General features: G+C 47.3%; 2 protein-coding genes and 2 pseudogenes across 2 annotated transcripts; 1 reads left to right on the top strand and 3 right to left on the bottom strand.

The window, feature by feature from the left end:
• Positions 1 to 4541: 4541 nt before the first annotated feature.
• Positions 4542 to 5637, bottom strand: LOC109945135 (two-component response regulator ORR6-like; annotated as a pseudogene).
• A 29684-nt stretch (positions 5638 to 35321) lies between these two features.
• LOC111591260 (uncharacterized) lies at positions 35322 to 35480 on the bottom strand (annotated as a pseudogene).
• Positions 35481 to 37358: 1878 nt separating this feature from the next.
• On the bottom strand, positions 37359 to 49171 carry LOC100192760 (myosin heavy chain). The gene is made up of 17 exons (NM_001309857.1): positions 48657 to 49171; positions 48131 to 48315; positions 46738 to 46807; positions 46562 to 46603; positions 46408 to 46470; positions 45752 to 45801; positions 45647 to 45674; positions 45208 to 45282; positions 45004 to 45114; positions 44871 to 44931; positions 41283 to 41399; positions 41067 to 41185; positions 39278 to 39347; positions 38710 to 38751; positions 38530 to 38570; positions 38315 to 38441; positions 37359 to 37897 (listed from the first exon to the last, which is right to left on the bottom strand). The coding sequence occupies exons 1-17, from the start codon at positions 49023 to 49025 to the stop codon at positions 37791 to 37793; spliced, it is 1677 nt and encodes a 558-aa protein (NP_001296786.1). The 5' UTR covers positions 49026 to 49171; the 3' UTR covers positions 37359 to 37790.
• Positions 49172 to 51643: 2472 nt separating this feature from the next.
• Positions 51644 to 53287, top strand: LOC100283038 (chloroplastic quinone-oxidoreductase). Its single transcript, NM_001155940.1, has 4 exons — positions 51644 to 51740; positions 51831 to 51972; positions 52155 to 52243; positions 52384 to 53287. Exons 1-4 carry the CDS (start codon positions 51669 to 51671, stop codon positions 53104 to 53106), a joined length of 1026 nt encoding a protein of 341 aa, NP_001149412.1. The 5' UTR covers positions 51644 to 51668; the 3' UTR covers positions 53107 to 53287.
• Positions 53288 to 71777: the final 18490 nt, after the last annotated feature.

The raw sequence follows: 71777 nt of genomic DNA, 5'->3' as shown, positions 1-71777 counted from the left end.
TTCTAAACAAGGCAACCTCATGTCTAGTGCATCATATTCGATGCACGATATGATGCTACTACAATGCTACCAACTCACTTGATCACAAACTTATCTTGGCTTTCATAAAGTTGCATGGTACTAAATTTTATTGGTGGCATCACCACTAGATTTATCCAGGTCAAGCTAACCATTCATGTCCCTTTATGGTATGGCCAAAGGAAAAATAAAGGTCCTATCACAATTCTCTGTGTCCATCAACTTCATTGTCACTTAGAACTAGCCAATCCTTCACCTTCGTGCTTATCATTTAAAAATTGATAGTTGAATATCATCAATAGGGGAATGAAAACCATATAATCCTAATTAATCACTATTACTATGACCTAACTTAATTTGTCTATGTAAAATACATGTTAGTCACGATATTCTAGTACTATGCTTTATCACCGAAATCCAACTAAAGACATATGTGCTTTTAACATGGAATAAATATTTTCATACATTTGTGTTAGACCTAGATAACAATCGTTTTGTTTCCTCTTCATCATCCCATTCATTTTGTCCCGTAAATCCTAAACCTCATCACCCATCGATCTCCCCGCTCCAATGGCACCTTCTTGTCCTCCCAATCGATAGGTGAAGTGGCCAAATGACAGGTGGAATCAAAATGTTGTTGTGTTCGTAACTTCGTATACCTTGTGGCACTATCTAGAAAGAAAATCGAAGTAATTAGTTATTGTCTTTTTATGGTTATTATATCCTCATCACTGCTTGTAAAAGCTTAAAAATGACAATATCACGTGCACCCGACATAAAAGAAAGAGGGGGAGGCACACTTCCTAGAACCTAAACTAAAAAACTATATGTGTATTTTACATATTAAACCTAACAAAATGGGTTCTGGTGTCCTACAAAGTTGCATAATTTATTACCCTGGTTTACATATTATTACCTTAGTTTGCATCGTGCATTGCGCAAAGGCCCCTTGCCACGCACACTAGGCAAACATCCTTATGCATTACTCTCTTGGTTTTCAGGGTGGTCGTGTACTTGGTTTTCCTTATGCATTACTCTCTTCATTCCTTTCCCTTCTATAAAATGCACACACATGCCAAGATTCAAGCTTCAAAAAATTTAACCAATAATTTAACATTTTTTCTAAATTATCATAATTCAAACTTGATATGATTAAATTTATAGTTAAATATACTATTTAATCATAAAAAATAAGTAATATAATATTAATATAGAATAAATTAATAAGTTGTCAAGGTATAATTCAGGGAACTTATTGTGTTAAATTGCACTTTATAAAAGAGAACATAGGAAATAATATACTTATATAGGGCTTGTTTGGTTCGTTGTCTAACTTGTCATAATTTGCCTAAATTTATTTTGGTCTAAGTTTAGTTCTTCAATTTGGTCGACTAACCCTAGATAAGTTATGACGTAGTTAGACGAGAACCAAACAGACCCTATGGATATGTGCTGACTTGCACATTTAAATCATCACAACATTTTTGCTTCATGCATACAAATTGATTTGTTTGGTTGTAGGGCTACTCTTGTGCATGCCACATCACAAATACTTTGGCGCAGTTTTAATTGTTTCCTTCTCCACCAACTTTGCCACAAAGTTTATCAAGATTTTGCATGCATTACCTCCCAGTTGTACATCATTTCCATGCGTTATTACTAGGTGTACTAACTTTTCTTCTTCAGTTCAAAACAGAAGATGTCTCTACTCTACGTGACGTGATGCCGTGCCATGTTGCACTTGCAACAAAAACTGTTGCGTTCGAAGCAGCAAGAAAAGGGCCTGCCTATCCAATTATGCTCAGAACACGTCTATAGCCGGATTCGACTGCTTTATCAGTTTCTGCTTGGTTGCCTTTTGTTTTAGCAGCCGTAAAACCTGCTAGGCCGATCGGTCGCTCGTCTTCTTTTTACCGAGCACCGGCTGGGATGCCGGCTGGTGGGGCTTTGGTGTGGTTAGGGGTGGACATTCAGTCTATTCAAATTTTTGAAATTTTAGATTCTAAAAAATATGGACTAAAGTTTCTGAAGTAACATCATAAACCGAAGTTGAATAGATCGACAATTTCGATTCAATTTATTGGATCGACGGAATAGACCAAATAAAGTCTTTTGTTAAAATTCATGCAATGAATAATTAAATAGAAGTACTATTATAACAAGTGACTATAAAAAATAGTATATAGATATATATATATTATCATAAATATGACATCATAAATATAAACATCTTAATTAAATAAAAGTACTATTATAACAACGAGTGCAAAAGGCTGGAATTTATTTCCATTATCAAAAATAAATAAATACGACATCATAATTTTTAGCTAATAAGTTCATAAACCATATAATAGTATTATCACACACCAAGAACTTTTCTATATTTCAAGTTATTCGGTTTGTTTGGGTTTTAAAGGCTAAGAACTGAACCCTAACTCATAACTCAACATATAGCACATTTAGGAATCAAACCCGAATATACCAACAATTCTATCTATTCACGATTCGGCATCGGGTTCAATTTTCTGTTTTAAAATGCCCACTCCTAGGTATGGTGACTAGTGAGTCATACATTGCCAATTGGTGACTTGCATTGCTTATCATTTGGTTAATCTTTGGTTTAATCTGGCTTGGGATTTAATTTGGCACCCTAGATTCATTCATTTGGTGATCAATAATGGGTTGCTAAGATTGCCACATAAATATATGGACACTATTCATTTGATGATCCAAATTATTAAATTCTTGCCACTAGAGAAATAATCTTTCACTGCTCTAGATCTCCTTATCGTTGTTAGGTTATTAGAAACCCCCATCACCCAAAACACACGCTTCATGGCCGCCATACGCTCGAGCTCAAGACCTAAGCCCTCGTGTGTTAATTCCCAAACCACTGCAGCTCTATTTGGAATATTTGTCATATCTATTTTATGTTTATCCAATTTTAAAATAGATAGTTTAAGACCCTAAACAAATTCAAATAAAAAGTTTTCAACTACAAATTTTTTTAACTATTTGGGATTTAGAACATTCATTTTGGTCATTTCTTCATTTGAGGTCATCTGAAGAATTTGGATTTCAAATATGATTTGAATATATATGAGAAAATTCAAATATAATTTTTCTTTGCTGGATGATTTCAAATTGAAAATTATTAACTATAAAGTTGCATAAAATTTTGAGATTTGCAATTTGTATTTTAGTTATTTCTCTATCCAAAATTGTTTGAAAAAATAGATTTTTTAAATATGAGTGATTTAATTGTACTTTTGTTGGATAGATGATTTCAAATGAAAATGTTGTCAACTATAAATTTGCATGACTTTTTAAGATCTATAACTTTTGTTTTAGTTATTTATCCATCTAAGGTCATTTTTCTACCACTACACCGGTGACCATAGAACATATGGGTTCTTTTATTATTAACTCTATCAAATTATGTGAATCAAATATTTTGGAACTGAATAACTTCAAATAAAAAAGGTATAAATTGCAAATTGCATAACTGTTCAAGATCTACAACTCATGTTGTGATCATTTTTCCATCTGAGGTCGTTTTCTACCACTACACACTCACTTGTGACTAGAGCATATGAAATCCTTGTGTTAACTCTATACAATATTGTGCGTCAAATATTTCTTTGACAAAATAATTTAAAAAAAATTGTCAACAACAAAGTTATAGATCACGTCGAGTACTACAACTTTGATATAAAATATGTCTTCATAATCTTGTGAGTCAAATGTTTCTTCGTCAAAATACTTAAAAGATTGACAAGTACAAAAATGTAGATTTTGTCGAGTACTACAACTTTTGATACGTCTTCATCAGACAACAAAAAAAATTAGTGGAGGTGTGGGATTCAAACCCAAGGTCTCTTAGTTAGTCTTCAAGTCATCAAGTGTGTGACCATCTCAGCTAAAACATATGTCCAACTAAATAAGGGTTACTTTCCTTGTGAATCAATGTTAGATGCACCTTTACTTAATGGTCATATTAGTATTAGATCTTAACTCTAACCAAAACTAGCAGACTAAATTGAAACTTTATTTTCTACTAGCGTTATTATCCTTTGATGTTCTCTGCTACACTAGAAGCATATTATTCGTATCATCGTAATCGACATATACTTTTATAGTTGGATTAATAACTAAAATGTTCGGTGCTTATATATATATATATATATATATATATATATATATATATATATATATATATATATATATATATATATATATATATATATATCGAGGTAATGCAAACCCCGGGCTTCGATTAGTAGGGGAAGCTCTAGCCAGAACGTGGATAGGCCACCACCCGCGTGATTGCGTCAGCATTTATGCTGGTATAACCGAATTATAGAATTTGCATATACCATGCAACGAATCTGGGAAGGCAGTTCACCTATGCATGCGTCAGTATTTATACCAGGATAAATAGATTGAATAATGTGCATAAATCTTGCAAAAAAATCTGCTGACGTGCAAATCACGTGGGATGGCTTTACAAGTTTGTTCAGTGTTTACGACTGCATAAGAACATGAAACGTAACAGTATAAACCATGCAATATCGCGACGTCAGACCATTTATGCTATTGTATACACATGACCAGTGTGTGCGTAGATCTGAGTTGGTTTCAAATTAGGAAAGTAGTGTTATAAGTTCACGATAAATGTGGGACGGTTACCACGTAAATCGTCGATCTGTTTCGTAACGACGAATGAGGCTCAAATTACGGCGCGAAAAACACGCGCTCCGATCGTGCTAGGGTTCTGGCTCGAGTGGATTTAATCATAAAACACGAACCGAAATAGTGTAAATGAATACGAAATTTACATAAATTATAGACCTGTTTCGTAACAGCGATTAGGGCCCGAAAATTACGGCGTGAAAATTGCACACGTTCGATCGTGCAAGGATTCTGGCTCGGTCAGATTTCAACGTAAAACGTGACCAAAATAGCGTAAATGGGTACAAATTTTAGCGTACATCATCAATCTATTTCGTAACAACGAATGGAGCCTAAATTACGGCGTGAAAATCGTGCGCTCCGATCGTGCTCGGGTTCTAGCTCAGGTGGATTTAAGCGTAAAACGTGATCCGAAACAACGTAAATGAATACGAATTTTAGCGTAAATCAACGATCTGTTTTGTAACGATGAATGTGGCACTTGCTTTTTAGTGAAAACGTAAAATGCAATAAGAGGTATCGTAAAATTTTGTTTGAAAATATATAAATCACGATGGGGATGCCCCTGAGCGCCGCCGACATGATGACGACGGGGATGCCCCTGAGCGATGTCGACTCCTTGACGCGCTTGAGCAGCTCGTACCCGGTCATCCCGGGCATTCAGTAGTCGGTGATGATCATGCTGACGTCGGGGAGTAGGCCCAGCATGACCAGCTCCAGTGCGCGTGTTGCTAAATCCACGGCGGTCACCCTGTACCTAGAGCCGCGCAGGATCCTAGCAATCACTGCGCGGTCCACGGAGCCGTCGTCCACCGCCAGCACGTGCTTCTCCAGCTCCGACGCGTCCACGGGCATCACCGCCTTCCTGATGTCGCTAGCCTTGGGCGCAGGGGACGGCGCCATAGACGCTGGTGCGGCGGCGGCCATTGTAGAGATGGTGGATCTGGATCTGGGCAGAGCGGTGGTTTGAGGTGCTTCAGATCGGGGAATGGGGCTCGGTAGTGACAGCGGTGGCGGTGGAGGTGAAGCCTAAGGAGATGGCTGGTGGGAAGATCCCATGCCGCCATGCCCGCGTCCTTGCGGGGAGGCGTCCGCGACCAAGCTAGTGGTCAGATATTCACAGCACGCCCGTCCGTCGCCGTCTTGCCTGCTTCCCCGCACTCGCTCAAGTCTCGTGCAACCGCCGCCGCTGAAACCCTAGTCCTCTTGTGCAAAGCAGTCGTCGCAGTCGGTTTTATATGATAGTACAGGAGAGGCGGTTTCAGACAGTATGACAAAATAAACGTAAACTTGTGTACAACAAAGCATAAAGTCTATTGACGTCATATTGAATGGATCGGACGATGCATCTGAAACATCTTGTGGACTGATCGGGTGAGGGTCAAGGCTTTATATATATATATATATATATATATATATATATATATATATATATATATATATATATATATATATATATATATGTTGACGCCTTTTTGGAGGCGCCAATTACTCAAGAGAACCAGCGGCGGTGCTCTCTGCACAGGGGCGGACGGTCCGCGGCCTGGTGCGAGGCGGCGGTGCTTTCTGGTCAGGCGCGGACGGTCCGCGGCACAGGGCCGGACGGTCCGCGACCTGGTGCAGGAGCCCGAGTTCCCTGCCTGACGGCCGGACGGTCCGCGCGTGCGCAGGGGCGGCGGAAGACCGCCGACGGCGCCTGGATCTCGCTCCCGGGAGGGACCCCGTCGGGGAGGAGAGATCCCAGGTGGTGTCTAGGCTCGGGCCGGCCGACCTAGACTCCTCTAATCGACGTAGGGTCGAAGAGAGACGAAGAATTGGGGATTGGAAGGCTAAACCTAAACTAGACTAGAACTACTCCTAGGATAAAATGCGAAATAGAAGTTGTATTGATTCGATTGTTGATATACAAATCGGCCGTAGACCTCTCTATTTATAGAGGAGGGGGGCTGGACCCTTTACACAACTGATTCCGAGCTAATCCCGCGAATATAGCTAACAACCGTAGCACAAAACTCGGAACCCTAATCTGCTCTGCGCACGCGCAGACCGTCCGGCCCACAGGCGCGGACCGTCCGGACCGCGGACCGTCCGGCCTCAGGGCCGGACAGTCCGCCGGCTCATTTCTGGTTCGAACATATGCCCCTGCCTTTTGGTGGAGCTGGGCGAACCAAAAGCAACTAACTCGATGTGATCACATCGGTTTTCTTAGGCATCTTGCCACATACTAGGATGGTACTGTTTGAGGAAACGTCCATTCAAAGCCTTAGGTAAATCCTTGTCTTGTAATGTTTGTAGTAAATAAGCGTTACCAGACATCACCTGTTTCACTTTATAAGGACCCTCCCAGCTTGGCGACCATTTCCCGAACTTTCGGTCTTTATTCCTTAGAGGCAGAATGGTCTTCCACACCAAGTCTCGTACTTGAAATGATTTTGCTTTGACCTTCTTGTTGTAGGCCCTGGCTACCATGATCTTGTCCTTTTCTATTGCTCCCAAAGCTATCATCCTCTTGTCGGTCACCTCATCAATATTATCCATCATTGAATTATAATAATCAGTAGCAGTTAGATCATTTTGTCTGGCAAACCTGACAGCATTCAAACTTATTTCCACAGGTAACACTGCTTCCTGCCCATAGACAAGCTCAAAAGGAGATACTTTAGTAGCACTATGTTTAGATATTCTATGAGCCCATAAAGCTTCAGACAAAATCTTATGCCAATATTTAGGATTATCAGATACCTTCTTCTTTATCAAATTAATCAACGTCCTATTACTAGACTCGGCCTGTCCATTGGCCTGAGCATAATATGGAGACGAATTAAGCAGCTTAATTTTGTATAATTCAGCAAATTCACGTACCTCCTTTGACATAAAAGAAGTACCTTGATCTGTAGTCAAGGTCTGGGGAATGCCGAATCTATGAATAATATGCTCAGTTATGAACTCAATTACCTCCTTGTGCGTCATGTTCTTTAGAGCAACGACTTCAGTCCATTTGGTGAAATAGTCAGTGGCAACTAACACAAACCGATGCCCCTTTGATGATGAAGGATGAATTTCTCCAATAAAGTCTAATCCTCATCCTCTGAACGGCCAAGGCTTGATGATAGGATGTAATTTGGCTGCAGGTACCAACTGTAGGTCGCCGAATTTTTGACACACTTGGCACCCCTTGTAGTACTTGAAACAATCAGCTATCATACTAGGCCAATAAAAACCAGACCTTCGCAACAACCACTTCATCTTTGGAGCTGATTGATGGGTACCACAAATTCCTTCATGCACTTCGGCCATGGCTAATATAGCATCATCTGGGCCCAAGCACTTAAGCAGGACATCATTAACCGTTCGACGGTAAAATTCATCACTCATCAAAACATACTTGAAAGCTGTTCGTCGAATGTTCTTATCTATCCTGATATCGGGATTTTGCAAATAATTAAGTATAGGTGTCCTCCAATCACTTGCATCGGCTTCATTGTCAGCCGAATCGATTAAGAGAACATTTCTGGTAACCTCGGACGGTCCGGCGTCATCACGCGGACGGTCCGCGACCTAGGAATTTGGCTCTGCACCGGTTATCAGATTTTCAGTTTTGTGAAATTTCCCTCTCTTTATCCGATAACCTGATGCATCTTGTGCCAAATCGTTAGCTCTATGATTCTCAACTCTAGAGATATGTCGAATACTGAATTCGTCAAAAGAATGGATTATGCTCCAACATTTCTCAAGATAACTATTTAGAGTACCATCAAGACATTGATATTCTTCTAACACTTGTTGGACAACCAGCTGAGAATCACCAAATACCTTCACATGTTTTACTCCCATACCATTTAAAAGTTCTAAACCGAATAGGAGGGCCTCATATTCAGCTTGATTATTAGTGCAATAAGTTTTCAATCGGCTAGAGAAGTCAAAGGAGACATTACTTGGTGAAACAAGCACAATGCCAATTCCTTGCCCTTCATTGCAAACCGATCCATCAAAATATAAAGTCCAAGGAGTAATAGTGAGGTATGACATGTCTAGTTCATGAATATCATTAACCCAATGTTCTACAATAAAATCCGCTACGACTTGGTCTTTCATAGATTTCAATGGTTCATAAGCCAAGTCATATTCTATGAGTGCATAAGCCCACTTACCAATTCTACCACTCATAATTGGGTTATGCAACATGTATTTGATTACATCGGCTTGACCAGAAACAGTGCAATGACTAGACAGTAAATAACATCTACATTTGGTGCATGCATAAAACAAGCACAAGCATAACTTTTCAATAAAAGTGTACCTTGTTTCAGCATCCACCAACCTTCGGCTTAGATATGTCACCACATGCTCCTTCTCCTCAGTTTCTTGTGTCAGAACAACCCCAATAACCTTGTCTTCAGTTGCAATGTATAATCTGAATGGTGCTCCTACTTGTGGTGCTTTTAACACGGGAGCCGAAGACAAGTATTTCTTAATGAGATCAAATGCTTCCTACTGCTCTGCCCCCCAAGTGAATTCAGCATCGTTCTTAAGCCGAAGGATAGGGGTGAAGGCATCAATCTTCCCGGCTAGGTTAGAAATAAACCTTCGTAAATAATTCACCTTGCCGAGAAACCTCTGTACTTCGACCTTACAAGTCGGAGGCCCCACATTCCGAATAGACTTGATTCGGTCAGGGTCTATTTCTATACCATGTTCATGGATGACAAATCCTAAAAACTTACCAGCCGACACTCCAAAAGCACATTTACGTGGGTTCATTTTTAAACCATACCGACGCATTTTATCAAAGGCTTTGCGCAAATCAGCTATATGAGAACTAAACTCAGCCGATTTGACTACAATATCATCAATGTAGACTTCCACAGTGTTTCCTAACAACTCATGGAAGATCAAATTCATAGCCCTCTGATAAGTAGCACCAGCATTTTTCAGACCAAATGTCATGACAACCCACTCAAATAAACCAATGAAACCTGGACATATAAAGGCCGTTTTAGACGCATCTTCTTCGGCCATGAAAATCTGATTATATCCGGCATTACCATCAAGGAAGCTAATAATTCTATTTCCTGATGCATTATTGATTAATGTGTCGGCTATGGGCATGGGATATTCGTCTTTAGGAGTTGCTCTATTTAAATTGCAAAAATCAATGCATACTCTAAGTTTACCTGTCTCCTTCTCCACCGGCACAATATTGGAGACCCACTCTGCGTATCTGCAAGGTCTGATAAAATCAGCTTCTAGCAGCCGGTGGATTTCGTCCTTGATGCGTGGGAGAAGATCCGGACGAAATGTTCTATCTCTTTGCTTGAAAGGTCTGAAACCAGATTTAATAGGCAGCCGATGCTCTACGATCTCTCGGCTTAATCCAGGCATCTCAGTATAATTCCAAGCAAAGCAATCTGAATATTCCTTCAATAGACCGATCATCTCATTCCTAGAATCGGTCTCCAGGGTCTTGTTTACAAAAGTCGGCCTTGGAGTTTTACCATCTCCTATGTCAATCTCCTCCAAAGGATCGGCCGATGTAAACCCCTGTCCTAGTTTATCAAGATCTCTGAATTCCTCTATCATGTCCCCCACAGAGGAATCAGATGATTTTTGTGTGATGGCGGACTTTTCGGTCTCGGGGACCGGATCATCCGTAACACTGTCTTTTCGCTGTGGTAGATGTTCGGTCTTAAAGTCCAAACTCTTTCGTGAAAGACCAGACCATCCGGCCTTGGCGGCCGAACTGTCCATGACCAAAGACTCATGAACTTTGTGTGTATTCATCATTTAAACTTTATTTAGGATTTAGCCGATTCTCCATCGGCTCTAGCATTACAGGAATGAAACCTTTCTTATCTATACTTATGAATTGATAATCAGAAAAATCTACTCCTGTGAGACATGTAGCAGTCTCATAAGTCCAGAGTACAGGGGCATCGGCCACAGCGATGCAGGCCGATACATCAGCATGTACTTGTTCTATGTCATCGCCTACCCATTGTATTAGCATTTGATGTAATGTAGAAGGTATACATTGATTGGCGTGAATCCAATCTCTGCCTAGAATTAAACTGTAATTTCCTTCTACATCAGCGACGAAGAATGCAACAGCAAGGGTCTTAGTCCCGATGGTTAATTCAACGGACGTGACTCCCCTGGCTTTGATCGAACTATCAGTTCCAACACCGCTGAGGGTCATGTTGGTCTTGACAAGTTCGTCATCTTGTTTACCTAATTTTCTGTATAATGAATAAGGCATTAGATTTACAGCCGCCCCTCCGTCTACCAACATCTTAGCAATCGGTATCCCATCAATGTGACCGCGCACGAAGAGCGGCTTTAAATGATTTACCGATTCCTTTGGTTTAGTAAAGGCGGCTTCTTTAGGACCAAAATCAAACTGGGCAACAACAGGTTCATCATCGCCGATGATAGTACAATCGGCCGAAAATGTAATAATATTTACATCCATACCTGGGCGTTCTGGAGAAGCCTCGTAGTCGACCAGGTCTTCTCCCAGCAAGTCGTCCTCTTCCATTGATGTTGTCGTGTCGTTGGAGGCCTCCTGGTGAACGGCGGACGGTCCACACGTGGGGGCCGGACGGTCCGCGCCTGGTGTAGGTTGTCCAGAGGCTTCCTGGTGAACGGCGGACGGTCCGTGCGCGGGGGCCAGACGGTCCGCGCCTGGTGCAGGTTGACTTTCTATTTCTGTGGCCGTTTGTTTTTTCTCAACGGCCTTCAGTCTCCATTTCTTTTGCGGTGGCGGGTATAGTGGATGTGTGTCATTAAATGTCTTTTTCGCCTCCTTCTCCTGGCTCTCCTTTGCTCTTAGGCGCTGTAATTTTCTCTTTTGGGATCGTGTCAATCCCGCTGGGCACCATCGAGGCATGGAGTATTTTGGATCAGCTGTTTTGATGGTAGCCGTATCCTTTTCGGTTGTGTTGGCCGATTCGCCGAAAATCATCGGCCCTTTATTGTCTCCCTGTGTTGACGCCTTTTTGGAGGCGCCAATTACTCAAGAGAACCAGCGGCGGTGCTCTCTGCACAGGGGCGGACGGTCCGCGCGCGGGGGCCGGACGGTCCGCGGCCTGGTGCGAGGCGGCGGTGCTTTCTGGTCAGGCGCGGACAGTCCGCGGCACAGGGCCGGACGGTCCGCGACCTGGTGCAGGAGCCCGTGTTCCCTGCCTGACGGCCGGACGGTCCGCGCGTGCGCAGGGGCGGCGGAAGACCGCCGACGGCGCCTGGATCTCGCTCCCGGGAGGGACCCCGTCGGGGAGGAGAGATCCCAGGTGGTGTCTAGGCTCGGGCCGGCCGACCTAGACTCCTCTAATCGACGTAGAGTCGAAGAGAGACGAAGAATTGGGGATTGGAAGGCTAAACCTAAACTAGACTAGAACTACTCCTAGGATAAAATGCGAAATAGAAGTTGTATTGATTCGATTGTTGATATACAAATCGGCCGTAGACCTCTCTATTTATAGAGGAGGGGGTTGGACCCTTTACACAACTGATTCCGAGCTAATCCCGCGAATATAGCTAACAACCGTAGCACAAAACTCGGAACCCTAATCTGCTCTGCGCACGCGCGGACCGTCTGGCCTCAGGGCCGGATAGTCCGCCGGCTCATTTCTGGTTCGAACATATGCCCCCCTGCCTTTTGGTGGAGCTAGGCGAACCAAAAGCAACTAACTCGATGTGATCACATCAGTTTTCTTAGGCATCTTGCCACATACTAGGATGGTACTATTTGAGGAAACGCCCATTCAAAGCCTTAGGTAAATCCTTGCCTTGTAATGTTTGTAGTAAATAAGCGTTACCAGACATCACCTGTTTCACTTTATAAGGACCCTCCCAGCTTGGCGACCATTTCCCGAACTTTCGGTCTTTATTCCTTAGAGGCAGAATGGTCTTCCACACCAAGTCTCCTACTTGAAATGATTTTGCTTTGACCTTCTTGTTGTAGGCCCTGGCTACCATGATCTTGTCCTTTTCTATTGCTCCCAAAGCTATCATCCTCTTGTCGGTCACCTCATCAATATTATCCATCATTGAATTATAATAATCAGTAGCAGTTAGATCATTTTGTCTGGCAAACCTGACAGCATTCAAACTTATTTCCACAGGTAACACTGCTTCCTGCCCATAGACAAGCTCAAAAGGAGATACTTTAGTAGCACTATGTTTAGATATTCTATGAGCCCATAAAGCTTCAGACAAAATCTTATGCCAATGTTTAGGATTATCAGATACCTTCTTTTTTATCAAATTAATCAACGTCCTATTACTAGACTCGGCCTGTCCATTGGCCTGAGCATAATATGGAGACGAATTAAGCAGCTTAATTTTGTATAATTCAGCAAATTCACGTACCTCCTTTGACATAAAAGAAGTACCTTGATCTGTAGTCAAGGTCTGGGGAATGCCGAATCTATGAATAATATGCTCAGTTATGAACTCAATTACCTCCTTGTGTGTCATGTTCTTTAGAGCAACGACTTCAGTCCATTTGGTGAAATAGTCAGTGGCAACTAACACAAACTGATGCCCCTTTGATGATGAAGGATGAATTTCTCCAATAAAGTCTAATCCCCATCCTCTGAACGGCCAAGGCTTGATGATAGGATGTAATTTGGCTGCAGGGACCAACTGTAGGTCGCCGAATTTTTGACACACTTGGCACCCCTTGTAGTACTTGAAACAATCAGCTATCATACTAGGCCAATAAAAACCAGACCTTCGCAACAACCACTTCATCTTTGGAGCTGATTGATGGGTACCACAAATTCCTTCATGCACTTCGGCCATGGCTAATATAGCATCATCTGGGCCCAAGCACTTAAGCAGGACATCATTAACCGTTCGACAGTAAAGTTCATCACTCATCAAAACATACTTGAAAGTTGTTTGTCGAATGTTCTTATCTGTCCTGATATCGGGATTTTGCAAATAATTAAGTATAGGTGTCCTCCAATCACTTGCATCGGCTTCATTGTCAGCCGAATCGATTAAGAGAACATTTCTGGTAACCTCGGACTGTCCGGCATCATCACGCGGACGGTCCGCGACCTAGGAATTTGGCTCTGCACCGGTTATCAGATTTTCAGTTTTGTGAAATTTCCCTCTCTTTATCCGATAACCTGATGCATCTTGTGCCAAATCGTTAGCTCTATGATTCTCAACTCTAGAGATATGCCGAATACTGAATTCGTCAAAAGAATGGATTATGCTCCAACATTTCTCAAGATAACTATTTAGAGTACCATCAAGACATTGATATTCTTCTAACACTTGTTGGACAACCAGCTGAGAATCACCAAATACCTTCACATGTTTTACTTCCATACCATTTAAAAGTTCTAAACCGAATAGGAGGGCCTCATATTCAGCTTGATTATTAGTGCAATAAGTTTTCAATCGGCTAGAGAAGTCAAAGGAGACATTACTTGGTGAAACAAGCACAATGCCAATTCCTTGCCCTTCATTGCAAACCGATCCATCAAAATATAAAGTCCAAGGAGTAATAGTGAGGTATGACATGTCTAGTTCATGAATATCATTAACCCGATGTTCTACAATAAAATCCGCTACGACTTGGCCTTTCATAGATTTCAATGGTTCATAAGCCAAGTCATATTCTATGAGTGCATAAGCCCACTTACCAATTCTACCACTCATAATTGGGTTATGCAACATGTATTTGATTACATCGGCTTGACCAGAAACAGTGCAATGACTAGACAGTAAATAACATCTACATTTGGTGCATGCATAAAACAAGCACAAGCATAACTTTTCAATAAAAGTGTACCTTGTTTCAGCATCCACCAACCTTCGGCTTAGATATGTCACCACATGCTCCTTCTCCTCAGTTTCTTGTGTCAGAACAGCCCCAATAACCTTGTCTTCAGCTGCAATGTATAATCTGAATGGTGCTCCTACTTGTGGTGCTTTTAACACGGGAGCCGAAGACAAGTATTTCTTAATGAGATCAAATGCTTCCTGCTGCTCTGCCCCCCAAGTGAATTCAGCATCGTTCTTAAGCCGAAGGATAGGGGTGAAGGCATCAATCTTCCCGGCTAGGTTAGAAATAAACCTTCGTAAATAATTCACCTTGCCGAGAAACCTCTGTACTTCGACCTTACAAGTCGGAGGCCCCACATTCCAAATAGACTTGATTCGGTCAGGGTCTATTTCTATACCATGTTCATGGATGACAAATCCTAAAAACTTACCAGCCGACACTCCAAAAGCACATTTACGTGGGTTCATTTTTAAACCATACCGACGCATTTTATCAAAGGCTTTGCGCAAATCAGCTATATGAGAACTAAACTGAGCCGATTTGACTACAATATCATCAATGTAGACTTCCATAGTGTTTCCTAACAACTCATGGAAGATCAAATTCATAGCCCTCTGATAAGTAGCACCAGCATTTTTCAGACCAAATGTCATGACAACCCACTCAAATAAACCAATGAAGCCTGGACATATAAAGGCCGTTTTAGACGCATCTTCTTCGGCCATGAAAATCTGATTATATCCGGCATTACCATCAAGGAAGCTAATAATTCTATTTCCTATGCATTATTGATTAATGTGTCGGCTATGGGCATGGGATATTCGTCTTTAGGAGTTGCTCTATTTAAATTGCGAAAATCAATGCATACTCTAAGTTTACCTGTCTCCTTCTTCTCCACCGGCACAATATTGGAGACCCACTCTGCGTATCTGCAAGGTCTGATAAAATCAGCTTCTAGCAGCCGGTGGATTTCGTCCTTGATGTGTGGGAGAAGATCCGGACGAAATGTTCTATCTCTTTGCTTGAAAGGTCTGAAACCAGATTTAATAGGCAGCCGATGCTCTACAATCTCTCGGCTTAATCCAGGCATCTCAGTATAATTCCAAGCAAAGCAATCTGAATATTCCTTCAATAGACCGATCATCTCATTCCTAGAATCGGTCTCCAGGGTCTTGTTTACAAAAGTCGGCCTTGGAGTTTTACCGTCTCCTATGTCAATCTCCTCCAAAGGATCGGCCGATGTAAACCCCTGTCCTAGTTTATCAAGATCTCTGAATTCCTCTATCATGTCCCCCACAGAGGAATCAGATGATTTTTGTGTGATGGCAGACTTTCCGGTCTCGGGGACCGGATCATCCGTAACACTGTCTTTTCGCTGTGGTAGATGTTCGGTCTTAAAGTCCGAACTCTTTCGTGAAAGACCAGACCATCCGGCCTTGGCGGCCGAACTGTCCATGACCAAAGACTCATGAACTTTGTGTGTATTCATCATTTAAACTTTATTTAGGATTTAGCCGATTCTCCATCGGCTCTAGCATTACAGGAATGAAACCTTTCTTATCTATACTTATGAATTGATAATCAGAAAAATCTACTCCTGTGAGACATGTAGCAGTCTCATAAGTCCAGAGTACAGGGGCATCGGCCACAGCGATGCAGGCCGATACATCAGCATGTACTTGTTCTATGTCACTCGCCTACCCATTGTATTAGCATTTGATGTAATGTAGAAGGTATACATTGATTGGCGTGAATCCAATCTCTGCCTAGAATTAAACTGTAATTTCCTTCTACATCAGCGACGAAGAATGCAGCAGCAAGGGTCTTAGTCCCGATGGTTAATTCAACGGACGTGACTCCCCTGGCTTTGATCGAACTATCAGTTCCAACACCGCTGAGGGTCATGTTGGTCTTGACAAGTTCGTCATCTTGTTTACCTAATTTTCTGTATAATGAATAAGGCATTAGATTTACAGCCGCCCCTCCGTCTACCAACATCTTAGCAATCGGTATCCCATCAATGTGACCGCGCACGAAGAGCGGCTTTAAATGATTTACCGATTCCTTTGGTTTAGTAAAGGCGGCTTCTTTAGGACCAAAATCAAACTGGGCAACAACAGGTTCATCATCGCCGATGATAGTACAATCGGCCGAAAATGTAATAATATTTACATCCATACCTGGGCGTTCTGGAGAAGCCTCGTAGTCGACCAGGTCTTCTCCCAACAAGTCGTCCTCTTCCATTGATGTTGTCGTGTCGTTGGAGGCCTCCTGGTGAACGACGGACGGTCCGCACGCGGGGGTCGGACGGTCCGCGCCTGGTGCAGGTTGTCCAGAGGCTTCCTGGTGAACGGCGGACGGTCCGTGCGCGGGGGCCGGACGGTCCGCGCCTGGTACAGGTTGACTTTCTATTTCTGTGGCCGTTTGTTTTTTCTCAACGGCCTTCAGTCTCCATTTCTTTTGCGGTGGCGGGTATAGTGGATGTGTGTCATTAAATGTCTTTTCCGCCTCCTTCTCCTGGCTCTCCTTTGCTCTTAGGCGCTGTAATTTTCTCTTTTGGGATCGTGTCAATCCCGCTGGGCACCATCGAGGCATGGAGTATTTTGGATCAGCTGTTTTGATGGTAGCCATATCCTTTTCGGTTGTGTTGGCCGATTCGCCGAAAATCATCGGCCCTTTATTGTCTCCCTGTATGACAACATCTGCGATGCCTATTTTGATGCTGTCCTTTTTTGTTGTTCTTTGAGTTGCTATAGTCATATGCCCCCCTGCCGGATTGGTCGGCCTAGGAGGCCGAGTAGTCCGGCAATCTTGTTGGGCTTGTGCCTGGTGACCGGATTGAGTAGTGCTCAATCGGTCTTGTACTGGTGGCGTCAACCTGTCAAAAACAGATGTTTGGGGTGCCCCCCAGGCGTGGTACTGTGGCATCCCAAATGGATATGGTGGCATGCCCCACATTTGATTTGGGACATATGTCGGAGGTAAATATGTGTATGGATATGGCATAGGTGGATATGGAGGTGGAGGTGTCCATGCAGGTATGTTAGGTCTCACTTGTACAGTATGACCTTTCATTTCTTCCGATTGGTGGGGTGGTCCAATCGGGCTGACCTGACGCTGCTCATGAATGGGTGAGCGGGGTCGCTTTGCTGGCCGGTCACTGGGGCCGGCCTTCTTTTTTACGTATTTAGACAATAATTGATCAAAAGTTGGGCCGGCTTTAACCAACCGACCAGCTGCCTTGAATGTATTTGTTTTCCACGTACCTATCTTTGGTCGTCGTGGTTTGAAAGTACGTGGACGTTGTGAGTCCTGAGTACAGCCGGACCGTCCGACGGAGCTCTCCGGACCGTCCGGTGGGGTCCCGGACCGTCCGCGCCTACGTGACGGACCGTCCGGGATACGCAGCACGGGTTCCTGTATCCGTCTCCCTGTCTGCGCTTGCCCCCCAGTACTGGAGGCTGTGATGGTTACTTTTAGGGTCTCCCCCCCATCGGGAGTCTTCTCAGCTATCACTTTCCTGCAAGAAACTTTATGATCCTCATCGCCCCTTTTAGAATCGCCGATGACTATCTCTTTGCCTTTATCGGCCGTGTTTGGCCGAACCAGGACTTTCTTGCCCTCGAAGTCGATCACGTTCATCGGAAAGGGCTCTGTATCCACCTGCATTTCCTGAAATTTCAATCGTCCCTCATTAATGGTCGATTGAATCTGTCGACGGAATACATTACAATCATTAGTGGCATGAGAAAATGAGTTATGCCACTTGCAGTATGCACGACGTTTTAGCTCGTCGGCGGATGGAACAGTGTGATTTATTTTAATATTGCCATTTTTAAGTAACTCATCAAATATTTTATCACATTTACCAACATTAAATGTAAACTTTACCTCCTCTTGCCGTTTCTTTTGAACCGGCTGTAAGGAAGCACAAGCCGAAGATTTGGCCTGCTTTGGCCAAACCATTTCGGCAGCGTACACTTCTGCTGATTCGTCATCTGAGCTACTTTGGTCGCATTCTACTATGTGTACGTTGTGACGCATTGTTTTAGCAGTTTCTTTGCTCCGGCTTTCGCAAGCCAAAGCTCTCTGGTGTAACTGTGCTAGTGTAAAAAATTGGATGCCTTCTAATCTTTCTTTTAAATAATATCGCAGACCATTAAAGGCTAATCCTACTAGTTGTTTCTCTGCTAAATGAATTTGAAAGCATCGGTTTCTTGTATCTCGGAATCTCCGGATGTAATCATTAACCGATTCATCTTTTGTCTGTCGCAACGACACTAAATCTACCAAATCCAACTCATAGTCACCGGAGAAAAAATGATCATGAAATTTTTGTTCTAGATCCCCCCATGATGAAATGGAATTAGGAGGTAAAGTGGCATACCATGCAAACGCGGTTCCTGTTAGCGATAATGAAAATAAACGTACGCGAAATGCCTCTGTGTCGGCCAATTCTCCCAATTGTGCTAAGAACTGGCCTATATGTTCGCGTGTGTTTTTCCCTTGATCACCCGAAAATTTTGCGAATTCGGGTATCCTGGTTCCCTGTGGGTATGGGTAATTGATCAAAAGTTGGGCCGGCTTTAACCAACCGACCAGCTGTCTTGAATGTATTTGTTTTCCACGTACCTATCTCTGGTCGTCGTGGTTTGAAAGTACGTGGACGTTGTGAGTCCTGAGTACAGCCGGACCGTCCGACGGAGCTCTCCGGACCGTCCGGTGGGGTCCCGGACCGTCCGTGCCTACGTGCCGGACCGTCCGGGATACGCAGCACGGGTTCCTGTATCCGTCTCCCTGTCTGCGCTTGCCCCCCAGTACTGGAGGCTGTGATGGTTACTTTTAGGGTCTCCCCCCCCCATCGGGAGTCTTCTCAGCTATCACTTTCCTGCAAGAAACTTTATGATCCTCATCGCCCCTTTTAGAATCGCCGATGACTATCTCTTTGCCTTTATCGGCCGTGTTTGGCCGAACCAGGACTTTCTTGCCCTCGAAGTCGATCACGTTCATCGGAAAGGGCTCTATATTCACCTGCATTTCCTGAAATTTCAATCGTCCCTCATTAATGGCCGATTGAATCTGTCGACGGAATACATTACAATCATTAGTAGCATAAGAAAATGAGTTATGCCACTTGCAGTATGCACGACGTTTTAGCTCGTCGGCGGATGGAACAGTGTGATTTATTTTAATATTGCCATTTTTAAGTAACTCATCAAATATTTTATCACATTTACCAACATTAAATGTAAACTTTACCTCCTCTTGCCGTTTCTTTTGAACCGGCTGTAAGGAAGCACAAGCCGAAGATTTGGCCTGCTTTGGCCAAACCATTTCGGCAGCATACACTTCTGCTGATTCGTCATCTGAGCTACTTTGGTCGCATTCTACTATGTGTACGTTGTGACGCATTGTTTTAGCAGTTTCTTTGCTCCGGCTTTCGCAAGCCAAAGCTCTCTGGTGTAACTGTGCTAGTGTAAAAAATTGGATGCCTTCTAATCTTTCTTTTAAATAATATCGCAGACCATTAAAGGCTAATCCTACTAGTTGTTTCTCTGCTAAATGAATTTGAAAGCATCGGTTTCTTGTATCTCGGAATCTCCGGATGTAATCATTAACCGATTCATCTTTTGTCTGTCGCAACGACACTAAATCTACCAAATCCAACTCATAGTCACCGGAGAAAAAATGATCATGAAATTTTTGTTCTAGATCCCCCCATGATGAAATGGAATTAGGAGGTAAAGTGGCATACCATGCAAACGCGGTTCCTGTTAGCGATAATGAAAATAAACGTACGCGAAATGCCTCTGTGTCGGCCAATTCTCCCAATTGTGCTAAGAACTGGCCTATATGTTCGCGTGTGTTTTTCCCTTGATCACCCGAAAATTTTGCGAATTCGGGTATCCTGGTTCCCTGTGGGTATGGGTGGTGATCAAATCGGCTGTCATAAGGTTTCCGATATGATTGCCCCCTAGGGACCATGCTTACTCCGAGCTTATCTCGGAACGCTCCGGCTATTTCTTCCCTTACTATATCAATGGCAGCCGGTGCGAGACCACCGGCTCTCTGGTCAAACATAGGTGGGGTTGGCTGGATATTAGCATGTTGTCTTTCCCCCCATTGGTTTGAGTTACGTGGTGCATTTTCATTTGCCCTATATGGGTCATAGGTTTGATTGTTTCTTTCCGGCCTCCTGGGTGGGGCCGGAAAGCTTTCCTGGGCTCTGGTTCTTGAATTAATGGGTTGATGCATTGTATAGTGCGATGGGAAGTGCTGCTGGGACGGGTGAGGATTCCGGTAACAATCCTCCTCAAAAAGGTCATGTGCGGACTGTCCGGACATTGGCCCGGACCGTCCGTGATTATGTGCGGACCGTCCGTTGTTGTACGCGGACGGTCCGACTGGGTAGTTTAGATTCTGTGTCGTGTGTGGTGGTTCGGACGCATATCTAGGTAACTCATTAAAAATCGGCCCGACTGTTGTTGGTCCGGACGGTCCGCGCTCATGTGCGGACGGTCCGGGCATGTGCAGATCGGCTGATTTGCTGCCGATTTGCGGTTGCTCAGGGTATGTGTCCATCGGCATCCCATAACGGGGTTGTGACTGGTCGTGACAACCTGTAGCCGATGTGTTACGCGTGTTACCTCCTAACTCAACCTCGTGCGAAGGAAAATTTGTGATACTAGATTTATCAAATGCACGCACTAGTTTCTTAAGATCGCTTTGCATACCCCCTATGATGTTCTGCATTTGTTCACGCTGATCTTCTACATAATTTCTAAGAGATTGCAGATCGTTGGTATTACTTACATTGGGGAAATCTGGCGTGGGTTGGAGCGAAGCCGGATCCGTCGCCCGATGTCGGACGACCTTGTTGTTCCTGTCCACTTTGAAGTTGGCCAAGAACTTTGCTTTCGCCTCCTGGATCATCCGCTCCTTGTGCTCCTCGAACTGGAGCTGCTCGTCAGCCGGCAAGGTTTCCCAAGTCGGCTCTATGATGTTGCTTGGAGAAATATCAGAGCTATCCCTTGAACCGGCCATTGAGGGCCGATTTGATGAGCTTAGATATGTCTTTCCCCAGCGGAGTCGCCAAAAAGTATGTTGACGCCTTTTTGGAGGCGCCAATTACTCAAGAGAACCAGCGGCTGTGCTCTCTGCACAGGGGCGGACGGTCCGCGCGCGGGGGCCGGACGGTCCGCGGCCTGGTGCGAGGCGGCGGTGCTTTCTGGTCAGGCGCGGACGGTCCGCGGCACAGGGCCGGACGGTCCGCGACCTGGTGCAGGAGCCCGAGTTCCCTGCCTGACGGCCGGACGGTCCGCGCCCTAGGGCCGGACGGTCCGCGCGTGCGCAGGGGCGGCGGAAGACCGCCGACGGCGCCTGGATCTCGCTCCCGGGAGGGACCCCGTCGGGGAGGAGAGATCCCAGGTGGTGTCTAGGCTCGGGCCGGCTGACCTAGACTCTTCTAATCGACGTAGAGTCGAAGAGAGACGAAGAATTGGGGATTGGAAGGCTAAACCTAAACTAGACTAGAACTACTCCTAGGATAAAATGCGAAATAGAAGTTGTATTGATTCGATTGTTAATATACAAATCGGCCGTAGACCTCTCTATTTATAGAGGAGGGGGGCTGGACCCTTTACACAACTGATTCCAAGCTAATCCCGCGAATATAGCTAACAACCGTAGCACAAAACTCGGAACCCTAATCTGCTCTGCGCACGCGCGGACCGTCCGGCCCACAGGCGCGGACCGTCCGGCCTCAGGGCCGGACAGTCCGCCGGCTCATTTCTGGTTCGAACAATATATGTATATATATATTGTTATGATTACCTTATTCCGAGTGTTAGGTGTAAAGGCCTGAAAAACAACAATATGTGCCATTATATACACATTCGGCACAAAGAGAACATGGTAGACACACTTAGCATAGGATAGCATGACTACACAACCTATATAGGTGTCCGATTTGCAAGTTCAGTCATACAATATTTCCTTGGCGATCGACCTGATGTGTAATGTGTTAGGTTGTAGGTCCAATCGTACAATACATATATAATGAAAATAGATCGAGGAGAAGGCTGTGTGTGGCCACCATATATGCCAAGCCAACTGTAGCTAGCTAGCTAGTTCATCACGGGCACGGTAGTGAACTGAAGCAGTGAAATCCATCCCCACCCTCCATTCTCCAAAAAGTAGTAGCAGTAGCAGAAGAAGAAGAGGAAATCAACGCTCGGTAGAAAGAATGGAGAAAGAAACGGCGACGGCGAGGGAGAGAGAGACGATCATTCTGTTCACGGTTTGGGGATGAGGGGAAGGGTACATGATTGAAATGAATTCCTGCTGTGCTGAGCCCCTCGACCGCAAGCCAAGCGTGCGCGAGAGCAACGCGACGCGACGCGGCATCTCTCATCCAATTACAAGCTCTCTCATGCATCCTGTGACGCTGCCGGTGGTCGCAGCCCAACGCAAGCCAAGGGAATGTAAACACCGGTCGCACAGCATACTAGCGCTGCTGGGAGAGAGAGAGAGAGCGCGCGCTTGCCCTGCCTACCAGGGCTCACGGGTGTCTCTTTTTCTGCAAAGCGAGCGAGACAAGGATTCAGTCGTGGTTTCCGCCAGATGGCTTCAGGATTTCCTCACTGCGAAACAAGATACAATTCTAGATTTATTGTACGGCAATTTAGCCATTTTTAAAGAAATAACTAAATACTTGTGTGGAGCGTTCATGGCGTGAGACCTATGTCGAGCTCTTGCATCACTTCTTCATCTTCGGATCATCGAGTCAAAAAAATCTTGGTATACTTCCAGCTTCAGGCTGGTTTCAGTGCACCGTCCCCTCCCCCCTCCCCTCCCCCTCTCGTCCCTGCTACTCCGGTGCACAGACTACAATAGGTTATAGTCTTAGTCTATAGTCACATTAACTTTTCTATTTCAGAATTTAGTAATTCACATATATTTATTTCAACGCTCAGAAATCGCTTAACATAATTTTTTATTGAATTAAAAATACAAAGTGCATAATAATTAAAAGAAAAGTATGACTATGTTGGTGGTATCGAGAGGATCGAGAATCTTGCTGGCAGGTTAGTCAATGACTATGTTGATGGCACACTTCACAACTTGACAACCGGCCCCACTCTAGATATTCAAGAGCGCCATGTGAGAGTACATCATCGATGGGGTGGACATGCGAGTCGTGTCGGGGCCCAATTCAAGCCTTCTCCTCCAATGCTATGGCGGAGATGGTGAGATTTATGTCGGCTCCTGCAACAACAAAATCATGATGACACTAGCCAGGGTCTTTGCGCTCTTCAAATATAATGTCGCTCTCGACTTCTCAGTCCAACACATGTTGTTTTGCAACATGATTGAGTTGGGGTCTTGACTAGTTGGCCCCTATATGTTGAGGGTCATGGAGCATGCGGGGGCGGGGTCGAGGCCCTCGTTGAGGATAGGAGGGCCATAGTGACGAAGCTATGTTTAGGAAATGGAAGGAGGTCGTCGTGTAGGACGTCGTCCCTAATGGCTCTAGGAGAAAGAGGGTGTCCCATAGCAGTGATGCTCCTCCCCTGAGGAAGTGCCAGCTCATGAATACTTGGCACCGAGCAGACAACAAGCCCTGGTAAGCTTATTGCTAACTCATCTTTATGTCTTCTTTGTCTCCTCTTAATGGTTAGGTCAGAGTGGCATGCGCCACCCAAAGTGCATGGACTCGGGGCAGCCTATGGCGTCATCCCTGGGAGTGTTAGAGCCATCTCCACTAGGAGCCAGTAGGAGGTGTCGGTCTATGATGAGGCACCTAGACTATGGAAGTTTCCAATGATGGTGTGCTTAACGTGAAGGTGGTTCCATCGGTGGTGGAGATGGTGGGTCCTACAGAGACCGATGACTACGGGACAACCCCTGCAGTGGTAGAGTTTGCATCCTCCACAACGATGGAGGCGCCGATGCAATGAGTACAATGCTTGAGTGCCCCCACAACTATGGAGGCGTCCCCCACACGTGCAATGAGTACAACGCTTGAGTGCATAATTGCAGACCTATATAAATACCTATCTAGTGCCATGTTTGGCGGTACGTCGAACACGTCCAATGGGTAATCGATCTCTTCGACACAATTTACAACCTCTCCAAGTAACCTATCCAGTGGTAAACCAGACACATCCGATGAGTACAATGAATTTGAGACTCATCTACAAGCTCTCTTGATGCCTTATTCAGTGCATTGTGTCCTGTGCACAACGGACACATCGATGCTTCTCTTATTCTCAACAGAGTACCCCCTTATCTTATGCCTCATAATCTGTGTGCACTAGACACATTCAGTGCTACTTGAAAGGGAATTAGGCTTACACCTAGTTTCTAAATAATTTTGGTGGTTGAATTGCACAACACAAATAATTGGACTAACTAGTTTGCTCTAGATTATATGTTCTACAGGTGCCAAAGGTTCATCTATAACTATACTAAATCAACTGTCCGGAATACCGTAGATTATTCCGGACAGGAGAAGCTTTTTGGAAAAACAGGCCAAGCGCGGACCGTCCGGGCCCTTGCGGCGGACCGTCCGCGACACAAGGATGACCCTCGGACAGAACCAATGCAAAAACACAAGTTTCCACTACAGACTGTCCGGAGGAAAAGCAAAGACCGTCCGAGCCCTCGCGCGGACCGTCCGGCCTCAGGCGCGGACCGTCCGGTCGGTAAGAAACCGAAAAACCCGAAGGTGACGGGTTCGGAGAAATGAATTTTAGCGGCCTCGCGGACCGTCCGGGCCAGGCGGGCGGACCGTCCGCGACTGGCTCTGTCTGACATCTGACGTCGCATTAAATGCAATATAGCCGTTGATATAGCCGTTACTGCTGACCGTTGCATCTTCAGCCGTTGATCTACAGGGGCGGACCGTCCGCACCAGGAGGGCGGACCGTCCGCGCTCAGCAGAAAGGCCCAACGGCTAGGAAGTGGTTGGTGGCTATAAATACAACCCCAACCACCTCCATTCACTACATCCAAGCATTCCAACCTTCAACATTCAATACAAGAGCTAGCAATCCATTCCAAGACACATTCAAAGCCTCCATCTCTCCAAGTTTCACAATTGAGAAAAGAGATCATTAGTGATTAGTGACTTGAGAGAGAAAGTGATCCGTGTGTTATTTGTCGCTCTTGTCGCTTGGCTTTTTTCAATCGTGCTTTCTTGATTCTTTCATTGCAATCAAACTCACTTGTAATTGAGGCAAGAGACACCAAACTTGTGGTGGTCCTTGTGGGAACTTTGTGTTCCAAGTGATTGAGAAGAGAAAGCTCACTCGATCCGTGGATCGTTTGAGAGAGGGAAGGGTTGAAAGAGACCCGGCCTTTGTGGCCTCCTCAACGGGGAGTAGGTTTGAGAGAACCGAACCTCGGTAAAACAAATCTCCGTGTCTCACTTGCTTATTTGCTTGGGATTTGTTTTTCACCCTCTCTCGCGGACTCGTTTCTATATTACTAACGCTAACCCGGCTTGAAGTTGTGTTTATATTTGTGAATTTCAGTTTCGCCCTATTCACCCCCCCCTCTAGGCGACTTTCAATTGGTATCAAAGCCACGGTGCTTCATTAGAGCCTAACCGCTCGAAGTGATGTCGGGAGATCACGCCAAGAAGGAGATGGAGACCGGCGAAAAGCCCACTACAAGCTACGGGAGCACCTCATCGGAAGAGTCCCGCACCAAAAGGAGGGAGAAGAAGAAGAGCTCCTCCAACAAAGGGAAGGAGAAGAAATCTTCTTCTCACCACAAAGAGAAGAAGGAAAAATCTTCTTCCCACAAGCCGCATCGGAAAGGCGACAAGCACAAGAGGATGAGGAAGGTGGTCTACTACGAGACCGACACTTCATCAACATCGACCTCCGACTCCGATGCGCCCTCCGTCACTTCTAAGCGCCAAGAGCGCAAGAAGTATAGTAAGATCCCTCTACGCTATCCTCGTGTTCCTAAACATACACCTCTACTTTCCGTCCCATTAGGTAAACCACCAACTTTTAATGGTGAAGATTATGCTATGTGGAGTAATTTAATGCGATTTCATCTAACCTCTCTCCACAAGAGTATATGGGATGTTGTTGAGTATGGTGTACAGGTACCATCTATAGGGGATGAGGACTATGACACAGACGAAGTGGCCCAAATCGAGCACTTCAACTCCCAAGCCGCAACCATCCTCCTTGCCTCCCTAAGCAAGGAGGAATACAACAAAGTACAAGGGTTGAAGAACGCCAAAGAGATTTGGGATCTTCTCAAGACGGCGCACGAAGGTGATGAACTCACCAAGATCACCAAGCGGGAAACGATCGAGGGGGAGCTCGGTCGCTTCCGTCTTCGCCAAGGGGAGGAGCCACAAGACATGTACAACCGGCTCAAGACCTTGGTGAACCAAGTGCGCAACCTCGGGAGTACAAAGTGGGATGACCACGAAGTGGTTAAGGTTATTCTAAGAGCTCTTATTTTCCTTAACCCCACACAAGTTCAATTAATTCGTGGTAATCCAAGATATCCACTAATGACCCCCGAGGAAGTTATCGGGAATTTTGTGAGTTTTGAATGCATGATTAAGGGCTCCAAAAAGATCAACGAGCTTGACGAGCCTTCCACCTCCGAGGCGCAACCGGTGGCCTTCAAGGCAACGGAGGAGAAGAAGGAGGAGTCTACACCAAGTAGACAACCAATTGACGCCTCCAAGCTCGACAACGAGGAGATGGCCCTAATCATCAAAAGCTTTCGGCAAATTCTCAAGCAACGGAAGGGGAAGGACTACAAACCCCGTTCCAAGAAGGTTTGCTACAAGTGTGGTAAGCCCGGTCACTTTATTGCAAAATGTCCTATGTCTAGTGACAGTGACAGGGGCGACGACAAGAAGGGAAGAAGAAAGGAGAAGAAGAAGTATTACAAGAAGAAGGGCGGCGATGCCCATGTTTGTCGGGAGTGGGACTCCGACGAAAGCTCAAGCGACTCCTCCTCCGACGAGGACGCCGCCAACATCGCCGTCACCAAGGGCCTTCTCTTCCCCAACGTCGGCCACAAGTGTCTCATGGCCAAGGACGGCAAAAAGAAGGTAAAATCAAGGTCCTCCACTAAATATGAAACATCTAGTGATGAGGATGATGATAAAAATGAGGAGGATAACTTACGTATTCTTTTTGCTAACCTTAACATGGAACAAAAGGAAAAATTAAATGAACTAATTAGTGCCATCCATGAAAAGGATGATCTCTTGGACTCCCAAGAGGACTTCCTAATTAAAGAGAACAAGAAACATGTTAAGGTTAAAAATGCTTATGCTCTAGAAGTAGAAAAATGTAACAAATTATCTAGTGAAGTAAGCATGTGCCATGACACTATTGCCAACCTTAGAAATGAAAATGCTAAATTAATTGCTAAGGTAGATTCTCATGTTTGCATTGATCCTAGAAATGATAATGTTGATTTGCTTGCTAGGATTGATGAGTTAAACGTTTCCATTGCTAGCCTTAGAAATGAGAATGAGAAACTAATTGCTAAGGCTAAGGATTTTGATGTTTGCAATGCTACTATTTCCGACCTTAGAACTAAAAATGATATGTTGCATGCTAAGGTTGTTGAACTAAAATCTTGCAAACCCTCTACATCTAATGTTGAGCATATTTCCATTTGTACTAGATGTAGAGATATTAATGTTGATGCTATCCATGATCACCTAGCCTTAATTAAAAAACAAAATGATCACATAGCTCAACTAAATGCTAAGATTAGAGAGCATGACTTAGAAAATGAAAAATTTAAATTGGCTAGAAGCATGCTCTACAATGGGAGACGCCCTGGCATCAAGGATGGCATTGGCTTCCAAAGGGGAGACAATGTCAAACTTAATGCCCCACCTAAAAATTTGTCTAACTTTGTTAAGGGCAAGGCTCCCATGCCTCAGGATAACGAAGGTTACATTTTGTACCCTGCCGGTTATCCCGAGAGCAAAATTAGGAGAATTCACTCTAGGAAGTCTCACTCTGGCCCTAACCATGCTTTTATGTATAAGGGTGAGACATCTAGCTCTAGGCAACCAACCCGTGCCAAGTTGCCTAGAAAGAAAACTCCTGATGCATCAAATGATCATGCCATTTCATTTAAAACTTGTGATGCATCTTATGTGCTTACTAGCAAATCCGGCAAGGTAGTTGCCAAATTTGTTGGGGGCAAACACAAGGGTTCCAAGACTTGTGTTTGGGTACCCAAAGTTCTTGTTTCTAATGCCAAAGGACCCAAAACCGTTTGGGTACCTAAAGTCAAGAACTAAAATTGTTTTGTAGGTTTATGCATCCGGGGGCTCAAGTTGGATAATCGATAGCGGGTGCACAAACCACATGACCGGGGAGAAAAGAATGTTCTCCTCATATGAGAAAAACAAAGATCCCCAACGAGCTATCACATTCGGGGATGGAAATCAAGGGTTGGTCAAAGGTTTGGGTAAAATTGCTATTTCACCTGACCATTCCATTTCCAATGTTTTTCTTGTTGATTCATTAGATTACAACTTGCTTTCTGTTTCCCAATTATGTCAAATGGGCTACAACTGTCTTTTTACTGATATAGGTGTCACTGTCTTTAGAAGAAGTGATGATTCAATAGCATTTAAGGGAGTGTTGGAGGGTCAGCTATACCTGGTAGATTTTGATAGAGCTGAACTCGACACTTGCTTAATTGCTAAGACTAACATGGGTTGGCTCTGGCACCGCCGACTAGCCCATGTTGGGATGAAGAATCTTCACAAGCTTCTAAAGGGAGAGCACATTTTAGGATTAACAAATGTTCATTTTGAGAAAGACAGGATTTGCAGCGCATGCCAGGCGGGGAAGCAAGTTGGAGTCCATCATCCACACAAGAACATCATGACGACCGACAGGCCGCTTGAGCTACTCCACATGGATCTATTCGGCCCGATTGCTTACATAAGCATCGGCGGGAGTAAGTATTGTCTTGTAATAGTGGATGATTATTCTCGCTTCACTTGGGTACTCTTTTTGCAGGAAAAATCTCAAACCCAAGAGACCTTAAAGGGATTCTTGAGACGGGCTCAAAATGAGTTCGGCTTGAGGATCAAGAAAATTAGAAGCGACAACGGGACGGAGTTCAAGAACTCTCAAATTGAAGGCTTCCTTGAGGAGGAGGGCATCAAGCATGAGTTCTCCTCTCCCTACACGCCACAACAAAATGGTGTAGTGGAGAGGAAGAATCGAACTCTATTGGACATGGCAAGAACCATGCTTGATGAGTACAAGACACCGGACCGGTTTTGGGCCGAAGCGGTCAACACCGCCTGCTACGCCATCAACCGGTTATATCTTCACCGAATCCTCAAGAAGACATCATATGAACTCCTAACCGGTAAAAAGCCCAACATTTCATATTTTAGAGTTTTTGGTAGCAAATGCTTCATTCTTATTAAAAGAGGTAGAAAATCTAAATTTGCTCCTAAAACTGTAGAAGGCTTTTTACTTGGTTATGACTCAAACACAAGGGCATATAGGGTCTTTAACAAGTCCACTGGACTAGTTGAAGTCTCTTGTGACGTTGTGTTTGATGAAACTAACGGCTCTCAAGTAGAGCAAGTTGATCTTGATGAGATAGGTGAAGAACAGGCTCCATGCATCGCGCTAAGGAACATGTCCATCGGGGATGTGTGTCCTAAGGAATCCGAAGAGCCTCCAAGTACACAAGATCAACCATCCTCCTCCACGCAAGCATCTCCACCAACTCAAAATGAGGATGAGGCTCAAAATGATGAAGAGCAAAATCAAGAAGACGAGCCACCTCAAGATGATAGCAATGATCAAGGGGGAGATACAAATGATCAAGAAAAGGAGGATAAGGAAGAACCAAGACCGCCACACCCAAGAGTCCACCAAGCAATCCAACGAGATCACCCCGTCGACACCATCCTCGGCGACATTCATAAGGGGGTAACTACTCGATCTCGGGTTGCACATTTTTGTGAACATTACTCGTTTGTTTCCTCTATTGAGCCACACAGGGTAGAGGAAGCTCTCCAAGATTCGGATTGGGTGGTGGCGATGCAAGAGGAGCTCAACAATTTCACGAGGAACGAGGTATGGCATTTAGTTCCACGTCCTAACCAAAATGTTGTAGGAACCAAATGGGTCTTCCGCAACAAGCAAGATGAGCATGGTGTGGTGACAAGGAACAAAGCTCGACTCGTGGCCAAAGGGTATTCACAAGTCGAAGGTTTGGATTTTGGTGAAACCTATGCACCCGTAGCTAGGCTTGAGTCAATTCGCATATTATTAGCCTATGCTACTTACCATGGCTTCAAGCTTTATCAAATGGACGTGAAGAGTGCCTTCCTCAATGGACCAATCAAGGAAGAGGTCTATGTTGAGCAACCTCCCGGCTTTGAAGACAGTGAGTATCCTAACCATGTTTATAGGCTCTCTAAGGCGCTTTATGGGCTCAAGCAAGCCCCAAGAGCATGGTATGAATGCCTTAGAGATTTCCTTATTGCAAATGGCTTCAAAGTCGGCAAGGCCGATCCTACACTCTTTACTAAAACTCTTAAAAATGACTTGTTTGTATGCCAAATTTATGTTGATGATATTATATTTGGGTCTACTAACGAGTCTACATGTGAAGAGTTTAGTAGGATCATGACACAGAAATTCGAGATGTCGATGATGGGGGAGTTGAAGTATTTTCTAGGATTCCAAGTCAAGCAACTCCAAGAGGGCACCTTCATTAGCCAAACGAAGTACACTCAAGACATTCTTGCTAAGTTTGGGATGAAGGATGCCAAACCCATCAAGACACCCATGGGAACTAATGGGCATCTCGACCTCGACACGGGAGGTAAGTCCGTGGATCAAAAGGTATACCGGTCGATGATTGGTTCATTGCTTTATTTATGTGCATCTCGACCGGACATCATGCTTTCCGTTTGCATGTGTGCAAGATTCCAATCCGACCCTAAGGAATCCCACCTTACGGCCGTAAAACGAATCTTGAGATATTTGGCTTATACCCCTAAGTTTGGGCTTTGGTACCCTCGGGGATCCACATTTGATTTACTTGGTTATTCGGATGCCGATTGGGCGGGGTGCAAAATCAATAGGAAGAGCACATCGGGGACTTGCCAGTTCTTGGGAAGATCCTTGGTGTCTTGGGGCTCAAAGAAGCAAAATTCGGTCGCTCTTTCCACCGCCGAAGCCGAGTACATTGCCGCAGGACATTGTTGCGCGCAATTGCTTTGGATGAGGCAAACCCTGCGGGACTACGGTTACAAATTAACCAAAGTCCCTTTGCTATGTGATAATGAGAGTGCAATTAAAATGGCCGACAATCCCGTCGAGCATAGCCGCACTAAGCACATAGCCATTCGGTATCATTTTCTTAGGGATCACCAACAAAAGGGGGATATCGAGATTTCTTACATTAATACTAAAGATCAATTAGCCGATATCTTTACCAAGCCACTTGATGAACAATCTTTTACCAGACTTAGGCATGAGCTCAATATTCTTGATTCTAGAAATTTCTTTTGCTAAGCTTGCACACATAGCTCTTTTGAATACCTTTGATCATATCTCTTTTATATGCTATGACTAATGTGTTTTCAAGTTTATTTCAAACCAAGTCATAGGTATATTGAAAGGGAATTGGAGTCTTCGGCGAAGACAAAGGCTTCCACTCCGTAACTCATACTTCGCCAACACTCCGAGCAACTCTCTCTTCTTTGGGGGAGAAATGAGCATCAAAGAAAAGAACTTCATCCCTGGGGAAGAGAGTAAAAGCTCAAAAAAAACTTCGCTTCTTGGTATAATCTTAACTCATTTATTTTATGACCAAAGGGGAAGATAGCACTTAGAGGGCTCTAATGATTCCGTTTTTTGGCGATTCATGCCAAAAAGGGGGAGAAATGAGCCCAAAGCAAAAGGACCGCACCACCACCACCAAATTCAAAAACTTAGTGCTTTCCAAAAGTCTTTATCATTTGGTATCCTATTGTGTTCAAAAGGGGGAGAAAGTAGTATTTCAGAAATGGTATATCAAAACCCTCTTGAACACTAAGAGGTGGATTTCTTTTAGGGGGAGTTTCGTTTAGTCAAAGGAAAAGCATTTGAAATAGGGGGAGACAATTTCAAATCTTGAAAATGCTTTGCAAACTCTTATTCATGTACCTTTGACTATTTGCAAAAGATCTTTGAAATAGATTTACAAAAAGAATTTGCAAAAACAAAACATGTGGTGCAAACGTGGTCCAAAATGTTATATAAGAAAGAAACATTCCTTGCATATCTTGTAAGTAGTTATATTGGCTCAATTCCAAGTAACCTTTTCACTTACATTATGCAAACTAGTTCAATTATGCACTTCTACATTTGCTTTGGTTTGTGTTGGCATCAATCACCAAAAAGGGGGAGATTGAAAGGGAATTAGGCTTACACCTAGTTTCTAAATAATTTTGGTGGTTGAATTGCACAACACAAATAATTGGACTAACTAGTTTGCTCTAGATTATATGTTCTACAGGTGCCAAAGGTTCATCTATAACTATACTAAATCAACTGTCCGGAATACCGTAGATTATTCCGGACAGGAGAAGCTTTTTGGAAAAACAGGCCAAGCGCGGACCGTCCGGGCCCTTGCGGCGGACCGTCCGCGACACAAGGATGACCCTCGGACAGAACCAATGCAAAAACACAAGTTTCCACTACAGACTGTCCGGAGGAAAAGCAAAGACCGTCCGAGCCCTCGCGCGGACCGTCCGGCCTCAGGCGCGGACCGTCCGGTCGGTAAGAAACCGAAAAAACCCGAAGGTGACGGGTTCGGAGAAATGAATTTTAGCGGCCTCGCGGACCGTCCGGGCCAGGCGGGCGGACCGTCCGCGACTGGCTCTGTCTGACATCTGACGTCGCATTAAATGCAATATAGCCGTTGATATAGCCGTTACTGCTGACCGTTGCATCTTCAGCCGTTGATCTACAGGGGCGGACCGTCCGCACCAGGAGGGCGGACCGTCCGCGCTCAGCAGAAAGGCCCAACGGCTAGGAAGTGGTTGGTGGCTATAAATACAACCCCAACCACCTCCATTCACTACATCCAAGCATTCCAACCTTCAACATTCAATACAAGAGCTAGCAATCCATTCCAAGACACATTCAAAGCCTCCATCTCTCCAAGTTTCACAATTGAGAAAAGAGATCATTAGTGATTAGTGACTTGAGAGAGAAAGTGATCCGTGTGTTATTTGTCGCTCTTGTCGCTTGGCTTTTTTCAATCGTGCTTTCTTGATTCTTTCATTGCAATCAAACTCACTTGTAATTGAGGCAAGAGACACCAAACTTGTGGTGGTCCTTGTGGGAACTTTGTGTTCCAAGTGATTGAGAAGAGAAAGCTCACTCGATCCGTGGATCGTTTGAGAGAGGGAAGGGTTGAAAGAGACCCGGCCTTTGTGGCCTCCTCAACGGGGAGTAGGTTTGAGAGAACCGAACCTCGGTAAAACAAATCTCCGTGTCTCACTTGCTTATTTGCTTGGGATTTGTTTTTCACCCTCTCTCGCGGACTCGTTTCTATATTACTAACGCTAACCCGGCTTGAAGTTGTGTTTATATTTGTGAATTTCAGTTTCGCCCTATTCACCCCCCCCCTCTAGGCGACTTTCACTACTACAACATTGTCAACTCACATGTTCAATCGCTTTTCGAGTTGGGTAACTTCTCATAGACTCCCATGGGTTAACCTAACACTAGTTGTCACAAACGTGTATCACCACTCCTAACTAGACTTGCCTAGGTCAAGCTACCCATTCATGCCTCCCTTTATAGTATAGCCAATAAAAAAAGTCTTATCACTACTCTAAGTATATGATAACTTTGTTGACATTTATAACTAGCTGATCATTAATCTTCTCGCTTAGACTTTAAAAATTGACAATGACTTCTATCAATAGGGGGCATGAATACCACATAAGCCCAAGCGTTCTACAATAACATAACCTAACTAACACAGCTTCTACAAAAACACACGTTAGTTACAATGATGTTATGTTATTATTAATCATCAAAATTCAACTAGAGGCCTAAATGTTTTCATCAGTGCAGATTTGTGAGGGGATTTGGAGCCTCTCATCTATTTGTTAGCTCCCCCCCACACACATACACACATGCGAGCGCGTGCATCTTCATCTTTATAGTGAAGTGCTTGCTTGTTGTCGCATGTGGGTCGTGGTCTTTTCACAAGAGGTTTCTATGTATATTCTTGTGTCTACTTGTGATTCGGCATTCCTCTTGCCACACTTGTTGATTTGTTTATGTCTGACTTTCTATTGGTGCCATTTTATCCATATTCATAGAGTTTTCCTAAGTTAAGATGTGAGACATACATGGGTTCTTTGATGTAATGCTGATGGAAACTGATGCGTTAGTGAGCTTATATTTAGGGCTAGTTTGGCAACTCTATTTTTCCAAGGGATTTTCATTTCCCCAAGGAAAAATGAACTAATTTCCCTTGGGAAAATAAAAATCCCTTGAGAAAATGTGGTTGTCAAACTAGCCCTTATAGCTATATTCCTTAATACGAAGAATCGAGGCATATGTGTTGTGTGACTTGTGGCCAAAGACCCTTGATTTGAGTGGCCACTTGCAGACGCATGAGAGGAATAGAGGATGCATGCATACAACTAGTGGTAGACATGTCCATTTGTGTGCGCGCACACACACACATTTATGATAACTAGTCTAATACTCGTGCATTGCGACGGTACCCCAACTATATTTGATGATATTGATTGGGTGACTAAGCGACACTTGAGAGTCTTAATGGACCCTCCACATAAAATACTCATAATAAATGAATTTAATGTCAAAGCGAATATATTGTTCATATACCAGATATTGAACCGGTAAAACAAATATTACACTTGATCTTAGCAAAAAGACCAAAAAATGAGTTGAAAAGGAGCCCCTATGCTCGAATTAAATTATAGCTAATGTTTTGGCTTAGGACTTAGGAGCGAGAAGATGGTGTAGATCTGATGCCCTAACCAAAATCATCATTGAGATTCAATATGTAACACATGCAAATTCATTTATGGTGATGGCTTAACAATTTTCTCCAAGTTTAGCAAGACATAGAAAAGCACAAGTACGCCAACAAGATCATTCCTGAAATACCAAATACAACAAGTTTATCCCCTAATGCTTGACATGATTACTGAAATGCATACTTGTTCTTATCTTTAGAGTATCATATCAAACAATAAAAATATTTTCCGTTTTTACAAGCCTTGTACTCATTTCCAAATGCATAGTTGGTTCCACTTAAAATTTAATGTACAACGGCATAAGAAGCAGGCAAAGGTTGTTGCGAAATGGATAGGGCTTGTTGCTAGGGCGACAGCTGCGAGAACGATGTTGTGCGAACATATAGGATAGAGATGAGATATGATCTAGGACTGCGGGTTGATTTTGAAGAAATACAAGGAGTTCTTTGTAAAAAAAATTACGCGGAACGACCATTAAAACTGATGCTTTAATATAGTAGAGATAGAGATTATCGTCGTCATTGATGTATGAGCTAAACCTGCATTACAACCACATAAGCTTCATACAGTATACTCTCCAAACGTTCATTAGACCACACACTGCAACAGCACAGTGCAGAGAGACGAACGGATCTGGAGCCACCAGAGCAAACCGCGGGCACAGCTGCAGCGCTAGTAGCCAACGCCAACGCCAACCGTATGCGACGACGACGGCGAGGGCTGGGCCCCTCTGGCGTGCTGGCGAGGGAATGAGCAGGCAACATGGGCACGACGACCGGCCGATGGTTTTGGGTTGGGTGAATGCCCGGCGACGGAAGCTATGAAATGAAAGGGAACCTTGCGGGAATAAATAAGCGGAAAGGCGAGCGGCACCCCCCCAGGCTTCCCGTGACGGCCCTAAACCCATTTTGACCCCTCCCCATCCCTCCTCCAGCAAAGTAGAAAGGGCGATTGATTAATTCTTGCTAGCTAGCACCCCCATCTAATCGACCGACGTACAAGGACGCCTCACCAATCGCCGCCGGCCAGCCAGCCAGCCAGGTCGCCGGCTTCCCTCCTCGCCATGCAACCGGCCATGGCTGGATCTCATTGAAACCGAACCGAGTAGATCTTGGTGGTGCTCAGTGTCTGGCTGGAACAAGCGCCGGCTCCGTTGGAGAGAGTTGCACGGGCACAGCACAGTATACACACATCATGTCTTGGTCGTGAAAACCAAGGGTGAGAGTGAATGTGGGGCGTCCCATGCCATACTGGATGCAGATAGGCAGGCAGGCGGCGCCGGCGGTATGTTTCTGCATGTGGCGTCCGTGCAAGGACAAGTCTGGGCTGGGTTCTGTTCCGCTGCGTGTTTGGTAACGACGGCATGTGACGAACTCGAAAGGGACGGGCGGCGCCAACAGCGTACCTGCGGCTCGCGTTACTTTACTTCAGGTCAAGGTGTGAGATGATGAGGAATCGCCTGTGGCCTGTGGGTGGCGATGAGGAATCGGCTCCAAATCCGCTTGTAACGTGTGACCTACCTGATCGTGATCAATCAGCAGGCCAGGCGCAAACATGTCAGGGAACAAACGAGGCTGCAGGTGTATGTACGTGCGAACAAATGTCTCGTACAGACAGCAGAACTAACCTTGTAGTGTGGCCGTCCTTCCAACTGCAAGGGAAGGGAGTAGCACAGGAGCGGAGGGCCATGCAAATGTCACATCTTCTGCTTGACTTGACATGATGAAGACCAGCCATAAAACAGAGATGATGCTGGATCGAAGGGTGATGGTTTTTAAGATCTTATAGAAAACTCCAGAACCATTTGCACAGAACTCATACTACCCAGAGATACACAAAAACCATTTCGTTCATCCGTTGCAGGAACACACACGTTCCCTGGTGCGGAGAGGTTGGGCTCGACAGCAGAGAACAAACAAGGTGGGATAATCACAAAATTCACAATTGCTGGAAGTGGGGTCGTCGTTGCCATCGTTTCTCTTGCCAAAGCAGAGCTATTACACATTTCACAAAGCTATTTTAATAACAACAGATGAATGGCTTGCACATGCACTACACAAACTCATCGGAAGTCCATCGGTCACACCCCAAGATCGGAGCACAATCCTGTGACTGTGATACCTGATGATGCAAAGGGCCGAGACCTGCTGGGAAATGGAGTTCCCGTTTCTCCAAAACTGGGATGATACACGAAGCATAGACAGCCGTGGAAAATTCTTACTGATTCTCCATCGCCAAAGAAGCTTGATCTATATCTGCTCGCGAGCCCTCCCACAGTTGCTGCTCTATGCCCAATTTCCTCAGCTCTGTTAGACCTCTCTCCACTGCAGTCATAAAATTGACAGAACCGCAGTCAAGGCAATGTAAAATATGCCGCCTTGGATCAGAACAGCTGATCTGATGCAAAAAGGCAAGAAAAAACTAACAAATAGACAGCATGTATAGAAGGCCATATTTTGCATAGCAATGTTTAGCTAGTTCATGCATAAACACATCTAAAACAATATTTTTGTTTCCTACAAAAGTGGCTTGCACTTCCAACAGCAACAAGACTGCCCGGTCATTCTTTGGGGTGAAATGCTCAAAAGGAACTGCAGACTTAAGTCCACTCATAATCATGCGCCACAAAAGTTCAAAAGAAAGGAGATTTAAGTCCATCCTATGAGCATTTCAGTAAATTAAACAGCAATACCTGCCAAAAGTTAATTAGATTAGTAACTAGTAACATGCAAGCATCATACCATCGATAGCGTCATGAGAATTTGGAGCTTGTGCGTTGCGACCAATCCAAAGCTGAAGCCGGTCATCAGCAATATCTTCCTCAACACCATGAGTTTTGGCTCTTCTCCAGAAGTATATAAGCCATGCCTGAATTTATCGCAAATCCCATAAATCATGTTTAGTAATAATGGTGGAAGAATTGCAGAGTTCACAATTCACATGGCTGAAGGCCTACCTGCTTAAAGCTAACATCTTCAGCCTCTTCTGGGCTAAGATCTGCAAAATGAAGAAAGTCTCGGTTTTGAATTCAAGCCATACAAACCTGACTGAAATGATTCTGGGGATGCATGTAGTGAAATACAGTAAAAGTGGAATTTCACATAAATCCTATTATACAAGGTGGAGGAAGTAGTACCAAATGCCTCCAAGTATTTAGGTTCACCAGGTGATTTGAAATCTGGATTAAAAAAGTAGAAAACAAAAGAATTCAGAACTTGATTAGTTCTGGACTCTGCAAGCAAGCAAATAAATGCATTTAAAAGTAAACCCCCCCCCCCCCCCCCGAAAATAAAATCAAATGCATGCATTTGTAAATGGCACCACCGTACAGTCTGTATTTGTTTCATACTTTCATGAGATAGTATCAGTGTTGGTGAGATAGTATTTGGAAGAACACAATGCAACTATTCAAATGGATTTGGATGTCACAAACATATGAATGGTTATTGATTAACATTATGTAACCCAACTGCAAATAGAATAGATGTGCAAACTCAAAGCTTGCCATGAGACATGATACATCAAATTTCATTAATCCCACACAATTGGTGTTTTTTAAAATGAAAAGAACTATATTGCAAATGAAGGGAACTGATCTGAAGCCCAACCATAAAATTTAGTACCATTAATACTTTACTTATGGCAAAAGAATCAATTATAATTTCATTGGAATGAAGAGAGAAAATATAACAAAAACACCAAACCTGATGTGAACTGACGAACTATGCTAGGTCTGCGATGTTGGCCAACTGCAACTACAACAGCATCTTCCACCTACATGATAATAACAGGAATTTGGGTTTTAGCATGCCAGAATAGGCAGCCAATAATTACACATGGCGAGAAATTGTGCAACAGTATAATGGCAAAATAGCCCTTGTAGCATTTGTGATTGTTAGAGATTGTATCTAGGTCTAACTTGTTCATAGCCATGTGTGGCAAATTCGGCTTTATGGGGCACATCAACGGCACCAAGTTCACCCAGCCTACAGGCTACAGATCCATCTTGGTTACAGGCAGCCTAATGTATCCGCAGCTGGCTCTACGGATCTGCCTCCGACAAGGTTCTTGATCTCGCCACAGCCACCAATCAGACTATGCGCCAACTTAAGGTCACCATCGACAGACTCTTCACTGCCAAAAAAGCTCCACGGGCGACTTCCTGAGTCATGAGTATTGCAAGCAGATGGAGAACCTCGCTGACGCCCTCTGTGATGTCGGCTTCATCATCGACGATCCCCAGCTCATCCTGAACCTCCTTCACGGCCTCAACGCCTGCTACACCAACACCGCCAACGATATCGCCAACACAAAACCCTTGCCTTCCTTCGTCGAAGCACACAATATGCTAGTCCTCAAAGAACTATGCCTCGCGAACGATGTCAAGAATGCCAGGCTACCGCTCTCCTCGCCAGTGGCACCGACGGCGATGGAGGCTGTTCTGGCGGCTGCAAGGGTCCTGCTGCCCTAAAAGCAGCTGGCGCGGGCACTGCTCCTGCAGGCGTTGGCCGCAACTGGCACAAGAGCCACGGGAACCAGAAGCAAGTGGCCTGTAAATCTGTTTCAATCCTTGGGGGTGCTGCCTGCTGGTCCTGCTTGGCGCCCACCTTCTGCAGGTCTACTCAAGCCTCATCTAATCGCATCTCGTGACAGAATTCTTGTCTTGTCTTCCGGTGTTATGTGCGCGCGTACAGGGGATCAGCAGATAGTCACGGTCACAGAGAGGTTTCCACAGGAGGTGAGCTTGGAGGCAGTGTTCCGGTGCGTGTGCCTAGGGCCGATCGACTAGGACGAGATGGAGGTCACGTACCAGATCACCATCATCATCGGCAGCCACGTGTTCAAGGGCATCCTTCACGATGTCGGCCCTCACATCTTGCATGTCATTGGAGGCGGCGGCGGCGCGCCCAACAAGGCGGGTGAGGGAAGGGTTGGTGGAGGAAGGAGGGAGAAGGTGGACAGGGTCCAACACACCACGACTGACATGTGGTCCCAGTTCAGCCACAACAACCCGTTAGGACCTAGCTGAGACCTAAACAACGTTTAAGGACCGGGTTGACACAGAGAGACAAGTTTAAGGACCAGATTATATTTTACTCTTTAAAAATGCCTTGTACTATAAGCCATAATGGCGCTATATATATGAAGGTCACCCCCCCCACCTAAGGCTGTGTGGTGTTTCCCATCTATCTCTCTAAAGTGATTCACTAATTGTCCAACTTTTAAATAGCCTTTGGATAAAAAATGGGTTACTTTGAACAGTAGGAAGTCCAACAAAGTCCTTCCAACTTTCAGCATAAGCAAATAGCAGCATGTTAAGTTTTACATTCAGAATTTTGGATATTACGATAACATGTCAGCAGTTTCAAGATATTAGGAGATTTTATGTCCTCCCTCATGTCTTTTCTTATGCAGGAGCTTGCCTCTACATTTGAGTGACAGCTACCGCAACTTTGCCTTAGAGAAATCTAGAAACAGAAGTGAAGATAGCACCTTCAATGAAGAAAGCTCTCTAAGGCCCATTTCAACTGAAAGCATGCTCTCTATATTGCCTTCTCCCATTACATCACTCATTTCTCGTGCAAGTTTATTTCTCCCTTGAACATTGTCACCTACATGAATAAATTTGAAGCAATTATTTAATTGGGGTGCATGGAATAACTAAAATCTACAGCTTAAATATAATAAGGATTAAGGATGCAAACTTGCCTTGTTTTCGAGGTTCCTCCTTAGCTTTTTGACCGGCGGAAAGAACAACCTCAAGAGGAAGAGGAGCCAATGATGACCAATGTTCATGCTTTGATACCGCAATTTCGGGATACACACCTTGAAGTTGATTAATTAATCATCAGAAAATCAAGAATAAGGTGGGTAACAAAATATCAGCAGTTAAGTGCCACTGATGCAGGCAGGTCATACTGTGCATTTTTCAGACAACGCCCAATTTCTTTTTGGTTGCCAATAGACAAGGGCCAAACCATAATCGTAGAGTACTAAGGCCAACCAGGTTGGCTAAGGCTTTGTGTGAAGACTAACCCTGAGCATTGAGAGACAAGCTATGCGCCTATGCCACCATAATAAGACTAACACTGACATACAATGTTGTATCTTGTTCTATACTAAGAGCATTTATCGTTTGTTGATATCCAGTATCCACCATAATAACATCATGAATGGATGAGTGGATAGAAGACCCATCACAATGTATCTTGTTGAAATTTTCCAATAAAGTACAACAACAACAACAAAGTCTTTTTGTCCCAAGCACGTTGGGGTAGGCTAGAGATGAAACCCCGTATGAAAACCTCAGAGCTCAACCCCCAAAGAAAAAAAAAGGGGAAACAAAGGCAAAGGAGAACCGAAAAACGACGAAACGGGGAAACACATAAAAGAGATAAAACCCACAAGAACCAGCAAGATCTAAATGGGCACAAGAAAAGGTCAAACGATTAAAGAGGAAAAGCGAAACTATAAATCAAGGTTCTGGCACGTGAATCGCACACTTCCACCCCTTCCTATCCACGGCGAGCTCTTTATCAATATTCCACTCCTTCAGGTCCCTCTTCACAGCCTCTGTCCACGTCAAGGTTGGTCGACCTCTACCTCTCTTCACATTCTCGGGACGCCTAATTATTCCGATATGCACTGGTGCCTCCTCAGATCTTCGTTGGATATGTCCAAACCATCTCAAACGATGTTGCATAAGCTTCTCCTCAATTGGCGCCACTCCTACCCTCTCTCGTATATCATCATTCCGGACTCGGTCTCTCCTTGTGTGGCCACATATCCAGCGCAACATACGCATCTCTGCTACGCATAGTTGTTGGACATGTCGTCTTTTAGTGGGCCAACATTCTGCTCCATACAACATAGTCGGCCGGATTGCTGTCCTGTAGAATTTGCCTTTTAGTTTGTGTGGCACCCGGGGGTCGCATAAGACACCCGCCGCTTGCCGCCACTTCAACCATCCAGCTTTAATTCTATGACTGACATCCTCATCGATGTCTCCATCCTTCTGAAGCATTGATCCTAAGTAACGAAAAGTGTCTTTTTTGGGTACCACTTGCCCATCAAGACTAACATCGCCATCTTCATACCCCATGGCACTGAAATCACACTTCATATATTCCGTTTTAGACCTACTAAGCCTAAAACCTTTTGCTTCCAGCGTCTGCCTCCACAATTCCAACTTTTGCGAAACACCACTCCTATTCTCCTCAATAAGTACCACATCATCGGCAAAAAGCATACACCACGGTATATCTCCTTGTATGTCCCTTGTGACCTCATCTATCACCAAAGCGAAAAGATAAGGGCTCAAAGCCGACCCTTGATGTAGTCCTATGTTAATTGGAAAGTCATCGGTGTCCCCATCACTTGTTCGGACACTTGTCACAACATTAGTGTACATATCTTTAATAAGATTAATGTACTTTGTTGCTACTTTGTGTTTTTCCAAGGCCCACCACATTACACTCCTAGGTACTTTGTCATAAGCCTTCTCCAAGTCTATAAAGACCATATGCAGGTCTTTCTTTTGTTCTCTGAATCTCTCCATAAGTTGCCTTAGTAAGAAAATGGCCTCCATAGTTGATCTCCCGGGCATGAAACCAAACTGATTTTGGGTCACGCTCGTCATCTTTCGCAGGCGGTGTTCAATGACTCTCTCCCATAGCTTCATTGTATGGCTCATGAGCTTAATTTCACGGTAATTAGTACAACTTTGAACATCTCCTTTGTTCTTGAAGATTGGTACTAATGTACTCCGCCGCCACTCGTCGGCCATTCTGTTTGTCCGAAAGATGGTGTTGAAAAGCTTAGTCAGTCATACTATCGCTATGTCTCCAAGGCATCTCCATACCTCGATAGGGATACCATCAGGGCCCATCGCCTTTCCTACCTTCATCCTTTTTAGCGCCTCCTTAACTTCATATTCTTGTATCCTTCGTACAAAACCCCTGTTGTTGTCATCGAATGGTTCGTCCAATTCTATTGTAGAACTCTCATTCCCTCCATTGAACAATTTGTTGAAGTACTCCTTCCATCTGTTCTTGATCTCTTCATTCTTCACTAATAGTTGGTTTGCTTCATCCTTGATGCATTTGACTTGGTTGACATCCCTTGTCTTCCTTTCACGAATCTTGGCCATCCTATAGATATCCTTTTCTCCCTGCTTTGTGTCCAACCGTTGATAAAGGTTGTCAAAGGCTTGACCCCGGGCTCTACTAACTGCTCGCTTTGCAGACTTCTTCGCTATCCTATACTTCTCTATGTTTTCCGCACACTTGTCATGATGTAAGCGTTTGTAGCAATCTTTCTTCTCCTTGATAGCCTTTTGGACATCTTCGTTCCACCACCAAGTGTCTTTAACTTCCCTTCTGTTTCCTTGACTCAACCCAAACTCTTCTGAAGCTATCTTTCGGATGCACACCGCCATCTTCCTCCACATGATATTTATGTCTCCCTCTTCTGCCCAAGGGCCCTCCTCGATAACTCTCTCCTTGAAAGTTTGGGCCACATCCCCTTTAAGCTTCCACCACTTTGTTCTAGTGACCTTGTTATGCTTATTCCGTTGTAAACGAATCTCAAAACGGAAGTCAGCTACGACAAGCTTATGTTGGGTTACCACACACTCTCTAGGTATAACCTTACAATCTAAGCAGGCATGCATGTCCTCTTTTCTCAAGAGGACGAAATCAATCTGGCTAGTGTGTTGGCCACTACTGAAGGTCACCAGGTGGGATGTCCTCTTCCTAAAGAAACTGTTTGCTATAAACATGTCATAGGCTAGGGCAAAGTTCAGGATTTCCTCTCCTTCTTGATTCCTAGTCCCAAAGCCAAAGCCTCCATGCACACCCTCGAAACTGGTGCTAGATGTACCCACATGGCCATTGAGATCTCCTCCTATGAAGAGCTTCTCGCCAACTGGCACACTACTAACCATGTCCTCCAGGCCTTCCCAGAACTCCCTCTTTGAGTTCTCATTAAGGCCTACTTGAGGAGCATACGCGCTGATAACATTGAGAACCAAGTCCCCAATGACCAGCTTGACTAGGATGATTCTATCTCCTACCCTCTTAACATCTACTACCCCATCTTTAAGGCTCTTGTCGATCAAGATACTAAATAAGCTATTTAGCTGCCTTTCAAGAGAGGAAAATGATAGTGTGCGTGCAAATGGAATGTTTGCCGTCAATTATACACAACAAGCCCATCCTTTCTAAATGTCTAGTGAATAGTTAGTACAATCAGAAAAAAGTTCAAGACTTCTCCATTAAGATTTATCAGGAAACTTACCATATTGAACTGCTAAGCCCCAATAGCGTGCAAGCCAGCATCTTTTTAGGACAACCTCCTCCTATAAAGTTCTAACTAGATTAAAATCCATATCACTAAAACAAGAGGAGTATGAAGCAGTAATCAGACTAACCATTTCTTCTTGAGTTAAGACCGTTCTCTGAGTCATAGATCGGAGAGCCTTCGTTTCAGACTCTGCCTCCTTTAGCTGGTCCATTGCTGATGCAACCTCTTCTTTGGCAGACTATTCAAAACATGATAAGTGAACAATAGGAGTCAAATAAAGCAGCATATACAACAAAGATTTCGACATTAAATTTGTCAAAATAATAATTACCTCAAGTTCTTGCCTTAGTGTTGTTACTTCCCCATCTCTGCCATCCTTTGATTCTCTTGCAGCTTTTAGCGCAGCCTGAGGATGAATGAAGTGTCGATGAAGAGTTACAAAGTTAGCATCAAAGTGCAGTTAGGGGATAAGTAAGTTTATCTGCATCTATTTAGTTTATAACAGCTTTAATACATATCCTGATATTCATGTGCTTTCAAATGAAACTTTGAAGTAAGTATTTAGCATGAACAATTGAAAATATTTTTTTAGTGACAACACGGAGTGTAAGACTGTAATTGAAGTTCTGGACAGGAATTATCCTCATTTTAACATTAAACAACAATTTAGATCTAACAGTTGATACAATATGCATAATATTGGCTAAACAAGCAGTATGATAACATATGAATGACAGCAACCTATAGCAGAACACAAGAAGAAAACTAACCTCCCTCTGTTTAAGTGCTGCTTCCTTCCTGCCAACATACGTGCACATGTTTGTCATGATCAGTAGTGGATTTATAAAACATGTGCATTCAAACACAGAACAAACCTGCTCAAGAGGCGAGCCTCTAATGATACTCCTTCTCCAAGAGCAGCTACCTGTATAACAAGAAATTATGACCTAAGAAAGCATGCAAATAGTACACTGCACAAGGAAAAATTATTCCATGAATATAAAACCCTACACAGCATGAAAAGGCCAAATTATTCCATGGATATAAAACCCTACAAAGCATGAAAAGGCCCAATTCTTCCAGTATTTTAAGGTTCAGATTCAATTATATAGACTTAGACCCAAAACAAAACTCGACCTGAGGGGGTATGACAGCCCCCGTCCATTATGTTAAGAAGAAGACATCCTCACGCAGCTCGAGAAAACCCCCGAACCCCTGCCCCACCCATACACAACGGCACCGTAGCCCATATGAGAACGACCGCGACCGGGGCCGGACCTTAGACCTGTGATTTGGCGTGGGAGTTGGGACAGACGAGGGAATTTTTTTAACCACAGCCTGAAATTCGCTCTCACGAGGAGTCGAACCCAGGACCTGAGAAGTGCTACTCAAACCACCTAAACAACTCAGCTAAAGGCCCTTTCGCGATAGACTCAGACCACATCTTACAAAAGAGCAAAGGTATCCCAAATTCCCAATGAAGCGAGTAGAATCCAAAAAATTAACATGTTTTTAGTTGATCTTATCTCGCCTGTTTCTCAAGCTCCTTGGCTCTAGCTTCAGCTTCCTCACATCTTTCTTCAGCAAGTCGCAACTGTCAATTAAGATCAAGAAATAATTTAGTGAAGCACCACATAGAAACAATGACTACATTTCACTGTATATTAATGGTATTGATGTTTCACCTTTTCTAGAACACTTTCATTCTCCTCTTGTAGCATATCAAGCTGTATAACAGTATCACATTAGTCTTTGACATAGATATACATTCTCAAGTATTCGGTGTTACAGTAACAACTAACAGTTAAACAAGAAAAATGAGTTAAAAATATAAGCAACATCTTCAGAGAAAAAGGAACACCTCATCGTGAAGTGTAGATGCCTCTCTTTTCAGTCCTGATTCTCTTGAGCTATGAAGCGCTGCATCAAATCTAAAGAAAAAAAGGGGGTTGAATCACAGTTTCCCTAATTTCTTTAAAAATCTATAAGAAGAAATTTTATAATGCAACAACATTTAATCCCAGTTTCCATTGTAACAAAAGCAATGCAGCACTCACTGTAAAAAAACTCGACCTGCGGGGTAAGACATTCTCCGAATATTATATTAAGAAGAAGACCGAGGTCAGGACCTTAGACCTGTGTTTTGTCGTGGGAATGTGGGATAGATGAGGGGATTTTTTTAACCCCGGCCTGAAATTCGCTCCCGCGGGGAGTCGAACTCGAAACCCAAAGAGTGCTACTCAGATCGCCTAACCAACTCAAGTAGAGGCCCTTTCACATGCAGCAGTCAGCACTCACTATAACATATAGAAAAGGTGTTTGTCTGGCATCCATCCAAAAATAGTGTATTTCTAAGTTTGACCAACTTTATAGAGAAGACTATCAGGATTTTAGACACCAAATAAGTATCATTAGTCTATCATGAAATATATTTTCACGGTACCTAATCTATAGAATGATTTGCATGATTGCTAAAGTGGTCACAGTTTAACTGGAATTTATCTCAACTAAATTGGGAATTATGGTACTAGATTAGATCTTCGGGTGAAAATTTCCCTACTCGCCCCCCCCCCCCCCTCCAAAAAAATAACGAGTTTATTGGTAAGAGTATCAAAATTTATTGGTGGCATAAATTTCGATACTCTTACAAATAACCTCGGTCAAAATATATATAGTTTAACTTGGGGGGGAGCTAGAAATGCACTTTTGGGGGGCAGAGTAGGGAAATTTTCACCCGAAGATCTAATCTAGTACCAGAATTCCCAATTTAGTTGAGATAGATTCCAGTTACACTGTAACCACTGTAGCAATCATGCAAATCATTCTATAGATAAAACATCAGGAGCTTACTGCTGCAACTGTACACTGTGGACAGAAATTTTGTTATTTCAAATTTATGCTACTGGGTGATTGGTGTCATCTTTCAAAAAATCACAACATTTCTTTGTTAATTAGTTTTTTCAGGTTAATTTATGGGCAATGTTGTTTGCCATATGTTATTGGCGACAATGTTTACATTGATGCAACGATACATAAATGCTAATTCAGACTAAACCCCATAGCAAGAGCGGACAGATGCAGTAAGTTAGTGGCATCTGGCATACTAGCATCACTGCTTCCAAAGAGTGGTACAAGTAAATTCAGTTAGTTTTGTTCCATTTGGTGCGACCACTGATCATGCAATCATTTAGACTAGTCTATTTTTAGGGTGCAACCTATATTCCACGTCTTTGAGGGAAATGTAACAAGTGTACCTTTTCGGTCGAGTGCGATCCGCTGGAGGCTCCACAGCCACCGGTGGAATAGGGGACGGTGTTCGCAGCGTCGTGTTGGTTTTGATTGGCGGCACCACTGTGGTGGTGGGTCGTGATGCAACAGCTGGCCTGCCTGCCGATGATGAGCGGGCCGTAGGAGGTGGCTCTACAATATTCCGACCTAACTAATGAAAACATGAGGAGATCGAATTAGCAGGAGGCCACAGAACAGCAGTTAGCAAATTGAGTAGACCTGAGAACCTGAGACACTAACACACTGCACTGATCAATTTTCCCTAAATTCTGGCTCTAAATTATTTGACGAGCATTACTAGAAGGTGATCTAGCACTAGCGAGAGGGAACTATCTTCATTTGAAATTTCATCCAATCATGGACGTTTCCGTAATAATTTGGCCTCGGTTTGACCAATTTGGACTAGTTTGCGCACAGCAGCCCGGAACGGGCGTTTCCTAAACGGGGAGGCAGCATCATTGGCGACGAGCAAGAGATCCGGAAGGAAAATACCGCAGGAGAGGGAGATCTCGCGGAGCGTCCAAGCAGGGACACGCCGTTGCTGCCGTGCGCCACTCTTCCACTTCCGAACCTCCCAGGAGCCGGGGGCGGGTAGTCATCGTCGTCGTCATCGTCGCCGGCGGCCGCGGCGGCGTTCTGCGAGGCCATGACCTGCGCGAGCCTCGCGGCCGCGGCGCGCGCGGCGACGTTCTGCGTGCGGCGGATGTTGGAGGTGCCGGGCGCGCCCGCGGCGGAGGCAGCGGAGGAGGTGGAGGAGGAGCGGTGGTGCGAGGGGGAGACGCCGCCGGGGGAGGAGGAGCCCGTGCTGCTGCCGCTCCGCTGCCGCCCGTAGACGGGGCTTCCCGCCCGGAGACGGTCCATGCTGCGGCTCGCCGGTGGGATCTGGGCCGGCGGGCGGGCGGCTGCGGCGCGGAGATGGCGATGCCGGGGCGAGGGAGAGTGGGAAGGAAGTGGGGGAGAGCACGCTCGCGACGCCGCTGGAGAGCTTTCAGTTTTTGCTCTTCTTGCAGTTTGCCCCCTCCTACTCTGTCGATCTTTTTTTTGGAGGGCAACTCTCCTGCCTGCCAATTTATGGCCCTGTTTGTTTCGGCTTCTGACAGCTTCTGGCCACCAAAAGCTGCTGCGGACTGCCAAACGCTCAGCTTTTCAGCCAGCTTCTATAAAATTTGTTGGGGCAAAAACCATCTAAAATCAACATAAATACATAATCGCTTGAGTCGTTGTAATAGTAGGAATTCGTCACTTTCTAAATCCTGAGCCCTATGAACAACTTTATATTCCTACACCCGTAATCGTAATGATACTCAGATTCTCCACACAGCCAGATTCTCTCCACAGCCAGATTTTCAGAAAAGCTGGTCAGAAAAAAGCTGAACCAAACAGTCCCTATGTTTGTTCCGTACCCCTTTTTGCGCTCTTTTTGGGTGGTTCGATTCATTCCACAGGGTCAAATGCAGAGAAATTTTGATGATTTTTTTTCTGCCCCTCCAACTGCAAATCGACTTTGACATTATTGCTATGATGTACTCTCGCCTTGTTACTTGAGAACTAATATAGATCCTAGGACTGGGTATCAAGCCAGCTCGACTGATGTCGAGTTGGCTCGTTAACGTAACGAGCGGACTCGGTTCGCCTTTTTGCAAGCTCAAACTAGCTCGAGAGCCACAATAAATAATAATATACATGTATATTTACAAAAATATAATCAATTGCTAGTTGATTTTATACTAATTTAACACTAGATAGAATAATGATAATGCTCATAATTTCATACTAGCTGAGTGCTCGTGCGTTGCAACGGAAATATATAATATCAGTATACTACGATAACTTATATACAAATGTGTGTTATATTGTTATGAGAAAATATTTTATAATCAATTTATGATCTTAGTTATACATAAATTTTGTTATTTTAATCTAGTTGTTTCACCACTACATTGCAACCATCAGTATCATGTAGATTTCGATATATGTCATGATTTGTATGGTCTCATTATTGGAGAGCACGTTCCACACATGCCGGAAGAAATTTTCTCGTACATCGTTAGTCATCAGACACACACCACCATACGCTCTTGCTTAAACAAAAGGTAAGTGTGTGTGTTTGCGAAGAGAATTAAAGGCAGACCGGCACAAAAGGTACCCTGACGATGGCGAGGATAACGAACTGGTCACTGTTGTCGATCCTCCTCTGCGTCACCTCCGGCGCCAAGATAACGCCACAATCCTCGATATAGTAGTCGTCGAACGCGCGCGACATGGCGAGTACCGATGACTCTTGGTTGGGCTGCAAAATGAAGTGCACCCCGGACTCATCAGCGAGGTAGTACCCCTGGCCGTTGCACCACCGGATGCGCTACTTCACTACATACATCATGTTCGAGGACACTCACACAACGTCAGTAACGTCCATCGTCCCAGCGCATAAGAATTCATGTCCGGTCAGTAGCGACTTACGTGGCAGGTTGGGCTTCAGGTGGACGATGAGCTAGACGGCGTGATTGCGTCGTCGTCGGATGCGGTGTCCAGAACAACCCGAGAGTCGTCGACGCTGGCGACAACCATGAGGCCCCTCTGCTTAACGATGGACAGCGCGGTGCAGCTACTCTGGACCGCGTCCAAGTGGCGGCTTCGCGTGAGCTTGTCGTACACAGCGGCGCATGCGACCACGTAGGACTCTTTCTAGAGGTCGAACTAACAGTCGTCAAGCTTCTTCTCGTCATCGATGAGCGACGCCAACGCGAGTGCCTCCTGCTCATGGTGTTTGTTCTGGATTTCAAGTAAGAAACATGGATTCATGCTTGGCGTTGGTTTATGAAAATGACTCACAAGTCTGATCCATAGAAAAAATATTACGAAGAAAAAATGTCACGCATGCAAAAAAGGAATTTAAGTATAATACATTATTCAAACAAAAGAAATTGCATGCAAATCTCTTCTTTAAATAATATTACCTCCATCCAAAAATATAATTCAAAAATCTCAGTGATACTTATCTACTACTACGCATTGTGCAAGGGTAGCAAGTGAGCTTGGTGAGAGATGTAGTAGACGTGTTTCCTGTCATAGATGTAGATATAAACACACATGTGGTGTAGCGGTAGCTATTCTTGGCCTTTGCTTGAGAGGTCACGGGTTCAAATCCCCTTGAGGACGTGTTTTTTTAATTTTAGCTAGACGTGGACTGTACGGGGGGAATGAGAATGAGCTTTGCGGGGAGAGGAAATGGGAATAAGAGAACATAGAACAAGGAATGAGAACGGGAATGGCAGAACAGAAATGGTGGCAGAACACAGAATGATATGATCAACTCAAACAGGCTCTATTAGTATTGTTAAGTGTCCCACAACGCTGCTAGCAGCTGCAATGATTCATCAATGCTAGTTCTATTAGCTACTACTAGGCGTTGGGCACTGTACTGTACTGCTGCCTCCAATTATTACTAGAGTACTCCCGGTGCCATCTCCTCCATCTCCCTATTCCTCAGCTCCTGGACCGGCCATGGCCGCACCTTCCGGCACGATGCGCGCCGTGCAGTACGACAGATACGGCGGAGGAGCACGGGGGCTCAAGGTGCGTGCGCTGATACTGTTTCGATCGACGCGCGCATGATCTGTCTGTTGACCGTTGCTGATGAACATTGCTTGCTCCGCTCGACTTCAGCATGTGGAGGTGCCGATCCCGTCGCCGAAGAAAGGCGAGGTGCTCATCAGGATGGAGGCCACCAGCATCAACGTCGTCGACTGGAAGTTCCAGAACGGCTTCGCGCGGCCCTTCATGCCCAGGAGGTTCCCTTTCATCTCTGGTACTGTAACAGCACGCAGAGCAGAGCCATGGCGTGCTGCTGGCCTCGTCCCCCCACTCCTTCCCTCTTGTTTAATCGATGGCCATTTCAGTTTTGGCTTTTGACGTGCCGTACGTCCCGAGTGCGCGTGAGGACGGGAGATTTGCACAGGCGAGTAATCGTGTTTGCTTTCTGGAGGACAGGTTTCGACCTAGCAGGAGAGGTCGTAGAGTTGGGTGCTGGAGTGAGCAGCTTCAAACCAGGGGATAAGGTGATCGCCATCAACTTCCCGGTAAGATTCTGAGACCGTGCTTGCAAACAGTTTGCTTATATATTCCATCCGACTGGTTTTCGTCCCAAGTGTTTTGAGTCGCCAGTTGAGTTCGTTCTACTACCGAGTACTAACGAATGCGCAACCGATGGCAATGGCAGAACGGCGGAGGGCTCGCCGAGTACGCGGTCGCGTCAGCGTCTCGTACAGCCGCAAGGCCGCCGGAGGTGTCGGCCGTCGAAGGTGTCTGCGTGCCGATCGCCGCAGTCACCGCGCTCGGGTCGCTGCGGACAGCCGGGGTCACAGTCACACTGGACGACCCGGCTCGCGCCCCCGCCACGCCCAAGAACGTGCTGGTCACCGCGGCCTCCGGCGCCGTCGGCCACTTCGCCGTGCAGCTCGCCAGGATGGGCGGCCACAACGTCACGGCCACCTGCGGCGCGCGCAACCTCGGCCTGGTCCGGAGCCTCGGCGCCGACGAGGCGCTGGACTACAAGACCCCCGAGGGCGCCAAGCTGCGGAGCCCCTCCGGCAGGAAGTACGACGCGGTGGTGCACTGCGCCGCGAAGGGGCTCCCGTGGTCCGTGTTCAGGCCCGTGCTCGCCGCCTCGGGCACGGTCGTCGACATCACGCCAGGGTTCGTGGCCGTCGTCACCGCGATCCTCCAGGTGGCGACCTTCTCCAAGAAGAGGCTGGTGCCGCTCATAGTGACGCCCAAGAAGGAGGAGATGGAGCTGCTGCTGGGCATGCTGAAGCAGGGTAGGCTCAAGACGGTCATAGATTCCCGGCACCCGCTGGGCAGCGCTCACGAAGGCTGGGCCAAGAGCATGAGCGGCCACGCCACCGGCAAGGTCGTCATAGAGATCGGAGCCGCGCAACCATAATAATAGTGCAGCAATATATTGATTCAAAAAATAATTATGAATTTTGTAATTTTTAGATCTATAATTTCTATATTTTTTTGTTCATGAATTATGTATTTTTATTTAAAATTTATGAATCATGTATTTTTATTTTTATATGAATTATGTATTTTTACTAGATGAATGCACGTGCGTTGCAACGGGAATATATAATATCAGTATACTACGATAACTTATATATAAAATGTATGTTATACCGTTATAAGAAAATGTTTCATAATCAATTTATGATTCTGGCCATACATAAATTTTGTTATTTATAATCTATCTCTTTCACCATTACATTGCAACCATCAGTATCATGCAAACTTCGATATATGTCATGATTTGCATGGTCTCATCATTGGAGAGCACGTTTCACACATACCAGAAGAAATTCCCTCGTACATCGTTAGTCATCAGACACGTACCACCATACGCTTTTGCTTGAACAAAAAGGAAAGTGTGTGTTTGCGAAGAGAATTAAAGGCAAGCCGGCACAAAAGTTACCCCAACGGTGGCGAGGATGACGAACTGGTCATTGTTGTCGGTCCTCCTCTGCGTCACCTCTGGCGCCAAGATGACACCACAGTTCTCGATATAGTAGTCGTCGAACGCGCGCGACATACCGAGTACTGATGACTCTTGGCTGGGCTGTAAAACGAAGTGCTCCCCGGGCTCATCAGCAAGATAGTACCCCTGGCCGTTGCACCACCGGATGCGCTACTCCTCTACATACATCGTGTTCGAGGACACTCATACAACGTCAGCAACGGCCATCGTCTCAGCGCACAAGAATTCATGGTCAGTCAGTAGCGACTTACGTGACAGGTTGGGCTTCAGGTGGACGATGAGCTGGACGACGTGATGACGTCGTCGTCGAATGCGGTGCCCAGAACAACCCGAGAGTCGCCGACGTTGGCGACGACCATGAGGTCCCCCTGCTTGACGATGGACAGCGCGGAGCAGCCGTTCTGCACCGCGTTCAAGCGGCGGCTGCGCCGAAGCTTGTCGTACATAGCGGCACATGCGGCCACGTAGGACTGTTTCTAGAGGTCGAACTGGCAGTCGCCAAGTTTTTCTTGTCGTCGATGAGCGACCCCAACACGAGTGCCTCCTGCTAATGGTGTTTGTTCAGGGTTTTCAAGTAAGAAACGTGGATTCATGTTTAGCGTTGGTTTATAAAAATGTCTCACAAGTCAGATCTATGGAAAAAATATTACGAAGAATAAATATTACGCATGCAAAAAAAGAAATTTAAGTTGAAAACATTATTCAAACAAAAGAAATTGCATGCACAGCTCTTCTTTAAATACTACTCCCTCCATCCAAAAATATAATTGAAGAATCTCGGTGATACTTATCTACTACATGCATTGTGCAAGGGTAGCAGGTGGACTTGGGGATAGATATAGTAGATGTGTTTTCCGTTATAGATGTAGACATAAACACGCATGTGGTGTAGTGGTAGCTACTACTATTATTTGTTTGAGAGGTCGTGGGTTTGAATCCTCTTGGAGCCATGTGTATTTTTTTAATTTTAGCTAGGCATCGGCTGTACGAGGAATGAGAATGGGCTTGGAATGAGAATGCACAACATAGGAATGGACTGTGCGCGGGGAGAAGGGAATCGGAAAGGCACACAACATAGGAATGGACTGTGCGCGAGGAGGAGAGAATCGGAAAGACAGAACACGGAATGGGCAGAACAGGGAATGGCAGAACGCGGAATGGCCGACTACTATTGCAGTCTTAATAAGTAGTAGAGATATCACATCATTTAAACTCCAAATTAATATAGTACATCACTTATTAGTTCATCAAATGTAGGCTTTGTTTTGCTCATAAATGTTAGCTCATTCGAGCTAACGAGTTGGTTCGAGCTGTGATTGAGTTGGCTCATTAACGAATCGAGCTAAGATGTTAGTTCAGCTCGTGGTAAAATTGAAACAAGTTGAGTCAAACTGAGTTGGGCTGATCACGAGTCGAACGAGCTCAGTAGCTCACTAGTTATGATTATTTTGTCCAGCCTTAAGATGCACACAAAGAAGTTGGCAACAACGATCGGTCAAGAAAAAAAAGAGAGAAAGGGCTGAGGTGCAAAACAGGACAGCAAGCGGCCTTTTTTTGTTGAGAAAACTGAAACGCGAAATTCCACGTTGGTTTGCACGTCCCCCGGACCCCGGTCCCCGTAGGCGTAGCGACAGCGACGTTCTTTGTGCGTTCTGGTGAGCAGAGCAGTCACACTGAACACCTCTCTCCCTCCTCGGCCACCGTTGATCCACCCGATCCGACAAATGTGATAGCATCCGGAGACGAGCGGGCCGGAGGCGGCGCAGAGGATCCGCTGGTGATCACGAGAGGCAAATGCATATGTGGTTTGCAGATGCGATTAGTTGGGGAATATAGATGAGAATATAGGGTCTATTTAGGACTAGTTTGGGAACTACATTTTCCCATGAAATTTTTATTTTTCCAAAAGAAAATAAACTAATTTTCTTTGAGAAAATGGAAATCTCTTGGGAAAATATGATTCCCAAACTAGCCCTTGTGATGGCTTTTTTCGTTGTCCTTACGTGCGGAAAAAAATAAAGAGGTCCGCATAGTTTATGGTTTAGAGAGCGACAAATTTCTCTCGTCGTGACTCGTGACCACTCGGCGGATTGTGCATTCACGCTGATTTGAGCAATTTTCACAGAATTGATTATTATAGAAACATGTTGAAAAGCAAAATGTTTGGTTGCTAATAGTCAATCCCGACGACCACGATCTGATCCAGAAGTCGAAACAAATAAGGCCATAATTGCCTGAGCAGTATGGGTACCGACCCAACCTCTAACATTTGGCATCCTGGATTTATCCTTGGGTACGTAGACTCTGATTACAACCTACAATAGTATTACTCTTTAGTTAGACCATGTTTAGAGTCTTTATAGCTAATAGATAGCTTCTAAAATTAGTTACAGAGATTCTAAACACCTCTAGCTAATTGTTAGCTGACTTATAGTTCATTAGTAGGCTAACTATTGACTTTAAGGGTTCCGAACAAGATTACTCTCCAATGTAGGTTTATTCATCTACCTAAAAAAACTTTCTAGAACAGCTTACGATTTAAAACGAACAAGTATTTTATATGACACAATAGTTCTGCAACATGAGTTTGATGTAGTTGCATGGTGCTACTAATCATCACGATTTCACTAATAAGTTCCTCATGAATTTGAACACGCATGCATGCTCGTCCTTATCTCTAGTTGTTTGTCTCCTCTCAAATTTCTAAAGCTTAAAACGCGCCTAACAGCATTTTTTGAACAGAGAGACATATCGATATACACAATTAATGAACGTCGGTCCAGGTTCCAGCTATAGGAGCACTTGGCTTGGCTTAACATCCACTCCAACTGCTTATCGATCGATAGATATCCACCCATTTGGTAATGGCCCATGACTGGGTCCCTCTAGTAGCCAGCTCGCTCACAGGAGTTGTACTGTAAAGCAGTGGCCAAGCACGGCCCAAAAATAAGGTATGACAATGGTAAAAACATATCTTGCAGTAAAATAATTTTTAGTTAAAAAATATCATTAAGAAGTACCTTAGATAAAGAATCATTTATAGATTATATGCTAAATCAGCAATTTAACCAAATATAAGCTGTCAAACAAAGAGGAAGCATAAATTAGCATTAAAATAAAGAGCTAAATTTAATACAAGATAATCAAGTAGACTCTAGTGACACGTGACATACCGATAATTATAATTATTTTAGTTACGTCTAGGAGACTTTGACAGTTGCATATTCCTATCATTCTTCTTTTGAAATGCTTTTTTAATAGATTCAAGATCAATTCCTTTGAATATCTCCCTCTCAATATACACCACCATTAAATCATTAAGCCAACCATCGGATATCTTGTTCCGTAACTCGGTTTTAATAATCTTGATGGCCGAAAAAGCTCTTTCAACTGATGCGGTCGCTACCAGTAATAGCATTGCCAACTCAATTAGGCGATAAACCAATGGAAACACTATATGCCTCTTAAGTTCAACCATTTTTATTGCTAGGCTTGCAAAGTCATGACAAACTCTAAACTCCTCAAGTCTTCTTACATGAATAATGAAGGTTGCTAATTGATATTTTATTGCTTCTCGATCATCAAGAGAAAAATCATCCAAATATATCTTCGTGAGGTGAGCAAGCTTATTCACATCAAACTTAGAAAATGACTCTCTTGGATCAAGGCAAGCAAAGCAAGTAAGCAATTCTGTGGATACCTCATTGAAGCGATGATCAAATTCTGTTGTAATAGAGTCTATAGTTGCATAGAAGATATCAACACGAAAGTAATGATCTTGAGTGATATTGTTTTCCCTCCTTTTCTTTATCTACCAAATCTTGGTACATTATCTTCAATATTTGGGATTAGGATATCATTTTTCTAGCAAAATGCTTTGGCTTCTTCAAGTAATGGCTCATAACCTTCACTTCTTAAATTTGTCAAACGTGTTTTCACATCAACAACCAAAGACATGGCTTCGACAATATTGTGATCCTTCTTTGCAATAGAAAAGATAATTCATTTGTTATGCGAAGGATCTGCAACATCATCTTCATGATAGAAACAAAGCTAAAGGACTCCATGATATGCACCAAACCTCCTGCCCTTGATGGATTATGTTGATCATCATGTATGACTGATAGAACTTCTATTATTGGGTCCCACAATGTTTCAATACGAAGCAAAGTCTTATAGTGAGAACCCCATATTGTATCTCCAGGCCTAGCCAATGATGTTTCTTGATGTTGTCCTCTTCCTAATGAATTTTCTCCACTCTCCAACTTATCCAAAAGAATTATACGATGATTTTCCAACAACAAATCATTTCTCTTACAAAATGCACTAGTATTGTTCACAATCATGTTGACATACTCAAAAAAATCTTCCATAGAAGAACAACATCTTGAGACTGAAACAACCACTAGTTGTAACTGGTGAGCAAAGCAATGGATATAGTAGGCATAGGGGTTCTCATCACGAATTAGCTTTTGCATTGGACACCACTGAATTCACCTCTCATGTTTGAAGCTCCATCATACCCTTGGCCCCGAAGTTTAGCAATAGTTAAACCATGAGCACTAAGAACCTCTACCACTGATCTCTTTAATGCTTCTGTTGTTGTTTCCTTAACATGCTTGATACCCAAAAAACTTTTAGTTACTTCCCTTTTTGGTTCACATACCTATATAAGCAATGATACAATTTATTTAGAAACTTGTCGGCGTTTCGACCCCGGGGGGTCCCTGGACCGACGAGTGAATTGTCGTCGCGTGCCCCAGCCCAGATGGGTCGGCACGAGACGGAGCACGAAGGGGGAAGAAACAGGCAAAAGGGGAAACCCGCGGCCTTCGTGTTGCCCTGCACCCAGGTCGGGTGCGCTTGCAGTAGGGGGTTACAAGCGTCTGCGTGGGAGAGAGCCTTATGCGCCGGCCCATTCCCCCGCGCGGCCAACCTTCTCGTACGAGAGCCACCTTCCTTTTATAGGCGTAAGGAGAGGGTCCAGGTGTACAATGGGGGTGTAGCAATGTGCTAACGTGTCTAGCAGAGAGGAGCTAGAGCCCTAAGTACATGTCGTCGTGGCAGTCGGAGAGGTTTTGGCACCCTGTTCATGTGATGTCGTGGCCGTCGGAGGAGAGCTGGAGCCCTGCAGAAGGACAGCTGTCGGGGCTGTCGAATCCTTGCTGACGTCTCCTTGCTTCCGTAAGGGGTTGAGAGCCGCCGTCATCATGGAGCACGCGGGGCGCCATCATTATTTGTTTACCGGGGCGAGCCAGATGGGACGCCGGTCTTGTTCCCCATAGCCTGAGCTAGCTAGGGGTAGGGTAATGATGGCCCCCCTGTGACGTGGTCGGTCCGAGCCCTAGGTCGGGCGAGGTGGAGGCTCCTCCGAGGTCGAGGTCGAGTCCGAGTCCCGGGTCGGGCGAGGCGGAGACCGTCTTCCGAGGCCGAGGCTGTGTCCGAGCCCTGGTGTCGGGCGAGGCGGAGTTCGTCGTCCGGCGTCGAGGTTGAGCCCGAGCCCTGGGGTCGGGCGAGGCGGAGTCCGTCGTCTTCTGAGTTGTGGTTGAGTCCGAGCCCTGGGGTCGGGCGAGGCGAAGTCCATCTTCCGAGGCCGAGACGGGGGCCGAGCCCTGGGGTCGGGCGAGACAGAGCTTCCTATGGCGCCCAAGGCTGGACTTAGCTGCTGTCAACCTCACTCTGTCGAGTGGCACAGCAGTCAGAGCGACGCAGGCGACGCTGTTTTCTTGTCAGGTCGGTCAGTGGAGCGGCGAAGTGACTGCGGTCACTTCGGCTCTGTCGACTGAAGAGCGCGCGTCAGGATAAGGTGTCAAGCGATCCTTGCATTAAATGCTCCTGCGATACGGTCGGTTGGCGTGGCGATCTGGCCAAGGTTGCTTCTCTGCGAAGACTGGGCCTCGGGCGAACCGAAGGTGTGTCTGTTGCTTGAGGGGGCCCTCGGGCGAGACGTGAATCCTCCGGGGTCGGCCGCCTTTGCCCGAGGCTGGGCTCGGGCGAGGCGAAGATCGTGTCCCTTGAGAGGACTGAGCCTTGACCTTAATCGCGCCCATCAGGCCTTTGCAGCTTTGTGTTGATGGGGGTTACCAGCTGAGATTAGGAGTCTTGGGGGTACCCCTAATTATGGTCCCCGACAGTAGCCCCCGAGCCTCGAAGGGAGTGTTGATACTCGCTTGGAGGCTTTTGTCGCACTTTTTTGCAAGGGGACCGGCCTTCCTCGGTCGCGTTTCGTTCCGGTGGGTGCGCGCGAGCGCACCCGCCGGGTGTAGCCCCCGAGGCCTCGGAGGAGTGGTTTGACTCCTTCGAGGTCTTAGCGCGTTTCGTGATGCTTCAGCCGGTCTGGTTGTTCCCTCATGCGAACTGGCTGTAGCCCGGGTGCATAGTCGAGTCCCAAGTTCTCGGGCTGGTATGTTGACGCTGTCAACGGTTTGGCCGGAGCCGGGTTTGCGAGAGCAGCCCCCGAGCCTCCGCACAGAGCGAGAGGACGGTCAAGGACAGACTCGCCTTTTTTCATACGCCCCTGCGTCGCCTTTCCGCAAGGAGGAGGGGGAAAGCGCCATGTTGCCCTCGGAGGGCGTCGAACATGGTGTCTCCAGTGAGTTGCTAACGGGTGATCCGAGTGGACGCCCGTGCCCCATTCGTTAGGGGTCGGCTAGTGGCCCGGAGGCGCGCTCCAAAAGTACCTGCGGGTGATTCGCCGGACCCGGTCCCCTTTTGACGGGGTCCGAGGGCTCGATGCCTCCCTCTGGTGGGATTCCGTTACAAAATCGTTCCCGTGGGTCTCGGAAATGTCCTAGGGTACCTCGGGAGCGTAGCCCGAGCCTTGGTTATGTATCGAACGTACCCAGGGCCATCCCTCGCTCTGCGTGCTCTGAGGTGGCTGTCAGAACCCTTCGGGGGCCAGCCTACGAACCCCTGATCGGTAGTGGGCGCGGAGCCCGAGTGGCCTGAGGCGGCTGTTGAACCCTTCCGAGGGGCCAGCCTTCGAACCTCTGACCAGTAGTGGGCGCGGAGCCTGAGTGCTCTGAGGCGGTTGTTGAACCCTTCCGAGGGGCCAGCCTTCGAACCTCTGATCAGTAGGGGGGCTCGGGGCCCGCTTCCTTCGCGGAGAAGGATCCCTTTCGGAGTATCCCCTTTCCCAGTCCCTGTGGCAAGAGAGAGAAAGAGGAAGTGGAAAAGGATACAAAATCGAATGACGTGGCACACCTTTTTTGACGCGGTCATTATGGCGGAGGTGAAGCGTCGCCTGCTTCGCCTGCCAGAGGTGCCGCCTGTCCTGCCGCAGAGTTAATGCGACGGGACGAGTGGTTCGCGGAGCAACCGTTGTGCGTGCGCGAGCCGTTCGAGGAACGGAACACGGGCGCGTCGTCTTCACTCCGTGGGAGAGGGCTCTCTCGTTGTCCCAGGAGGGGACGTGAGTCTGCAGGCGACTTGACCGCTGCTTCCGCCCGCCTGCCACCGCCATTACTGCCGGCCCATTTCTGGCCGTATCGACCGTCGCGCCTTCTCCCGCGGCTGACTGACCCGTGACCAATGTGCTTGGTTGGCACTGCCGGGTCATGCGCAGGGTCACCTCGAGTCGCGGCACCAGTTCCACAGTCGAGAAGGCGCGGTACTGGCGTGAGTGGCGGTGCAGTTTCTTGCATGTAGTAACCGGCGCGCCGGTTACATGACGTGTGGGCCTGGTCCTCCATGCTGGACGCGTCGAAGTCGAAAGGGTACGCCCCCTTGGTGCGGTTGCATGCCGCCTGCATGGCGGTCCACCCTTTCACCCGCTGGTCCGGGCGATAGTGGAGGAATGCTTGTAACCGCTGGGCAGTTGTGCGCCCCGCGCGCGGTGGTTTTGGCTCCTTCCGTCCTGGGCCAGTTTGCATGACGCGTGGGACCCAGCCCTCGTGTCGTAGGGGGAGGACCTTGGAGCGTGTTGGAGAAGACTCGGTCCGCGCCAGATGAGGACGCAAGTGGGGAGAGTCGCCTTTAAAAGGAGGGTGACCCCCTTGGATGGCAACCATGTCTTCGCACTCTCCTCATGCATCGCGCCCTTCCACCTTCCGAGCCCCCGGATGGGGAGCCCTCGCGTCGCTTTCGTCTTGCTGTCGTTGGAGGAACGCAACTTCGCGGAAGTTGGTACCTTTCAGCCATTGCTCGGCTTCAAGGATTTTCATCAGGCAGCCCGGCTGCATCCCCTCGTCGGTGGTCACCCAAGGCGGTGACCACCAGTTTGGTGGTGGGGAGAAGCAAGCCGGGCTGCGACCTCAGTCCCGCCCTTAGCTTCAAGGATCTTCATCATCCTTGCTAGGGCGGAGAGCGAGGCGAGCCGGGGCCTGCCTTCGCGTGGGCTAGCGTCCCGCCTCTTCCAGCTTCTGTGGGTGGAAACCATCCTCCAGCTCTGCGGAGGAGGCGTCCCCCAGCCATGCCGGGGAAGGCGGACTGTTGCTGCCCAGCTAGGATGCAACATTCCGTCTTGTGTCCTCGCTTTCGTGGCGAGGACGGGAGTGAGGACCTGCCGGTGCGCTTTGGGGCGGCCGGCGCTCGCTGATGCGGTGTTGGTGGACGCCGCCGTCGGTGCTGACGTGGTGGCAGCTGGAGAAAGCTTCTCCGCCGACAAGCCCGTCAGCGCTACCCACGGACCGACCTCCGGCTCTTTGGCTTTAATGTCTGGTTTGCGCCCCTTGAGTGGGGACACGAACGAGAGCCTTCTGGCGGCAGCATCCGTCCTGGGGCCGTTGCTGCTGCTGCAGAGGTCGCTGGCGAGCCGCCTGGGGTTTCGTCGCCCCGCAGGCTCTTTGGTGTGGAGGTTGTTCGTACCTGCGGGGGTGGAACCGGAGTTCCGTTTGTAATGGCACCTTGAATGCCGATGTCTGTTCATTGTGGCTATCGGGGCCTGAACATGTATGTATTTTTGGCATGAAGCCTTGTTTTCCTCATTTCGAGCACTAGGACTCGCCTGTCGGCTAACTGAACCGCTTAACCAAGTGCGAGTTGCCTCGTGCGAAGGTGACGAGTGAGGTATCCGTATCCCGGAGGCGTAGGAGTCCCTCGGATCGGTCGGCCTTGCCGCCCGAGGCTTCTCTTGCTAAGGAACCCTCGGCCGCTCTGCGGTGAGCCGGGGCCGAGGGCAGCGGTGTCAGCGTGGACAGAGGCAGAGTTGGCTCGAAAAGAATACTTCGTTGGCCAGAGCCTGGCCGGGCCATCCACTGGCGGGACCAGCGCCGGAGTCGAGTTGCCGAGGCCACGAGACGGGCTGGTGTCCTCGGGGGACAGCTGGCTGAGGCTTCGGGGCGGCCGATCGAGCCGTCTGCTCGGGCCGGGTTCCTGGAAGAGACCCTGGCGGCGATGGCCCGGGCGTGGTGCTGACGTCGTCCTTCGGAGCGGAGATCCTTCGCCCGTGTTGCTGTCCGAGGCTCGGTCGGACTTCGCCGAAGGTGGAGTCGACGCCGAGGGTGCTGCTGCTCCCCCTCCATCGACGTCTGAGTCTGCAGGATCGGTTCGCCTGTAGTATGCATATGTTTTTTGCGGCCGCCGAGGCCCAAACATACTGTCGTCGCGTTGTAAAGCTGCGTTTCTTTTCCTCTTGTTTCGAGTATCTGGACTTATTTGTCGGTAACAGAATTGTTTGTCCGAGCGAGAGTTACTTTTCACGGAAGGTGATGAGTGAGGTATCCGTATCCCGGAGGCGTAGGAGTCCCTCGGCTCGGTCGGCCTTGTCGCTTATGTGTACTCTTACTCGTCCGTAGGATTCTGCTATCGATATAGTCGAGAAGGCACGAAAAATCGTTTCGGCAGAAAAGCTTCCGAGCATTAAGACTTGTTCGGTCAGCGGAATCGCTTATCCGAGCGTGAGTTACTTATCGCAGAAGGTGATGAGTGAGGTATCCGTATCCCAGAGGCGTAGGAGTCCCTCGGCTCGGTCGGCCTTGGCTGCTTACGTGTACTCCGTCGTTTTCAGGATCCCACTTTCGAAGTAGTCGAAAAGCACGAAAGACGTTCTGGCAGAAAGACCTTTTCCGAGGAAAATTTTGACGCAGAGGGGGTTCCCCCCTTCTAGCCCCCGAGGGAGGGTTGGGCTTTGCCGAGGCAAGGCTGACCCTTCCTTGATGGTTAGACTTCATATGTAAACGAGGTGTATGAACGGCTTGAAAACATCTTAAGGGTAGAAGCGACGTAGCTGTCGGATGTTCCAAGCGTTGCTGTAGACCTCGCCTTGACTGTTGGCCAGCTTGTACGTCCTGGGCTTCAAAACCTTGGCGATGATGAACGACCCTTCCCAGGGAGGCGTGAGCTTGTGCCGCCCTCGGGCGTCTTGACGCAGCCGAAGCACCAAGTCGCCCACCTGGAGGTCTCAGGACCGAACCCCTCGGGCGTGGTAGCGTCGCAGGGACTGCTGGTACCGCGTCGAGTGTAGTAAGGCCATGTCCCGAGCCTCTTCCAGCTGGTCCAGTGAGTCTTCTCGGTTTGTTCGATTGCTTTGGTCGTCGTACGCCCTCGTCCTCGGGGATCCGTATTCTAAGTCTGTGGGCAAGATGGCCTCGACCCCATAGACTAGAAAGAACGGTGTGAAGCCCGTGGCTCGGCTCGGCGTTGTCCTCAGACTCCAGACCACCGAGGGGAGTTCCTTCATCCATCACCTGCCGAACTTGTGGAGGTCATTGTAGATCCTCGGCTTGAGTCCTTGCAGAATCATGCCGTTGGCACATTATACCCGCCCATTCGTCATGGGGTGAGCCACGGCGGCCCAGTCCACCCGGATGTGGTGATCCTTGCAGAAGTCCAGGAACTTTCTGCCGGTGAACTGGGTGTCGTTGTCGGTGATGATGGAGTTCGGGACCCCGAAGCGGTGGATGATGTTGGTGAAGAACGCCACCGCCTGTTCGGACCTCGATGCACTTGGAGAATTTGTCGATGGCAACCAGCAGGTGCGTGTAGCCCCCGGGCGCCTTCTGCAAGGGATCGACGAGGTCCAGACCCCGCACAGCAAACGGCCAGATGATGGGTATTGTTTGCAAAGCCTGAGCGGGCAAGTGGGTCTGCCTTGCGTAGAATTGGCACCCTTGGCAGGTGCGGACAATTCTAGTGGCGTCGGCCACCGCGGTCGACCAGTAGAAACCTTGTCGGAAAGCGTTTCTAACAAGGGCTCGAGGCGCTGCGTGATGACCGCAAGTCCTCGAGTGTATTTCTTGTAAGAGCTCCTGGCCTTCGGCGATGGATATGCATCGCTGGAGGATGCCGGAGGGGCTGCGGTGGTAGAGCTCCTTCCCGTCACCCAGCAAGACGAATGACTTGGCGCGCCCTGCCAGTCGCCGAGCTTCGGCTCTGTCGAGGGGTAGCTCTCCTCGGTGGAGATATTGTAGGTACAGGGCCTGCTAGTTTCGATTAGGTGTGACCTCATTCCGCTCTTCCTCGATGCGCAGTGCCTCACCCTCGGGGGCCGAGGGTGCCTTGGGCTGAGCCGAGGGCGCCTCGGGCTGAGCCGAGGGTGCCTCGGGCTAGGCCGAGGCCTTCTCGGGCTCGGGCGTGTCGTCGGTCTTGACTGAGGGTTGACGTAGGTCTCGGGAGAAGACGTCCGGGGGAACCGTTGTCCGCCCCGAGGCTATCTTAGCCAGCTCGTTCGCAGTCTCGTTGTATCGCCGGGCGACGTGGTTGACCTCGAGCCCATAGAACTTGTCTTCCAGGCGCCGAACCTCGTTGCAGTAGGCTTCCATCTTCGGGTCGCGATAGTGGGAGTTCTTCATGACTTGGTCGATGACAAGCTGCGAGTCACCGTGAGCGTCGAGGCGTCGGACCCCTAGCTCGTTGGCGATGCGCAACCCGTTGATCAGAGCCTCGTACTCAGCCACGTTGTTGGATGCCGGGAAATGGAGGTGCAACACGTAGCAGAGGTGCTTCCCGAGGGGCGAGATGAAGAGCAGGCCCGCGCCTGCCCCTGTTTTCATCAGCGACCCGTCGAAAAACATGGTCCAGAGTTCCGGTTGGATCGGAGCCGTTGGGAGCTGGGTGTCGACCCATTCAGCCACAAAGTCCGCCAAGACTTGGGACTTGATTGCCTTCCGAGGGGCGAACGAGATCGTCTCGCCCATGATTTCCACCGCCCACTTTGCAATCCTACCCGAGGCTTCTCGGCACTGGACGATCTCCCCCAGGGGGAAGGATGACACCACAGTCACCGGATGCGACTCGAAGTAGTGTCGCAACTTCCGCCGCGTCAGAATCACTGCGTACATCAGTTTCTGAATTTGTGGGTAGCGGATCTTGGTCTCGGACAGTACCTCACTGATGAAGTAGACCGGCCTCTGGACGGGCAATGCATGCCCTTCTTCTCGTCTCTCAACCACGATCGCGGCACTGATCACCTGAGTGGTAGCGGCGACGTAGATCAAGAGGGCTTCTCCGGCAGCGGGGGGCACCAGGATGGGTGCGTTCGTAAGGAGCGCCTTCAGGTTGCCGAGGGCTTCCTCGGCCTCGGGGGTCCAAGTGAAGCGCTCGGTCTTTCTTAAGAGGTGATACAGAGGTAGGCCTCTTTCGCCGAGGCGCGAGATGAAACGGCTCAAGGCCGCAAGGCATCCCATGACCCTCTGTACGCCTTTCAGGTCCTTGATGGGCCCCATGTTGGTGATGGCCGCAATTTTCTCTGGGTTGGCCTCGATGCCCCGCTCAGAGACGATGAACCCCAAGAGCATGCCTCGGGGGACTCCGAAGACGCACTTCTCGGGATTGAGTTTTACGCCTTTCGCCTTGAGACACCGGAATGTCGTTTCAAGGTCGGAGAGGAGGTCGGAGGCTTTCCTCGTCTTGACTACGATGTCATCGACGTAAGCCCCAACCGTTCGACCAATGTGCTCTCCGAACACGTGGTTCATGCACCTTTGGTATGTCGCACCCGCATTCCTCAAACCAAATGGCATAGTAACGTAGCAGTACATGCCAAAAGGTGTGATGAAAGAAGTCGCGAGCTGGTTGGACTCTTTCATCCTGATTTGGTGATACCCTGAGTAGGCATCAAGGAAAGACAGGGTTTCGCACCCAGCAGTGGAATCCACGATTTGATCGATGCGAGGCAAAGGGCAGGGAACCTTCGGACATGCTTTGTTTAGACCAGTGTAGTCTACACACATCCGTCATTTTCCTCCTTTCTTTCTCACAAGCACAGGGTTGGCAAGCTTTGATAAACCCTGCGACCATCAGCTTGTGGATCTCCTCGCCTATGGCTCTGCGCTTTTCTTCGTCGAATCGGCGAAGAGGCTGCTTCACGGGTCGGGCTCGAGCTCGGATATCCAGCGAGTGCTCGGCGACATCCCTCGGTATGCCAGGCATGTCCGAGGGACTCCATGCAAAGACTTCGGCGTTCGCGCGGAGAAAGTCGACGAGCACTGCTTCCTATTTGGGGTTGAGCTCGGAGTCGATCCGTATCTGCTTGGAGGCGTCGTTGCTGGGGTCGAGAGGGACAGACTTAACCGTCTCTGCTGGCTCGAAGTTGCCGACATGGCGCTTCACGTCTGGCGCCTCCTTGGAGAGGCTCTCCAGGTCGGCGATGAGGGCCTCAGATTCGGCGAGGGCCTCGACTAGAGATGGCAATGGGTACCCGAAACCCGAAACCCGAAGGGTTTTTACTCCATTAGGGTACGGGTTTGGGTCAATTTTCATACCCATGGGTTTGTTAATGGGCATAAATCTATACCCAGCGGGTTTATGGGTACGGGTTTGTTCCTATAGTACCCAAACCCGTGAACCCGTGGGTTTTTTAAACCCGACCAAACCTAGTGCATATTATCATTTTATTTTATAAACGAACAACAAACTTGTTATTCCTTATTTACTTCATAATTTTTATCAATTGGTGAATGTATCAGTAGTCGGTGAGAGTGTTGCTTGCTTGCTATTATAGTTTTTACTAGCGTTATATATGTGGTGGATGGATAACTTAGTGTAAGGTCACTTAATTATACAACTTATTATTTGTATTTATTCTCTCTACTAATAATTTTTATACTAAATCATGAACTCGTTGTTCATTACATAGATTTTGGATCATGATATCATTAATCATTACGATACTTATTGATTATGAGAAGAACAAGTATATTGGAGATGAAACCCGCGGGTAACCCATGGGTACCCGCTAACCCGATGGGTACGGGTTTGGGCAAAATCTCAAACCCGTCATGGGTACGGGTTTTTTAATGGGCATAGATATTTTTCACGGGTACGGGTTTGGGACGGTAAAACCCAGCGGGTTTGTACCCGTTGCCATCTCTAGCCTCGACGTACTCCATGCACTCCACGTCGCATTCGTACGCGTGTCGGTACGTGGGGCCGACGGTGATGACCCCGTTGGGGCCCGACATCTTGAGCTTGAGGTAGGTGTAGTTGGGGACGGCCATGAACTTGGCGTAGCATGGCCTCCCCAGTACTGCGTTGTAGGTTCCTCGGAACCCGACCACCTCAAACGCGAGGGTTTCCCTTCGGAAGTTGGAGGGAGTCCCGAAGCAGACGGGCAGATCGAGTTGTCCGAGGGGTTGGACGCGTTTTCTGGGGATGATCCCGTGAAAAGGCGCCGTACCTGCCCGGATCAAGGATAGATCGATCCGTAGGAGCCCGAGGGTCTCGGCGTAGATGATGTTGAGGCTGCTGCCTCCGTCCATGAGGACCTTGGTGAGCCTGACGTTGCCGATGACGGGGTCGACAACGAGCGGATACTTCCCCGGGCTTGGCACGCGGTCGGGGTGGTCACCCTGTTCGAAGGTGATGGGCTTGTCGGACCAGTCTAGGTAGACTGGCGCCGCCACCTTTACCGAGCAGACCTCCCGATGCTCTTGCTTGCGGTGCCGAGCCGAGGCGTTCGCCACTGGCCCACCGTAAATCATGAAGCAGTCGTGGACCTCAGGGAACTCCTCTGCCTTGTGATCCTCCTTCTTGTCGTTGTTGTGGGCCCTGCCACCTTCCGCAGGTGGCCCGGCCTTGTGAAAGTGGCATCGAAGCATGACGCACTCCTCAAGGGTGTGCTTGACGGGCCCCTGATGATAGGGGCATGTCTCCTTGAGCATCTTGTCGAAGAGATTGGCTCCTCCGGGAGGTTCCCGAGGGTTCTTGTACTCAGCGGCGGCGACAAGGTTCGCGTCGGCGGCGTCGCGTTTCGCTTGCGACTTCTTCTTGCCCTTCTTCCTGGCGCCGCGCTGAGTGGACGCCTCGGGGACATCTTCCGGCTGGCGGCCCTGGGGCTGCTTGTCCTTCCGGAAGATGACCTCAACCGCCTCCTGGCCAGAGGCGAACTTGGTGGCGATGTCCATCAGCTCGCTCGTCCTGGTGGGGGTCTTGCGACCCAGCTTGCTCACCAGGTCGCGGCAGGTGGTGCCGGCGAGGAACGCGCCGATGACATCCGAGTCGGTGACGTTGGGCAGCTCGGTGCGCTGCTTCGAGAATCGCCGGATGTAGTCCCAGAGAGACTCTCCCGGCTGCTGGCGGCAGCTTCGGAGATCCTAGGAGTTCCCAGGGCGCACGTACGTGCCCTGGAAGTTGCCGGCGAAGGCTTGGACCAGGTTGTCCCAGTTGGAGATCTGCCCCGGAGGCAGATGCTCCAGCCAGGCTCGAGCGGTGTCGGAGAGGAACAAGGGGAGGTTGCGGATGATGTGGTTGTCATCGTTCGTTCCACCTAGCTGGCAGGCCAGCCGGTAGTCCGCGAGCCACAGTTCCGGCCTCGTCTCCCCCGAGTACTTTGTGATGGTAGTCGGGGTTTGGAACCGGGTCGATAACGGCGCCCGTCGTATGGCCCGGCTGAAAGCCTGCGGACCTGGTGGTTCGGGCGAGGGACTCCGATCCTCCCCGCTGTCGTAGCGTCCCCCACGCCTGGGGTGGTAGCCTCGGCACACCCTCTCGTCGAGGTAGGCTCGACGGTTGCGGTGGTGGTGCTCGTTGCCGAGGCGACCCGGGGCCACAGGCGCCGTGTTGCGCGTGCGCCCGGTGTGGACCGAGGCTTCCTGCATAAATCGGGAAGTCGCGGCGCGATGCTCTGAGGGGTACCCCTGCCTTTGGGAGGCAGAGCTTTCGGCCCGTCGGACCGCGGCATCCTCCAGGAGATTCTTGAGCTCTCCCTGGATACGCCGTCCTTTGGTGGTCGATGGTTCCGGCATCGCGCAGAGTAGTATTGCTGATGCAGCCAGGTTCTGGCCGACCCCACTGGAAGCCGGTGGCGGCCTTGCCCTGACGTCGTCGGCAATGCGGTGCTGGATGCCCTGGGGTAGATGACGCGCTTCTCCGGCCGGCGCTTGGTCTGCCCATTCCTGTTCAATGTTCCGTCGGAACTGCTCAAGTGTTCCTGCTCCCTCGCCGAGCCTGGCCTGCATCTCGCGGATTTGCTCGAGCTGTGCGTCCTGACCCCCCGTAGGGACTAGGACCACAACTAGCTCCCGAAGGATGTCAACGCGAGGCGCAGGCCTAGGGGGATCACCGTTCTCCGGTATACCAAGATGGTTGCCTTCGCCGGGACCCCCTAGATCGACGTGGAAACATTCACGACTTGGGCCGCAGTCCTCGTCGCCGAAGCTGCGGCTACCATCGGAACAATCGGAGAGGCAATAGTCGCATGCGGTCATGAAGTCCCGCATGGCACTGGGGTTACCGAGCCCAGAGAAATCCCAACAAAAGTCGGGCTCGTCATCTTCCTCGGAACCCGATGGTCCGTAGGTTGAGATGGCCGTCAGTCTATCCCAGGGCGACCGCATATGATACCCCAGAGGGTTGATGCATGCCTCTATGAAGGCTTCCACCGAAGCGGAGTCGCTTGGTGGGTCGAGGCTGAATCCAAAAGGCACGAGATGGGAATCGGTCGGTACCTCTTGGTCGACGGGCGGTGACGAAGTCGCGTCAGGGGCGGACTGCACCGTTGTCTCAGGTACGAGGGCGACGCCCAGCAAGTCCTTCGCGAGCGTGCTGGTGTCGTCCGTCTGCTTAGAGTCGGCGCGTTGCGGGGAAACGACGCTCGTCTTCGTCTCAGACGCGAGGTCGACGCCCGACGCGTCCCCCGCTGGGGCGCCGACGTCGTCGACTTGCTCGACAGCCGACGAGGTGCCACCTCCTGCTTGGCCATGGTTGCCCCGCCTCCTCCTCCGTCAGCGGGGGAGGTGGCGGGACAAACCCGAATGTTGTTCTTCTGCCACGTGGGGAAGACGTCGTTGATTCCGCCGCCGGCGGGCGGGCTGACGGCCGCCATTGTCGCTGTCGCGCGACGGAGGAAGGAGTATCATGTTGTAGCTGCCGTCGAGGGACATGAACTCAAGACTCCCGAAACGGAGAATCGTCCCGGGTTGGAGAGGTTGCTGGAGACTACCCATATGGAGCTTGATGGGAAGCTGTTCGTCAACACGCAGCATGCCCCTACCTGGCGCGCCAACTGTCGGCGTTTCGACCCCGGGGGGTCTCTGGACCGACGAGTGAATTGTCGCCGCGTGCCCCAGCCCAGATGGGTCGGCGCGAGACGGAGCACGAAGAGGGGAAGAAACAGGCAAAAGGGGAAACCCGCGGCCTTCGTGTTGCCCTGCGCCCAGGTCGGGTGCGCTTGCAGTAGGGGGTTACAAGCGTCCGCGTGGGAGAGAGCCTTATGCGCCGGCCTGTTCCCCCGCGCGGCCAACCTTCTCATACGAGAGCCCTGGACCTTCCTTTATAGGCGTAAGGAGAGGGTCTAGGTGTACAATGGGGGTGTAGCAATGTGCTAACGTGTCTAGCAGAGAGGAGCTAGAGCCCTAAGTACATGCCGTCGTGGCAGTCAGAGAGGTTTTGGCACCCTGTTCATGTGATGTCGTGGCCGTCGGAGGAGAGCTGGAGCCCTGCGGAAGGACAGCTGTCGGGGCTGTCGAATCCTTGCTGACGTCTCCTTGCTTCCATAAGGGGCTGAGAGCCGTCGTCGTCATGGAGCACGCGGGGCGCCATCATTATTTGTTTACCGGGGCGAGCCAGATGGGACACCGGTCTTGTTCCCCATAGCCTGAGCTAGCTAGGGGTAGGGTAATGATGGCCCCCCTGTGACGTGGTCGGTCCGAGCCCTAGGTCGGGCGAGGCGGAGGCTCCTCTGAGGTCGAGGTTGAGTCCGTCTT

Source organism: Zea mays, chromosome 3 (assembly GCF_902167145.1).
Source record: "Zea mays cultivar B73 chromosome 3, Zm-B73-REFERENCE-NAM-5.0, whole genome shotgun sequence".
Taxonomy (NCBI): Eukaryota; Viridiplantae; Streptophyta; class Magnoliopsida; order Poales; family Poaceae; genus Zea; species Zea mays.
The sequence above is the reverse complement of the archived record's forward strand: the minus strand, read 5'-3'. Positions and strand labels throughout refer to the sequence as shown.

What these genes read in the sequence shown, in the direction of transcription:
- LOC100192760 (NM_001309857.1), bottom strand. Translation starts at nt 49,025, where the DNA reads ATGGACCGTCTCCGGGCGGGAAGCCCCGTCTACGGGCGGCAGCGGAGC. An exon ending in GGAGGAACCTCGAAAACAAG is followed by an intron (nt 41,186 to 41,282) that starts GCAAGTTTGCAT and finishes TTATTCATGTAG; the next exon opens with GTGACAATGTTCAAGGGAGA. An exon ending in GAGAGCTTTCTTCATTGAAG is followed by an intron (nt 39,348 to 41,066) that starts GTGCTATCTTCA and finishes ATTATCATGTAG; the next exon opens with GTGGAAGATGCTGTTGTAGT.
- LOC100283038 (NM_001155940.1), top strand. Translation starts at nt 51,669, where the DNA reads ATGGCCGCACCTTCCGGCACGATGCGCGCCGTGCAGTACGACAGATAC. An exon ending in GAGGAGCACGGGGGCTCAAG is followed by an intron (nt 51,741 to 51,830) that starts GTGCGTGCGCTG and finishes GCTCGACTTCAG; the next exon opens with CATGTGGAGGTGCCGATCCC. An exon ending in TGATCGCCATCAACTTCCCG is followed by an intron (nt 52,244 to 52,383) that starts GTAAGATTCTGA and finishes TGGCAATGGCAG; the next exon opens with AACGGCGGAGGGCTCGCCGA.